The sequence below is a fragment of the Camelus dromedarius genome, chromosome 19 (genome assembly GCF_036321535.1).
Source record: "Camelus dromedarius isolate mCamDro1 chromosome 19, mCamDro1.pat, whole genome shotgun sequence".
Taxonomy (NCBI): Eukaryota; Metazoa; Chordata; class Mammalia; order Artiodactyla; family Camelidae; genus Camelus; species Camelus dromedarius.
This window is the reverse complement of record NC_087454.1, coordinates 19058657-19116526: the sequence shown is the minus strand read 5'-3', so window position 1 is coordinate 19116526 and position 57870 is coordinate 19058657. Positions and strand designations below refer to the sequence as shown.

Sequence of the window (57870 nt, the reverse complement as noted above, 5' to 3'; positions counted from 1 at the left end):
AATAGTCCTTTTCCTCTACCCATCTTAGATTCTTTATTTAGCTCAAGAGAGACAAATGAAAGACAGACTAACAAGAGAAAAACAAGTTTATTAACACATGCATCGTGCCTACACATGAGAATACTCAGTGATGAGGAACCCAAAGGGGTGGTTAGAACTGGGGCTTAGATACTATTAAGGCTAAACTAAAGGAAAAGAGATTTGGGGCTTCTGGGTGATGGAGGCAATTTATGAGAAAGTGATCAGGGAAAGTGTGGTAAACAAGGGTTGTTTATAGTGAGGTTTGTTCTGTAGATTTAAGCCAGTGCCTTCTCCTTGGAGAAGACTTGTTAGGAGTCTTCTCTATACATGTAAATTTACAAAAAGAAAACGTGTGCCCCATTTTAGAGCTTTTCCTGCAGCTGCTCGTTCTCAGTGGCCTTTAGCTTAAAATAATCCATACACCAAGGAGACGTATTTTGGGGTAGCATATTCTGGTACCCATCAGGTGTGCGTGATTAATTCTGCAGATGGGAAACCAGGAAGGCTGGCTTGGTGGGGGCCGGAGGGATACAACAGAAGCCGGGCACTGTGCTCCCCGACCTGTTCCTGATTCAGTGACCCCTTCAGAAGGGAACTGGTGGTTATACCCTGAGCTTCTTGGATAATGTCCCTTAAGTGCTTCCAACTCATGCTTTGTGTTGGATGGCTAAGTGCCCACACTCATAGGGCCTAAATCTTGTAGTCTTAGGTCATCTGCAAGGGGTCCCCTTTTCCATTTGTATCCAATTCGGTAGCCTCTATATATATTTTAAAAAAAATCTATCTTTTCATCGTTAATCATTTGTCTCCCTGGTGTAACTCTTTCCCCACATCTTCCCTTCTTAACACACAAAATACCTTAACTCTTCCCACACAGTAAATAAGCAAATATTTCATATTAATTTTGTTGCTTCCACCATGTTTCAAACCTCAGAAGAATTCTCCGATGCCCACACCACCCAAGCACTTGCGCATCTGATTCTTTCATTCTGTGTGCCTTTTGCGCCCGACTCCGTCGTGTGATGGTTACTTATGTTGGAATTATGTCTCTGACCATCTCAATCTTCTTTGGACACTTCGAGGGTTGTGAATGAGCAAACTCCTGTTGGATTTTCTCCTGGAGTATCCAGTAGATAACTGTCCACACAGACTGAATGAATTTGAAGTAAGATGTTTGTCCTAAACCTCTCTGTGAAACCATTTATTCAACAAATCAGGTTTCATTAAAACAAAGTCCTTTGGACTGCTGCATTTAATTCTCCATTGTATTCCCCTAGAGTCTGTCTAGAAAGGGTTGTACTGTATTTGAACATTAGGGAGCTGATAAACAGACATGAAGAGTAGAGGTTTCCAGGTCCCAGTGAGAGAAAGAGAATAGAGGTGGTGATGAGAAAAAGACATTATATAAGTGATTTGAAAAGTGGAGTTAGGGTTAGCATTACTTGCAGGGCTAAGATTAGGATTATTAAATATAAAACGGGGGCTCTAACATTGAGATTAGGATACGATCTAATAAGGAGGCTAAGGAGACAGGAAGATTAGTACATGGATAGCTAAAACGAAGATTCAGAGTAAAATAGAGTTAATGCTGCTGTTCTGGGCTGATGCCAGAGTAAATGTTGAATCAAAGCCATTTTGTGTTGAAACTAGAACAAAATTAGGATTTTCATTTTTCTTAGTTCATCATCAGGTACCCAAGAGGATTTGATATTGTTGCCATTTTCATGGGAAAGCTGGGAGACAGCATTTGTGAGATTAGTACCCCAGAACCCTTTACACATTCTTTGGAGATATTTATTCATTCACTCATTCATTCATTTATAGAACTAATTGGGGGCCAATTTTCTGCAACATTCTGGTCCTTGGTTCTAGGAGCCTGAAATCTCATGGGGAAAGTAGGCCAGGAACACATGAGGAGCTGTACCAAAACTTCCTCCAGGCAAGTTATTGTTTCTTGTTCCCACGAGATGCTTTGCAGCAACCAGTGAACTCTTTCTTATTCCAGGGAAGCAAATCTCCTTCAGCTGGGGGATCAAATTTGACATATTTTTAGACTGGGTTGATTTCCTCAAAGTTTGCTGAGAGGTTGAGACCTCACCAGGGCTGGGGAGACACTATTTGTATCAAAAGGCAGGGTTAAGAGCATGGAGACTTGAACCAATCCTCCTGGGTCCAAATTTCTGACATTGTTAAGCTGCTACTTAAACTGCATCTGAAAGAGGATAATGATATTATCTGCTTCATAGTAAGAGAGATTAAATAGTCAATATGTGTAACTTACTTTAAATGGTACCTGGGATATCATAATCACTGTATAAATACCTAATAATAGCAGTGCAATCGTTATCTTTCTGAGCAAGAGTGCAGGGCTGATGGCGGTAGAGAGGATTTAGGTCAGGAATCTGGGATGCCAGGTGCAATACCATATTCTGCCAGTAGATGGCACCAACTCCACATTGCCAAAATTGTCCTGGCAGCCTAAACATTAAGCTTGCTTTCTCCATCTCTGTCTTGAGATGTTTGTGATTTATGAGTGCCATAAAAGAAGAAACACTAGGACTGAAGAAGTTAAGTTTCTCTCTAAGGCCCTGTTCCGGTTTCCAGCCTAAGGGTACTGAAATATTTGATGACAGTATGAAAGTAACAGCATCTGTTTGAGAAGTTGCCTGACTGCAAGTCGTGGGGCCTGGCTTTTGCTTCTAATAGTGCATGTTCTTGGATGAGTTTCTGAACTTACTTGGGCTCCAGCTTCTGGGTCCTTGCTGTCATTTTGGGGGAATGAAACAGAACGAGAATGCAAAACAGACACTTAAGGAAGAGGGAAAAAACTCGAGGGAGAAGCAAAGAAACTATGGTAGAAATTAGAAATGGAGGTGAAGAAATAGCAATGATGTGAGAGATGAGATTGAAATGGAAATGATAAAGTTAGGGCCATCATCATGGGGGTGAAAGCCATTAAAAATAGAGGAAATATTAAATTTGATTCCTATGTTTCCTATAGAGATATGTGCCTCCCCTTAATACATTTTCAGTCTCTGTTCCTATGTCTCTGTCTCTCTCACACTCACACCCACACTCAAATGCACGCACACATATGTGGCTGTCAGTCATTTCTGTGACATGATGGGTGTGAGGAAGGCAGAGGTGTGAGGAATACACACGTCCTGACAAAACCATGAAGGTCTTCTTACTTTCAAAGCACATCAGGCAGCTCTCCCTCAGCTCTCCCTGGAGTCCACGTCCTTCCCCAGCAACCTCCTGAATGCCCTCTTTATCTCCTTATTCCTCAGGGTGTATATGAGAGGGTTAAGTGAAGGGGTGCCTACTGCATAGAAGAGACCAAAGAACTTGCCCCTCTTCTGGGCATAGGGATTTTTGGACTGGAGATAGACAGCCATGGCTGAGCTGTAGAAGAGGGTGACCACCGTGAGATGGGAGGAGCAGGTCCCCAAAGCCTTCCTCCACGCTGTGGCAGAGTTAATCCTCAGCACTGCCCGGGCAATGGCTCCATAGGAAATCAGGATGAGGCTGAGGGGCACGACCAAGATGAAGACACTGGCGACAGCCATCTGGATCTCATTGTAGCTGGTGTCCCCACAGGAAAGTTGAATTAGAGCCAGGACCTCACACACAAAATCATCCACCTGCTGGTGGGAGCAGAAGGGCAGGCGGAGGTGGGTGGTGTCTGGACCACAGACTCCACCAGCCCAATGACCCAGGCCATGGCCACCAGCTGCCGGCAGAGGCGAGGGTGGATGACGGTGGTGTAGTGGAGGGGCTGGCAGACAGCCACGTAGCGGTCAAAGGCCATCACTGTCAAGAGGACACATTCTGTGGTCCCCAGGAACAGGAAGATGAAGAGCTGGACTGAGCAGCCTAGGAAGCTGATGGTCTTGTTTGGGCCCCAGAGGTTGACCAGCATCTGGGGGACACAACTTGTGGTGAAACAGAGGTCCAAGAAGGAGAGGTTGGAGAGGAAAAAGTACATTGGAGAGTGGAGCCTGGGCTCCAGCACGGACAACAGGATGATAAGTGTGTTGCCCACCAGAGTCATGAGGTAGGAAGCTAAGACGAGCACAAAGAGGATTCTTTCAAGTCCTGGGTGTTCAGAGAAGCCCAGAAGGAGGAAGTCCGCTGGGGAACTGTGGTTGACCATGACCTGGAGGGATGAGGTGTCAGAGCAGTGTGTCCAGAGTGTATTATAACAACTCACCCTCGGTACTAGTCAGGTCATACCAAGTGGATGTTTCTCTTCTGCCTTCACTCACTCAGCCTCAGATTCCAGGCACATCAGCATCCAGCAGCCCCTTCTCTTCCCCTGTTCCTCTAGGTCAGGTGTTGTCCAGGGGGAGTCAGGAAACCGTGAATGTGCAGAAACAGATGGAGCCTCACACCGGTTCCTCAGACCTACCCGGTGAGTTTAAAGGAGGCTGATGTAAAGTGTGGATTAACTAATTAACCTAGGACACATTTATTGAGTGCTGCTGTGTTCAGAGCACTAAGTGTTGTATTGTCCCTTATGTATTTGTTGGGTGAGCTAGGAAGGTAATATATTTTGAATAAATTTTCTGATTATAAATGATCTCTGCAGGTTTGATCATTTCTCTATTGGTCTGATGCATTTTTAGAGCTAGTTATTGTATTCCGCATATTGTACGTTTCTTTATTTGCAAGGGAGCATATCAGAGAGGGAATATTTTATCCATGGGAGAGACCTTTCCTTTAGGTCTAGCAGTCCTGTTCACAGACGGAGCAGTTCATTTGCCTGAGTCACTGAACCAGCAGTCCTGGATGGGGACTTGGTCCACGTGCTCAGTCCCTGCCATGAGAAGATTACAGGCAGGAGGTGAGGGTGGTCCTAGGCTCACTAAAAGCACGGAGGAGTTCATGGGAACATTGTCAAAGACTCCAAGATAAAGGCCAGTAATACCAACATACTGAGTGAATGAGAGGAAAAGGTCAAAAAGGTGAAGGACCCACTTGGGTGGATATATCAGGGAAAGCTTCCTAGAGGAGGTGACTGGAATTTTTTTTTATTAATAGGGAAGTATTAGGACGTAGAAGATCAACTCAGAGATGGGGTGGGAGGCTGCAGCCACTCTAGCAGTTGAGGGACAAGGACTCCAGGTTCTCTGGTCTTGAAAGACCTTTGAAAGTCCACTGGACAGAAGTAGGGGTGGCAGGTGATGGCAGATGAGATGGTGGGACACCTGACAACAATGCCCTGAAACTTACAGGATGACACGAATGTCTCCCATCACAAGGTACCCATCTGTCTTTAAGTTCTATTGAATCTTCTTTTTGCCAGAAATTTCTGCCTTTATGTCTTTCTTGGTTTGTTCTTTCTTTTTTTCCCATTATTCTTTTCTCCCCTATAGGATATACTAAAAAAAATTCATACTGTTATATATTCAAACGAAAGTGTGAGTAAAATAAATCTCTATAGTTGATGAATAATAAAGCCATCCCTGGTATGCCCACCAACCAGGTTAAGGAACGGAACCCAGGTTTCAAGCATCTTAGAGGCTCCTTGTGTGCCCTTCCCTGACTGCTCAGTTCCCTACCCCTGAAGATGAAACCATCATTCTGAATTTTAAACGATCACTTTGTTTTCTTTTTTGAAGACATATTTCACAGATCATAAAATTCACCCTTTTAAAGTGTATAACTTTGTGGGTTTTAGTATATTCACAAATTTTGCAACCAATATTTTCACTTCCACACCATTTCATCACCCAAAAAAGAAATCTCATGCCCGTGAGCAGTACCCCTCCTTTGTTTTCTTTAATATACAATATTTGTAACCTTACAAAATAGCTAACTTAAAAAAATTCATCCACCAACTGTCACCCTACCAATTTTTTTGCATTTCTAACTTTCTCATTCTCCTGGAATTTCACTCCGTTTCTCTGCCTTATTTCTGAATCTCTGTAGATGACATCTTCCTTAGTAAGTCTCCCTCTTCTCTCACTTTCAATTTCCATCTTTTCCACTTTTTCTCTTGTTTATTATTTTTCTCCTGGTCTCTTTCCCTCTGACACATTCATTCTGCAATTTATGCATTTATTCAGTTCTTGAGCCCCAAGAGTGCCAGCATCATGCTAGGAGCCAGGTCAGGGAGTGGGGGGTCCACTCAAGGGAGTTTAAGATAATCCAGTGATTATTACCTGCTCTTACTCTTAGTCATAACATTTATTGAGCGTTTCCTATGAACCAAGCATGGTGCCAAGCACGTCCCTGAACACCTGGTTCTCGCAGCAATCCTGCAAAAACAATGTTATTATCCCAATCTTACCAAAGTGAACAGCCTCAGAGAGGTTAAGTAACTTGGCTAAGCATCCAGCCGGTAAGTTTCAGGGCTGGGATTCTAGACCCTGTTTAACTTCCAGGCTGCTGAGGATATGTAGAAACAGATGTCTTATAGAAGAATAAACTTTCTACTTACCCTCAATCAAATTAAAATCTCTTCTGCTGCCAGTGATGACAAAACTCTTAACTGGTGCCTAGCCTCCATCAAGAGGAAAATGTAAAGAAGAATGGGCGTCCTTGAGTGGCCAGTAAGTCTCTGGTCCAATACAGACTGCTGATACTTCCTACCAGGCGCTTTTCTAAGCACGTGCACACGTAATGTGCTAGAGCTGGCTCATACCAGCTCTTGATTGTTAACTTTTCAGGAATTTTGTGAGATACGTATTAAACTATTGGTAGCTTAACTCAGCCGTAGGAGCAGTATTTACACCATGGAAATTGGCAAACACTTCAAAGTTGCTCTCTGTCACCCCCAGCCAAGGTGGTTGTTAAACACTTCCCAGCACACCTTTAATTGCCCCTCACAATAGCTCTGTGTACTGTCTATCTTCCTTTTACCATAAATAGACCGAAGCCAAGAAAGTTTAAATAACTTTACCAAGACTATATGGTTATTAAGTGCCAGAGCTGATGTTTGAAACCAAGTAGACTGGCAGCAGAGGCTGTGCCCCATCTACAGCCCACGGCATCTCCGCAGGGAAGATGAGGCCGGCGGAGGTCAGAGGCACTGCCGTGCTGTTGAACTCCTTGCAAACCACCCTTCCGCTCAGTCTGCAGGAGAAGTCAGCTTGTTTTAGTGGCACAGGAGGTAGAAAGGTTGACACGGTGTGGTGGTGGAGGGAAGGGTCCCAGGACTCCCATCCTATGGAGAGGTCGAGCTCATTAATTCTGCTAAGACCCTGGGGGTTCCGCAGGCCACAGACAATTAGACACTAATTGTGGTAGAGAGGGTGGGGGAGTATCTAGAGAAAATGTACCAGCAACAGTCATCAGAGTGGCAGGTCAAACGGTCACCCACTGCTTCTTTCTGTCAATAGGAAGAACAAAGTGGTCTCTCCTTTCCGGCACCTCCAGACAGTCCCCTGGCTCCCAGATACTCCTCTCAAGCCTCTGATCCATCAGTTCAGGACCCCACTTTTTAAAGTTTTCAACTTCTTCCCTTTCCATTTAATTCTTCTGTCTGAGTGGAAACACACTGCAGTAACACAGAATTGTGAAACCCTAGGGTTGGAAGAGCACTTAAGGCATTTAGTGTAACCTTCCTGTGATGTAGCAGAAACACTATCATGCCTCTACCCCATTAGAGGAGGGGCACATGGGGTCAGCTAATAAACAGCATCCTGGTCCAGGTCTGGATCACAATGGCTGTTATTAGGTCCATGGACACGCCCAGTAGTCATTACTGCGGTCACCGAGTATATAACTGCGATACACGTACTCGGTGGTTGGCAGAATTCCCACAATTGTTCTCTGGTCTGTGGAGTAGGAGATATGCGAGTGGGTGGGAGATCTGGAGTATGGGGTACCCATGTTGGAAGGGCTGGGAGAAGGCAATCATCAGGCTGGGTTGGGGCTGCGAGATTGCTGAGGGATTGTGTATTCAGGGCACATAGCTGGGGGCAGAGCACCACTGAATGTCCTCACATGGGCTTCGTGGACCCAGCAAGAGAAGTGCCACTCCACTGCTGAGAAAGCTTAATGTCCTACTCACTGTAAAGGAGACATCTTTACAGAAATTCAGTCTGTTAATGCAAAGCAATGATTGAAGTTGAATTTGAAGCTGAGAGCCAATGTATTTGTAACTGGCACACATATAAAAATGTAAATAAATATAAACGTGTAATGTCCTTACTCTTAACCATAATGCCAGTCTGTTATTTACACATTGCACACCTCATTTTGTTCATTTGCTAGGTCATTCCATATGAGTATATGTATAGTTGCCTTTTTTAAAGGCTACATATTATTCTTCTGTATAGACATTCAATTATTCAACCAGTCCCTCATTAATTTTATCTTATTTCCAATCATTTTGCGTTAAAAACAATATTGCAATAAATATCTTTGTTCACATATTATTTTATACCTGCATGTATATATTGAGATAAAATTCTACAAGTATAATTGCTGGGTCAGTGTATGTGCACGAATACTTTAAAAATTATATTTTGAACAAAATTTGATACATGAAAAGGATAAATGTTACACAGATGTAAATGACAACATTAGTAATTCAATAAACACTCATTAAGCGACCCCCTAATCCAAGAACTAGAATATCACCACTGCCTTTCATCTTCCTGTGTCCTCTTCTCCATCCCGCTCAACTGCCTCCTGCTGCAGGTGCTCACTACACTGAATCTTGAGTTTATCATTTCCTTGGTTTTTATTTTAACAGTTTTATTGCATATTTATAGATATATCTAAAAAACATACCATCCAGTGTTTTTCTATCCTTTATAATCAATGTGTTGCTGGTGAGTAATAGTACACCAAATTTTATCTTTACTAAGAAATAAAGTTATAGCATTTGTGATAATGAATTATTGAGTCGTGGAACTCAGTTTCCTTCAATAAATTGTTTTGTATAAACATTTAGGTTCTTACAGTTGAATTTTAGGTTTTGATCATGACCTGATGAGACAATACCAGAAGGGTCCTTAGGGCTTCATCCCCTATTGAAAAATTTCCTGTAAGTGACTATCTCAGCATTTAGATTGAGCTTTACCACTGACCTATAGTTTTCTTCTACCTCAAAAACAAACATACCCTGAATTTGAAAGTACCCTGTCTCTGTTTGTTTATCTATTATATTGATTATTTTTACAATTTATCAAAAAAAAAATCATACTTTAAGTAGTCTTTAGAGAGCTGATTTTTTTTTTTCACTCAACAACAACTCCCTGGGCTTCTGTGACACTTACTCCATCTCCTTAACATTTCAAAAATTCCCACAGCCTAATTCTGCTCCTTGTCTGATTTCTTTTGGTATTGCTAGAGAATAAATAAGGTGAGAATATTCTGTCTCTAAGAGAATTTTTTTATGACACAAAGCAAGTATGTCCATTCTGGTACTGCATTCAGAAGCAAGGATGTGTGAAACTCCTAAGAAAAAAATCATTTTTGGTCAGAAATGAAAGTATCCAGGGAGTCGGGATCTGTTCTGCCTCTTGGAGGGAGGTAATTTCACATGGGAAGAGGAGGAAAAAAGAGAGATGACCAGAGTCCAGATTTGTGTTTATATTTCTTGAAAGGGCATCATTTCTCTGAACTCAGGTCCTCAATGAACGGGAAATCCCCTGAGATAGGGGATTTCAGGTTTCCTCCAGCAGTAGCTGCGTGCTAGAAATCTGCAGCTCCAGTAGGCAGGTTCTCTGTCACCACCCCAGGGTCTGGCCAGTCAGGAACAATGTGATGTTCAGTGAGTTTGTGGGTGAGGATTTCTATTCCTGGTTAGTGAGGCTTATAAGGGAGGCTTACCTTAACTGACCAGAAGGGGTAACCGACCAACTTCTCAGACCCTGTGTTTTAAAATACAGTATGTTAATTGAAACAAATTGAACACCAACAGTTTAGAAAATGATGGCCTTTGAAAAGATAGTTTATTATTCATAGATCCCAAGAGGAAGTGGCACACCACACCATGAAGGGCCATGTGAGAAAGCACCAAAGTTGGTCCCAGGCAGAGAGAGGAGGGGGCGCTGTGGACAAGAGCCTTTCACATGGTTTCTGCAGAAAGAGATGGGCGAGACAGAGTAAGCAGGTTTAGAACTGGCTAGTTTATAGCATTTCAGTGGACTCAGACATTGGGACTGTTTCTAGTTGTCTGGTACCTGGCCCTGGGGAGGTTAGGGCAGGTGGATGGTGGCCCGGAGTGTGAGGGCTTGATAAAGGGGGTTCTTGGGGTATGAGCTCTGAATTGGTTGGTTTGTATTTGAAACAAATATGCTCAGGGTGAACTGTTTACTATCCCTAGGAATAAGCTGTTCCTGGAGGGAGTTCCTCCAGTGTCCACAAGACCCCAGATATCACCATTAGGTTACAGAAAACAATAGACATGGTTGATACATTCTGCTTGGAAGTGGAGACCTCAGGTGCCTAGTCTTTGCTTTGCCCAAGTGTTGAGACCCTGGAAGTCCAGCGGGAGCCTGCGGGGCATGGTGAGCATCAGCTGATGGGTGTCAGTGTCATCTGGACGTGCGTGATGGTGCGGGCTTTGAATGCTCGCAGTCTTGGGAGATCAGTTCTTGTCTACCTGTCCACCAGGCTGCAGTCTTCCTCCAGGCTTGGTTCCCTGCACTCATAGGCTGTTTTCTCACCTCTACAAAGTCGGGGAAAAGTGCATGGGGAGGGGTCCAGGTAAGACCTGCCATCCAAGTATAGTCCTGCCTACACTTAGGCTTCAAACCTCCCCTTGTTCTCACTCATACCAAGGCTCCTTGAAGTTTCCTCTATTCTTTTTAAAAATCTCTCCGCTTCCTTGCTTCTAACATACACCTTGCCTGTAACACACACACACACACACACACACATTTGGATGTTGATTCATACCCCATAAAAATATTGGGAGAATTATATGAGGCAACATACTTGAAAATGTCTTGCACAGTAAGATATAGCAGGTGATCCCTAATTGTTACTTCCCCTTTTCTGTCTTCATTTCGTTGTTCACACACTCATAAATTCATTCATGCATACAAAAATATTCAGTAAGTACCTACCATGCCAGACACTGAGCCAGCACTGAGAATGTAAAGACAAGCAAGCCTCTAGACCCTTCCTGTCTCCTGGGGGAGGTAGACAACTAAAAGAATGTTCTATTACTTCATGAGATGTGCTTATACAGGGAGATCTGGGGAGAACAGAGAGGAGCATCTGCTTCAGAGCAGGACGGAAGAGAGTTAGAGATGGCTTCTTGGAGGATGTGGTTCTTATGCTGAGTTCTTACAAATCCACGTTGTTTCTTTTTTTGTGTGAAGGAGAGTTGGAGGGAAAAGCCTCCCAAGTGGAGAGAATAGCATATTCAAAGGCTAGATGTGACAGAAAGCTTGGCAAGGTTCAAGGACTTTTTCAGGTAGTTTTAGGCACTTGCAAGATCCCAGGTGAGTCATGAGAGATGAGCTGGTAAAATCAGAAAAGCAGGAACCTGATCTTGGAGTTTGGGATCTGTGTTTAATATGTTTAATAGCAGAGTCTTTTTTTTTTTTTTTGGCTAAGGGAGTAATATGGTCAAATTTGTATTTTAGAATAATTACTCCTCCTCCATCAAATATCTCTGGTTTTCTCTCTTAGCATATTGTAGATTTCTTTTTCCTGTTGCAGTTAGCTGTGGCTATAAGACTTACTTTTGCAAATGAAAAATAAATTGAAGTGTCATGTCACTTCTGGCTAGAAGCTAGATGTGCCAGATGGCCATTTGCCACACTTAGTCTTTCCTCCTGCCCCAGCCACTAGCAATGTTCAAGATAATGGTTGTTCTGTCAGTCTGCATACTGAAGTGAGAATTACGGCTATCTGGATGGCTGGCAGTGGGCATACAGGACGTGCAAGAAATGAGACTCTGCTGTTTAAGTCACTGAGATTTTGGTGTTGTTATCACAGCATAAACTATTCTATTCTGTCTGATACACAGTGATGAGGTTATTACCATAAAAATGAGGAACATTCGGTACTCAAGAAAGATAGAAGCAGTGGGGATGGAGAGGAGTGGATACATGTGAGAGCTGTTACAGAGAGAAATTGACCAGATGTGGTGATTGAAATGCAGAAGAAGCAGGTTCATGTGGGGATGAAAGAAAATTTATATGCTAAGGCAAGGAAAGACAAGAAAAAATTAAAGATAAATTTCTCTCCATGTGTCCTTTCGAGCCTCCATCCTCCCTCCCTAGTGTGCAGTGTGCATCTGCGCTACCAAAACTCCTCAAAGGTGGGAGTGTCTGTTTGACCACAAAGATCATTTTTCCCCTTTCTTCTGACTCTAGTAATGTAGTTTCTCAAAAAATGAGAGTTCTTTCCCAACTCTGTGTGGGGTCCTGGTGGCTTGCTGCTTGCTCTGTACTTGCTTAACTGGACTATGTCTCCTTGGTGAGCTCGTTTTGTTGTATGATCCTTTGTCTTGAAAACATATATGACTGTGCCTTCGACTTTGAATGGGTGCAACAGTTCTCAGAACTTCTCAGAGTTTGTCTCCTGGGATGTAATTGTCTCAGTTTGGCTTGAATAAAATTCCTTCTTAGGTTGATTTTTTAATTGAATTTTCTTCAACATTTAAGATACAGATTAGAGACGCACCAGTAGATAAACATTATTCTTGAGCTCTTTTATCAATGGCCTTAAGGTCAAGATTCTCTGCTCTCCGCCATGAAGTCAGGATTGGCATCAAGATAATGTTGGCCACTGAAGGGAGGGGGCAATGGGAAGAGGAAGGATGAGGCAATGATTCAATTCTAAGCAGATTTTCTTTGTATTCTCCATTAATTCTCTGTTCCATTCACTGAGGATCTAAGAAGGTAATGGGTGTAGATAAACACTGAGGTGGGAACAGGAGTTCGTAGAAATTGGGGCTCATGCTGTTGCTCCCTGTCTTCCTTTCTAGGTCCTCCTCCATCCACACTTTGCTGTAGGACTGTCACCTGCAACCTGATTTTATTTTTGTGCCTGGCCATCAGAGGCTGGTCAGAACCCCAGAATCCCACTGAAAGATGAATGCAGGACAGCTGTTACCCACTGTGTTGCAGCCGAAGAACAGACCTGTGACTTCTAATGGTCACTGTCTATAAAGAGGTTGAAATTTGGTGGGGTGAGGGGAGAAAAATCAACTCTAGAAATGGGAACAGGTCTTCAGGAATGGAAAGAATGGTGCTATGATTCCTGGCCAGCTGTGTGGCTAGGGACCCCTAAGACTGAAGAAGTAAAGCTTTCTATCTGATAATTGGATATAAATCCTACTGATGCACATTCGATGATGAGAAGAAAGCAGCTTTGTTCTCAAAGCTCAGCATCTAGTTTTAGTCTAACAAATTCCTATGTGTTCTTGGATAAATCATTAAATTCTCTGGGCTTCAGCTCCCTTTCAACCTTCCTCAGGCAAGTAGAGAGAAAGCACCCTGATGAAGAAGGAAAGAAGACATGGTAGGAATCAGAAATAATAATAAAGAGGTGGTGACAAGGTGACCAGTTGGAGAGAGATTATATAACCAGAAATGAACATGGAGGACTTGGGGAAGCTATAGTTGAGGCAAAGATAGTTAAAAATAGAATGGAAAATAAAATAAATACATGGGGATTAAATAGTAAAAGTGGACAGGTGTAATAATATTATTGAGTGTTAGCTATGATTTAGAGATACTACTTCTTCTTACCCAAGTTCTGGTCTCTCTCTCTCTCTCTCTCTCTGTCTTTGTCTATCTGTCACACACACACACACACACACACACACACACACACACACACACACACCAGACATACCGTGACCTACTGTAGTGGCTTGGATAGGTATAGGGAAGGCTGTAGACTAGACAGCTCAAACTTGTTCAAATAAGAATAAAGAATATCCTCTCAATGAAAGCACATCAGGCAGCTCTCCCTCAGCTCTCCCTGGAGTCCACATCCTTCCCCAGCAACTTCCTGAATGCCTTCTTTACCTCCTTATTCCTCAGGGTGTATATGAGAGGGTTAAGTGAAGGGGTGCCTACTGCATAGAAGAGACCAAAGAACTTGCCTCTTTTCTGGGCATAGGGATTTTTGGGCTGGAGGTAGACGGAAATGACTAAACTGTAGAAGATGGTGACCACAGTGAGATGGGAGGAGCAGGTCCCCAAAGCCTTCCTCCACGCTGTGGCAGAGTTAATCCTCAGCACTGCCCGGGCAATGGCTCCGTAAGAGATAAGAATGAGGGTGAGTGGCATGACCAGGAAGATGACACTCGACACAGCTAATTGAATTTCACTGTAGCTGGTGTCTCCACAGGCGAGTTGAATTAGAGAAGGGACTTCACATACAAAGTCATCTATCTGCCGGTGGGGGCAGAAGGGCAGGCGGAGGGTGGGTGGTGTCTGGACTGTCGACTGGACCAGACCCATTACCCAGGCTATGGCCGCCAGCTGCCGGCAGAGGCGAGGGTGGATGACGGTGGCATAGTGGAGGGGCTGGCAGACAGCCACATAGCGGTCAAAGGCCATCACTGTCAAAAGGACGCATTCTGTGGTCCCCAGGAACAGGAAGATGAAGAGCTGGACTGAGCAGCCTAGGAAGCTGATGGTCTTGTTTGGGCCCCAGAGGTTGAACAGCATCTGGGGAACAAAGCTTGTAGTGATGCAGAGGTCCAAGAAGGAGAGGTTGGAGAGGAAAAAGTACATTGGAGAGTGGAGCCTGGGGTCCAGTGTGGACAGCAGGATGATGAGTGTGTTGCCCACCAGAGTCACAAGGTAAGAAATTAAGACGAGCACAAAGAGGATTCTTTCAAGTCCTGGGTTTTCAGAGAAGCCCAGAAGGAGGAAGTCCACTGGGGAGCTGTGGTTGACCATGACCTGTTCCTGCCCAGACCTAGAGGGTGAGAGGTATCTGAGCAGTGTGCCCAACCTGTTTTATAACAACTCACCCTGGGTACTAGTCAGGTCATACCAAGTGGATGTGTCTGTTCCTGTTCCTCTAACCCAGCATCTCCAGGCACATCACCATCCAGCAGCCCCTTCTCTTCCCCTGTTCCTCCAGGTCAGATGTTGTCCAGGGGGAGTCAAGAAACCATGAACATGCTGAAAAACAGAGATTTACACTGGTACCTCAGACTTACTGGCTGAAGGCAAAGAAAGTTGATATACAAAATATGAATTAATTAATTAGTTTTGATTAATTCAACAAACATTTACTGAGTACCTATTGTATTTTAAGTACTGTGATCCTGCTAAATTTTCCCTTTATTATGTACGGAAGGAACTCAAAGAAATGTGGGTTGAGTGAATTTTCTGATCACAAGAATTTCTGGAGAATTAATCTTACTTTCTAGTGATGGGCATGAGTTTCCTAGAATCATTCATGTTCTATTTATTTCACACTTTTGCAGGGGATTCCACCAGCAACAGAAATGTGGAGTGTGGAGATTTCTTCTCCATGTATAGGGAACCAATCCCCAAAGAGATCAATGGGTAACCTTAATCTTTAAAAAATTAGTATGATTTTTTAATTGAAGTATAGTCAATTACAAATTGTGTCAATCTCTGGGTACAGGATAGTGTCCCCATCATGCATATACATATGTATTTTCATTTTCATATTTTTTCCATTAAAGGTTATTACAAGATAAAAAATTATGATTTGTTAAACTAAAAAATAACCCCCTGCAAATGGAAGTCCTTAATTTCAATTTTCCATTATGTGTAATGTGGAAAATATGAAAAAATACATCAGTCAAAAAATGATTATTATCTGGTTCTATATCAGTAAAAGTTCCATAAGAATTGAGGCTTGGAAATGAAAAGCTGAAATTTCAGCTCTGTATTTTCATATAAGATGCAATTAGTAGTAAAAGTGCACCGTATTGAGTTTGGGGCATTTAAACAGAGTTTTGGTTTTGTACAATGCTCGGCAGTTTCATTCAAATGTGATTAAAAGCTTTTTATTTTAAAATGAGTTTAAACTTACAGAAAAGTTGTAATAGTGGTTCTAAAGACTCCTATATAACCTTTATCAAGATTCATCAATTTTAATATTTTTACTTATTTGCATTATCATTCTCTTTCAATATATTTACATATGATAAGTTTTATTTGAGACATTTGGAGGTACGTTGTTTGAGTCATGACCTTTTACTCCTTAATATTTCAGTATATGTTTCCTAAGACAAGTTGGTCTCTTGAATAAACACCAAATTCAGGAAACGTATTGAGACAACACTACTAGCTAATGTTTAGTCCATATACTAATTTTGTCAATTGTTCCAATAATGTCCTTTGTAAGAATTTTATTTCTTATGGGATCCAGTTGAGGTTCACATATTATGTACTTGGATTTCATGCCTCACTCTGGTGTCTTTAGCAATTTCTTCTAAGCCTCTGAACTAAGGGATCTGCTTCAAAACATCAGACGATGAGGTCCGTCCATGCTGGAGGAGCTAATAGGCTGGAAGGGAAAATGGGCTCATGCTCCTGAAAAACTTTGGCGAGGACACTGAACATTATCAGAAGACCCTAAGAATTGAAGAGAAATAAGGCAAACATATAGGGAGGATGAGACACTGTGAACTGTAGAGAAAAGGAGCAATATGAATGGGTGAATCAGGGAATGCTTCCTAGAGGAGGTGACTATTGTTTTGAAAGGCAGGAGAGTTATGGTACAAGGGGCCAGCTCAGTGGTAGAGCCATGCTGGCAGTTGAAAGGCTGGCAGTTGAAAGGCAGGAACTAGGCAAGTTGATAAGGAGGTGCCTGGAGAGACTATAATGAGATGGCATTATTTACCCATTCCAGTGTCTCTTCTTTGGGTTTAAAAGCCCCATCTCATCTCTTTATTTGTCCAGACGACCTCTTTTTGTTTCTTTCTCTTTACTTCCTCTCATTGTTCCTTCTCACTCTGAGGGATAAGTGTTCTTTCCTTTAATTTATGTATATATAAAACATAAATAAAATTTTACTATATGTATCTGACTATTTAAATCTTAGAAGCCTTTCTGTGTGGTCTTCCCTGATCACACCCACTTCTTTCCCCAGAAAAGGCAATCATTATTATTCTGATTATTATTATTTTTTTTAATAATTCATTCCTGTGTTGTTTTATAGTATCATCCGTCCCTGTAAAGTAGTCAACCACTTCTTATTCATCTGTCAGCTATGATCCTAATACTCTTCTGCATCCCTTACTTTCTTATTCTCTTGGTAAATTTTTTTTCTATTAAAATTTTTTTCTAGAAAAATTTTTTTCTATATTATTTCTCAATCTCTTCAATTTACATTACCCTTTAACTCTCTTTTTGTTCTCTCTTGTTCTCTGTGTTTCAGAACATCTTTTCTATCACCTTTTTTCTCGTCTTTTTTTCCCTTCGACAGTAACAAAATTCAAGCACTACTTTACTCACTTCCCATTAATTCCATATTCATGGATGCATTTTTTTTTTATTGATCACCAAAGAGCTAGTTGTGCAGTACGTGCTGCAAGGAAATGAGATACCGATTCTACTCCCCAATCCAACAGCGATAACCGCCTTACTACTTTAGTAGTTACCATCTACTGAGCACTTCCTGTATACCAGGCACTGTGCTAAACATTTCCTGACTACCTGGGTCTCACAGGCATTCTCACTGCTTTCAAGGTAGTTAGTATTATCCTCCATGAACAGAAGAAGAAACAGTCTCAGAGAAGTTAAGTAACTTGCTCAAGGTTGTACAGCCAATAAGCGTCAGAGCTAAGATTCTAGACCCTGTTTGATTCCAAATCTGGTGCTCCGTATGTCTCTACTGTTGAGGATTTGTGGAAACTGAAGAATTAACTTGTATCTTGTTTACAATCAAGTCAGTATCTCCTCATCGCCTTGCTGCCAGAGCATCTCCATGACAAAGAGCTGGAAGGGTTGCAGCTCCCACTTGATCCTCACAGTGGGAATTAAAAGCAAACTAAGGAGAGACGGCACTCCTAAAGGGATTGGAGGTTAGGTCTCAGGTAATAATGTTGATTGCTAATGCTGCGGCCACACTTTCCAAAGCACTTTGCAACAACCATATGACCTGAATACTATTACTGTATTCTATCTTTGTTTTCAGATGAAGAATCTGAAACACAAACAGGTTAAATAACTCTCTCACAGTAATATAGCCAGAGCTGAGACGTGAATGTAGGTGGTCTCTATCATCCTGCTAGACGGATGAGGCTAGAGGTAGCTCTTTGCCAACAACGTCCCCTCCTTAGTCCAGGGAGTTAGCCTCTCTTTTAGTGGCACTGGAGGTAGAAAGGGAGGCATATGAGGTGATGGAGGGAGAGATCCCAGGATTCCCATCCCATGGAGAGAAAAGCTCATTAATTCTGTCAAGACTCTGGAGCCCTCCAACCCGCAGACAATTAATTAGCCACTGGCGCTAATGCTGGTTAAGAAAGGAGGGGAGGATCCAGAGGAAATATGCTGGCAGTGGTGCTCCTTGCAATAAATAAAAGTTCACCTTCTGCTTCTCTGTGTCACTGGGGAGTATGAGTGTATTTTTTCCCTTGTTACCACCATCCCTTGAGTGTCCCATCCTTTCTTCTCAAGCCTCTTTGGAACCATTCAATACTCCATTATTTTTTGTTTCTTTTCTCCTTGTTGAAATGAAGATATAATTTGCATACAATAAGAAACACACATTTTAAGGGTATAGTTTGATGAATTTTTATGATCTCAGTCAAGATACAGAATATTTCCACACCTTCCCCCTTGCCTCTTTCCTTGATACCTGTCCACAGCCCTGCCCAGAGGTAAACACAATTACGATTTCTATCCCCATAGTTTAATTTTGCCTCTTTTCGGACTTAATACAAATGGAATGAAATAATATGTACTCTTTTGGGTCAGGCATCTTTCACTCAGCATAATTCTTTTGAGATTCATCCAAGTCTTTTCATGTGTCAGCAGCTCATGTCTTTTTAAAAAATCATCTTAATTGAAGTCCAGTTAATATCTAATAAAATGCATATGTTTAAGTACATAGTTTAATAAGTTTTGACCAGAGTATATGCCTGGATAATCACCACCCCATTCAAGATATACAGCATTCCCATTGCCCTAGAAATTACCTGTACTTTTGTCCACCAATTTTAGCATCCAACATTACAAATTCTTGACTACAAAAATTATTTCTGGGATGTTTGCCTAATGGAAACTATTTCCATCATTTCTTCCATATTTATTATTTTGAATTTTACTGAACAGAGAAACTATTCCTTTCATCTTATTTATTTACTTATTTATTTATTGTTGATTTTATTTATTCTTATGAGTAATGACTTCCTATGTGTTTGTTTTATTCTCTATTACTCTGATTATTTATTTTGTTACACAAACTGTATTATGTTTGACTGTTGGGAGTGACTTTAAGTTGAGTTCTGTGAATTTTTGACATGTCCCCATCAATTTTTGAGCATTTCCTTACTTTCTGGCACCAAACCATGTTAACTGTAGGTTTTTTGTAGATGCCTTCAATCAGTTAGGAAAATTTCCTTCTGTTCTTAGTTTATTGAGAGTTTTTTTGTTTGTTATGAATGCATGTTGAATTTTGTGAAATGCTTTTCTGCAGCTACTGATATGTTTATGTGACTTTCTTCTTTAATTTTTTTTTAAATTAAAAAAATATGGAACGTTTCACGAATTTGTATGTCATCCTTGCTCAGGGGCAATGCTAATCTCTGTCATTCCAATTTTAGTGTATGTGCTGCCAAGGCGAGCACTTATTTAATTGCTAATACGGAGGATTATTGATTGTGTTTTGAATATTGATCTAGGCTTGCATTCCCTGGACCCCGCTTGGTCCTGCTGTATTAGCTTTTTAAAGGTATTGCTGGATTATATTTACTAATATTTTGTTGCAAATTTTCCTGCTCATATAGGATGCTGGTATGTAGTTTTCTTTCCATATACTGTTTTTATCTGGTTTTAGTGTCAAGATAATACTGGCCTCATGAAATGAGCTGGAAAGTTTCCCTCCTCTTCTGTTTCCTGAAAGAGATTTTGTGAAATTTGTGTTATTTTTTCTTTAAATAAATCGGTAGAACTTGCCTGTAAAACAATCTGAGCCTGAAAATCATTTATTTATTTATTTGGTAAAAAACACATTAACATATTCTCCATCTTAACCATTTTTAAGTATATAATTCAGTGGTGATAACTATATTCATAATGGTGTGCACCAGATCTCTAGGACTTTTTTATTTTGCATGCTATAAATATCACCCATTTAAAGCATACAATGTATTGGATTTGTGTATATTTACAAAGCTGTGCAATCAACAACCCTATATAAATCTGGAATATTCTTATTTGCCCAAAGAAAAACCTCACAGTGGTCACTCCCTTTTTCCTCAGTACTGGCAACCATTGATCTACTTTCTGTCTCTATGAATTTGCCTATTCTGGTCATTTCATGTAAATGGAATAATACAATACATGACCTTTGGTGTTTGGCTTTCTCCATATAGCATAATGTTTTCAGGATTCATCCATGTTGTAATGTGGATCAGTAGTTTATTCCTTTTTATGGCTGAATAATATTCCATTGTATGGCTACTACACATTTTGTATATCCATTCATTGGTTGATGAACTTTTGGGTTGTTTCTACTGTTTGGCTATTATGAACAGTGCTGGTATGAACATTCATGTGCAAGTGTTTGTATGAACAATTATCCTTAATTCTCTTGGGTATAAAGCTAGGAGTAGAATTGGTAGATCATATGGTAAACTTATGTTTAAACTTTTGAGGAACTGCCAGACTGCTTTCCAAGCCCCTGCCTCATTTTACATTCTCCACATCATTCTAGCACTTTCTTTCTCTCCCTTTCTTTTTTCCTCCCTTCTTTTTTTTTTAATTAGTGTGTGTGATGGCATCTTATTGTAGTTATGATTTTCACTTCATTGATGATAAATCATATCAAATATTTTTTCACATGCTTATTGCCCATTAAAAAAATTGGGTTGTCTTTTTATTATCGAGTTGTAAGAGTTCTCTATATGTTTTAGATACAAGACCCTTATCAAATATTGATTTGTATATATTATCTCCCATTCTGTGTGTTGTTTATTCACTTTCTTGATTGTGTCCTTTGAGGTATAAAACTTTTATATTTTGAAGAAGTGCTTCATAATTCAGAAAGCACATCAGGCAGCTCTCCCTCAGCTCTCCCTGGAATCCACGTCCTTCCCCAGCAACCTCCTGAATGCCCTCTTTATCTCCTTATTCCTCAGGGTGTATATGAGAGGGTTAAGTGAAGGGGTGCCTACTGCATAGAAGAGACCAAAGAACTTGCCCCTCTTCTGGGCATAGGGATTTTTGGGCTGGAGGTAGACGGCCATGGCTGAGCTGTAGAAGAGGGTGACCACCGTGAGATGGGAGGAGCAGGTCCCCAAAGCCTTCCTCCACGCTGTGGCAGAGTTAATCCTCAGCACTGCCCTAGCAATGGCTCCATAGGAAATCAAGATGAGGCTGAGGGGCACGACCAAGATGAAGACACTGGCGACAGCCATCTGGATCTCATTGTAGCTGGTGTCCCCACAGGAAAGTCGAATTAGAGCTGGGACCTCACACACAAAATCATCCACCTGCCGGTGGGAGCAGAAAGGCAGGCGGAGGGTGGGTGGTGTCTGGACCACAGACTCCACCAGCCCAATGACCCAGGCCATGGCCGCCAGCTGCCGGCAGAGGCGAGGGTGGATGACGGTGGTGTAGTGGAGGGGCTGGCAGACAGCCACATAGCGGTCAAAGGCCATCACTGTCAAGAGGACACATTCTGTGGTCCCCAGGAACAGGAAGATGAAGAGCTGGACTGAGCAGCCTAGGAAGCTGATGGTCTTGTTTGGGCCCCAGAGGTTGACCAGCATCTGGGGGACACAACTTGTGGTGAAACAGAGGTCCAAGAAGGAGAGGTTGGAGAGGAAAAAGTACATTGGAGAGTGGAGCCTGGGCTCCAGCACGGACAACAGGATGATAAGTGTGTTGCCCACCAGAGTCATGAGGTAGGAAGCTAAGACGAGCACGAAGAGGATTCTTTCAAGTCCTGGGTATTCAGAGAAGCCCAGAAGGAGGAAGTCCGCTGGGGAGCTGTGGTTGACCATGACCTAGAGGGATGAGGTGTCAGAACAGTGTGTCCAGAGTGTATTATAACAACTCACCCTCGGTACTAGTCAGGTCATACCAAGTGGATGTGTCTGTTCCTGTTCCTCTAACCCAGCATCTCCAGGCACATCAGCATCCAGCAGCCCCTTCTCTTCCCCTGTTCCTCTAGGTCAGGTGTTGTCCAGGGGGAGTCAGGAAACCATGAATGTGCAGAAACAGATGGAGCCTCACACTGGTATCCAGACTTACTGAGTGAAGGTAAAGAAAACTGATGTGAAATATGGATTAATTAATTAGTTTCCATTAATTCAATAATCAGTTGTTGAGGACCTGTTTTGTTCTGAATACTGTGCTAGTTCTCAGTATTCCCTTATGTATCCAGAAAGAATTAGCAAAGGAATCCTTTTGATTGAATGTCTCTTTCAAGAGTATTTATGCAGGGTAATTTTCTACTCTGGAGCATAAATTTTCTAGAATCAATTGTGTTTTATCTACTTTACCCTCATTTGTAGGAGAGCCACCGGAGTCAGTATGTATGAATTAAGGAGTTTCTCCTGTGTTAAGTCACCCCACCACAGAGATATTAACTAGATGATCCTGTCCCATTAAAAAAAATGTAATTTATTTAAACTAAGCACAAGAGTATTCTTTACAAATAAAAAGCACTAACTTCAACTTAACCTTATGTGCAATGTGGCAAAATAAGAACAAAAAGGCTGCCAGTTGTCTTGTTTTATAACTGCAAAGTCTGTATGTATTGGCCTTAGAAATAAGAAAGATTTAAAAAAGCCTTTTCCCTTTCAAGAATTAAACAAGAATTTGTTTACTCCTTCCTTAATTCTGTTCACTATTTGAGATTTAAATAACTTTTTATATACAAATATCATACTTACAGACAATTTCTGTCCAAAAAACTTTTGGGTATTCTTTATCTATATCAATAAATTGTTAATATTTGCCACTTTTTATTGTTCTATCTTTTCTTTTTATATTTATTCTGAGCTACTGGATTATATATGCTCCTTCACTCCTTTGTATTTTAGCATGTATTTTCTAAGCAAAAGGAAATTCTTTATGTAAACACAGAACAGTTGCTAAATACATGAAATCCAAAATTGATAAAATATTATTATTAATCAATAGTTTATACTCATAATTTGCTAATAATTGTTCTTTATAGTAATTCTTCCCATAAAATATCCAGTGTAGAAATATGGACTCTAGAGAAGCCTTTTCTTAGCCAATGAACAAACAAACTTTAAAGTATAGGGTGATGGATTCAGTCCTCACCAGGAGAAGCTGTGAGGATGGAGGAAGTTCACAAGTTCAATGCTGGGGAAGGTGTGGAAAACTGTCAAGACCCTTCCCCCACCAAAACTGGAAGCAAATAAAGCAAAAATAATAGGTGTGTGAGAGAAGGAAGTCTGCACTGAAAGGAGGAATCTGGGAGGGGTCAGTCAAGGAAACCCCCTGCAGATTGTTTGTGTGGGGACGCGTGGTGAGCTCAAAGATGGGTGTGAAGTGTGGCAGCCACTCAGGCACTTAAGAGAAAGGAACTGGTTTTCTGAGAAAACCAGAACGGAAATGGCTTTCTTAGGAAGCCATTTAGGTGATGTGGAGGCAAACAAGCTGGTAGCCTTGTTGGCAGAAAGGACCTGGGAGTTTATGGGATGGCATAAACATCTCTTCATCATAAAGTCTCCATTTTGTGTTAAAAACTGTATCTCATTCCCTTTTTAATAGGACTCCTTTTTGGTCTTCTATATTCCTTCCTGTATATTTCTTTCCTCTTGAGGATAAGATTTATTTCCCTTAAAAGAACTGTGAATTATTTGAATAATGAAGAGTATATAAAATATGTCATGGATTTTACAGAATAATAAAATAAACACGTGGTACACCTGCTCCCTTCGACCCCAATTTAAGAACAGAACAAATGATACCCATATTTTAGAGCTTTATGTGTGTCCCTCCCTGCTCACATCTCCTTTACTCTCAGAGAAGAAAACACTGTTCTGGTTATTTTATTTTGTTTTATCTTATTTATTTTTTTATGTTATCTGTTTAGTAGTTTCTTTTTTTATTTAAAATTTTTTAAATTGTAGTATAGTCGGTTTACAATGTTGTGTTAATTTCTGGTGTACAGTATAGTGATTCAGTTATACATATATATATTTCTTTTCATACTCTTTTTCATTATAGGCTATTACAAGATATTGAATATAGTTCCCTGTGCTATACAGTAGGACCTTGTTATTCTGGTTATTTTAAATTCATCATTCCTTTTGTTTTTTTGGTTTTGTATTTTTTTTCCATCATTCCTTTTGAACTTGGTAGTTGTCATATCTTTTGTATCTCAACAATTAACCACCAAGTTTTATTCATCCATCAAGTGTAGGATTTCTCACATTCTTATTCTCTTGGCAATGTATTGTCTCACTCTACGTTATCTCTGAATCTCTTCAGGTTATACTTTCCTTTGACTCTCTCTTCTTTTTTGTTGTCTGTCTCTCTGAACATGTCTATTCCTCACCCTCTTTCTCTAGGTTCTTCTTTTCTCTTACACTGAGAAAGGCAAGCGCTTCTTCCCAGTTCCCATTAGTTCTATATTCATGAAGCATTTATTCCTTCATTGGTCACCGAAGAGCCAGTCATTTACTAAGAGCTACAGGGTTATGAGATTCAAATTCTGCTCCACAATCCAGTAATGACAATCTCATATTATTTTAGTTGTAACCATCTCCTGAGTGTTTCCTAAGTACCAGACACTACGTTAAAAAAATTCCCAAATATATGGATCTCAGAAAAACCACGAAAAAAATTGTTAATATTATCCTTGTTTTATAGAAGAAACAGTCTCAGAGAGGTTAAGTAATGTGTTCAAGTAACTTGTGTCAGGGCCAGGATTCTAGACCCTGTTTGATTCCAAACACTAGTGAAGATATATGGAAACTGACAGGCTGTAGGAGAAGGATTAATGTGTAACTTACCTACTGTCAAGTCAGAATCTCCTCATCGCCTTCCTGCCAGAGCTTTCCCATGATACAGATACGGAGCGTTTGGGCTGGTTGGAGCTGCCACTTGATCACCACACAGAAAGAAAAGCAGGCTATGGGAAATATTATACCCTTGAAACTGATTAGAGCTTAGATTTCAGGGAAGGGTAATGATTGCTAGTGCTTACTTCCCCAGCCCCTTTTCAAAGCACTTCACAGTATATAGTTCTTATAACAATTTCAAGAGATAGGTGCAATTATTATCTTCCTTTTCAGACAAAGAAATGAGAACAGAAGATGAATCACTTGTTCTGGAAAGCATAGCTAGTAAGCACCTGTATTGAAACTTGAACCCAGGTGGGCTGTCTGAAGAGGTCATATAATAACCACATCCCACCATTACTTTGCTGAACATGTGAGGCCAGAGCTAGCTCTTTACTGAGGAGCTTTTGGATAGTAAACACTCCTCCTCAGTCTGGGAAATTAATTTCTCTTTCAGTGGTCTTGGATGTAGAAAGGGAAGCAGAGTCAGTGATAGAGTGATCCTGGGAATCTCATCCAGTGGAGAGAAACAGCTCATTATTTCTGCCAAGACAAGGGGGCTCACAACTCACAATTAATTAGCCATTGCCACTAACGATGGCTAAGAAGGGCTGGGATCTAGAGAAAACTCGCCAAAATAGTGCTCTCTTTGGTAAATAAAAAGCTCACCCTCTGCTTCTCTGTGTCATTGGGGAGTACAAGGACATTGTTTTCTTCTTGCTACCGTCTCTGGAGTCTCCCATATTTCTTTCTCTCTCTCTCTTTCCTTCCTTCTTTCCTTCCTTCTTTCTTTCTTCCTTCCTTCCTTCCTTCCTTCCTTCCTTCCTTCCTTCCTTCCTTCCTTCCTTCCTTCTTTCTTTCTTTCTTTCTTTCTTTCTTTCTTTCTTTCTTTCTTTCTTTCTTTCTTTCTTTCTTTCTTTCTTCCTTCCTTCCTTCCTTCCTTCCTTCCTTCCTTCCTTCCTTCCTTCCCTTCTTCCTTCCTTTCTTCCTTCCTTTCTTTCCTTCTCTCTCTCTCCCTCTTCCTCCCTTCCTTTTTCATAAAAGCCCTATGTCAAGTCTTCCCTCTCAAGCCTCTAATGTGCTTATTCAGTACTCCCTTACTTTGGTTTATTTCCTTTCTCATTTTAAATAGAGGTATAATTTAGATAATGGAGTGCACAGATTTTAATGTACAGTTCACTGAGGTTTTTTGGGGGAGGTTATTGATTTTTTAATTTTTAACACCTTTATTTTGGTATGATTCCTATACAATAAACAACATATATTTCAGATGTACAATTTGATAAATTTTGATAGATGTATACACCAATGAAACCACCATCACAATCAAAATAGCTAACATTTCCATCACTCCCCAAGAGGTGCAAATTTTGAACTCCCAATTTATCCATTCCCACCTCCTTTACCCTTTGGTAACCATAAGATTATTCTCTATGTCTGTTTTGTAGTTAAGTTCATTTGTGTCCTTTCTATGGAGATTCCTAAAAAAAAACTAAGAATAAACTTATCATATGATCCAGCAATCACACTCCGGGGCATATATCCAGAGGAAGATATCATTCAAAAAGAGCCATGCATCCCAATGTTCACAGCAGCACTATTTACAATAGCCAAGACATGGAAACAACCCAAATGTCCAACAGATGACTGGATAAAGAAGATGTGGTGTATATATATCTATATTATTCCATACATATAATGGAATACTACTCAGCTATAAAAAAGAACAAAATAATACCATTTGCAGCAATATGGATGGACATGGAGTAAGTGAAGTAAGTCAGGAAGAGAAAGAAAAATACTATTGTTGCTTTCAGGTATCATCCATCCATTTTTATTGCTATGGTATTCTACAGTTCAGTTATCTATTTCCCTAGTACTAAAAGGCGTTTGGGCTGTTTTAGTTTGTCATGTCCATGTTTGACTTTGACAGGTATTTCCAAATTGTCCTTCTTTGAGAGTGGACAGACTTTTATCCCAACCATCAATAAATTGGAATTCATACTGGCTATTTCATTGCATTTGATGGGCATTTCTGAAGCAATACTCCTGATCTCAAAGCAGTTTTACAAACTCTTTCATGGGGACGAGGCTTCTGCCCCAGGGAGGTCTCAGTGGGGGCAGTGACTTGCCCTAGCGCACCCAGTTAGCTGGGAGGTTGTGGATATCTGAGGCAGCTGTCTTATAACCCGCCAAAATCTCCACAGCATGATCTCTGACCTTGGCTGGTTTTCTGAATTTGTCATAGGGGCAAATGCAATGAAATCTTTTTGCCTCTAAAAAAGTTTGTTGTGACACAGAGGAAAAAAGTAAGTCAGATGGACACTGTGGTAAGAAGCAAGGAAGAGGTCAGTTTCCAAGAAGAAATTTTACCTGATGTCAGCAAACAGGCATGGGGTGTTTGGGACAGCCCTCGCCTTGGCCTTAGGCCAGGAGGGAATTTCACACAGGAAGGGAGGAGGGAAGAGAGAGACAGAGAACAGAGTCTAAATTTGTTATCCTCGTTCCTTGAAATGACACTGTTTCTCAGAATCCAGATCCTCTATGGGGAGAGAATCCCGTGGACTAGTTTTCCCTGAGAAAATCCCAGGCTCGCCCTCTAGTAATTCTAGGCTGGAAAGCCCCAGCTCCTCTGTTTACTGCCACGTGGATTGCCTCACCGTGTTGTCTTTCAACACCCACAGGCCCGGGAGGGCAGTTCTCCTCCACCTTTGCACTAGGCAGATGGCCTCCAGACTCTGACTCCTGCATGTGAGCCAAGTGGGGAAGCATCAGGCTGGGCGTGCTACCCAAGGATGCTCCTGCCTGCACGTAGATCCCCAAGCTCTGCTTGCTCTCACTCACTCATTCTGAGGCTCCTCTGCTTCCCTTTCTCTCTTTCTCCCTCCAACTTGTACCTTTCCTGTAATAAAAAAGCATGCTCTTGTGCCACCCCCACCTCGATTTTCATTCCACTGAAGCACAATATAAGAAGACAAGGAGTGTAGAAACAGAGGTTTGCATTTGAACCCTTGCTTACCAGCTACTACTAATATGATTATGGATGAGCTGGTCTCTTGTTTATGAATTAGGATACCGACCTTACCGCATTAGAATGCTAAAATACTTAATGGGGTACCATTTAATAATACCTTGTGCGGTTCCTCAAATATAGTAAGCGCTCACCACATGTTATTTTCCTATTTTTATTCACTTACTTATTCATTGATTTATTGATTCACTCATGCATTTGGTAAACATTTAGTAAGGATGTGCTGTGCCAGACAGCATGCCTGGGAAGTGCTGAAGATACAAGTTAAGACACAGCCATGACTCTCAAGATTCCTACTGTTTACTGGGGGTGAAGGACAAGTAAGCAGATGACCTTATTGTTGGAGACACATGCTCTGAGAGGCTTGCTGAGGGAGTATAAAAGGACAGAAGATGGGCAAATAACCCAGAATAGGAAGGAAGAGAGTTAGGGAAGTCTTCCCGGGGGAGACGTCACTTGTGTTGTATATTCTTACAAATCCATGGTGTTGGGGGGTAGAGTGGGATGGAAAGGCATGATCAGTGACCTGGTGGCAGAGAGTTTGGCATGTTCAAGGACAAGCAGGGAGTTTAGGGAACCACACATAAAAGCAGCTAGACATACAGGTCTGCAGCTCGGGGCCCGGCTGTGGGTATAGATCTGAGAGGTATCAGCAGAAAAATATCATCCCTGGGAAGTGTCATTCCTCGGGCTCCCCTGAGAATGCAGACATTGGCATCAAGATGGTGTAGGATACGGAGGCCAGAGGGGTAAACAGAGAAAAGGTGATTTAATTTTAAGCAGCTTTAACCATCTACTGTCCCTCTTCTCTTTCCAGAAATAATGTGGAGATCTAAGAAACTGATGTGTGCAAATACAACTTGAAAGCTGAAAGCAGTTTACTCAAGTCTGTGTTGTTCAGCTTTTTCTTTCTTGTTCCAGACCCACCCCCGACCGCGCCCTTCTGCAGGGCTTTCTCTTTCCATATCACTCTCAACCTGATCTGACATTTTCTGCCTGGCCACTGGTGATGTTTCAGAGTCTCCAAATCCTATTGGACAGTGGACACAGCCCTTTTCTGCTGTGCAGCGGCCAAAGGTCACAATCTTTTATTCAAAACGCAGGGACAATTGGAACCTGGAGATATATCTGAAGGGAGAAGAGCAGGGTCAAAGTTTCCAGTCGATTCTATCAGGCATTCATCCCCCTTCATACTCATTCTATGTGTTTAAAAAAAAAAAGTATGTCTACCTCAAGAACTATGTTTAAATAATAATTAGTTTTCCAATTTTATTAACTGTCTAATGAGAGCTTCAAATAGGAGAATGTGATTTATGTTAAGCTTGTTGAAATATTGGAATGAGCTCTTGGATCCTGTTACTCTAAGGAAGCACTTCTATAAAACCTAGTTCTCCAGGGTGGAAACCTCTGAAGTAAAAAGTGATCGTGTGAAATTTATCAGTGAGCGAAGGTACAGTAAACGGCCACCGAAAGCACAGCAAACAGAGATGACGAGCTTGTATTTTTACAGACTTATTACTTTGAAAACATTTGGAGCACTTTTAATAAATACTTTTTTAAAAATGGGTTTTATGGCAGTGTCCTGAGACTTTGGGAGAGGGCAGCGATTAATTTGGAATGCTAGGAGATCAGAGTAATCAAGTCAATTCCCTGAGCACACACAGCTTATGTCCTCTTTTTTTGTTCCAATTCAAATCTCAAAAGCCAGGGAGTACACAGCACCTTGGGCATCTCTGCGATCACAGCAGTGAGTCTCCAGGAGTAAAGGTAAGGAAATAGAGGGACTCTGGTGTGAAAGTGGTTGTGTGATTGTTTTGATGCCCAGAAGTCAGTGGTTGATTGTCGGCACTGGATTGTTCTCAAGTAGTGGATTTACTTTGCAGGTCCTCATACAGGATAGGAAGAGTGTTAGAAAGCTCAAGACCCAGGAATCTAAAGTTCTTTGTCAAGGACATTTTAAAAACAAAGTTTTCTGGGCCTAGAAGACACTTAGGAATTTTCTTCAATCATCATTTTATGAGGTGATCAACATTTCATGAGGTGAACAGACTTGCTCAAGTTAATTTAGCAAGTGGCATCCCTGGGGCTGGAACTCATGTCTCTTCTCAGTCCAGGGTTATTTATCCTATGTTTTCTCAAGGCCTGCTTCACACATTCTACCAGGCGAGTGTGCACAGGCTGCTCCTGGTCACATCACTCCACCCCAACTCTCACTGTCCTTTCCTGGGCGTCCTTGCTCTCAGGAAGGTCCCTGACTAATGGACAGCTCTTAAAAGCAGCAGGGGAGGACCACAAAGTGTTAAAGGTCTTCAGGTCAGTGAGGGTTCAGGACTACAGTCTGCAAAGTCATGTCAGGACTGGGAGTGGTGGTTTGTTAATCACAGGAAATTTTTCAACAGAGACGAAACATCCCATATTAGAAAAAAGGAGGACAAATGGATTGGCTGAGGGGAGAAGTGCTTGATCAGAAGATATTTTTGTTTTTGACAACACAATAGCAAAAGTGAAAGAAAATTCACCAGCTTTTATAAGAACAAAGGGCACAGGAAATCTTAACATAGTCAGCAGGGTGGGGATTTCCAGTTTAGCTCCTTATATAAACTGCATTTGAGATCCCTTTCTGTCTCCTGATTCTGCTCCTTTGTTCGCAGAAATGGCTTCCTGCCTCTGTGTGAGTTGGGACTGATAATGGGGGGTGGAGGAAGGGAATGGGCTTCCAAGGTATGGGGAGAGATGTCAGGAAGGGGTGAAGGACAGTGCTCAAGAAGGTAGGGTGGCTGGGAGGGCATCTCAAAGGGGATGAGACATAAGCATAGATAGATAGCTACTGAATGTGAAGAAAGTTTCTGTGAAGAGAACCAGGTCATTTGGTTCCTGATTTCAGGTCGTTTCGTTCCTGATTTCTCTTTTGTGTGAGATCTTGGACTGACCACTGTTAGGGACAAATGATAGGAAGTGGGAGTGGACTCTGTGCTTAGCAGGATGGTGAGATTTGAAACTATGATACTATTGTCCTGATCTCTTTCCCTCTTATCCTGTCTAGCGGTCCAGGGCTCTCAAACTTAAGCTTCCTTCTCTTCCCCGAAGAGAGGTTCATAAAAATCATTTATCCTAAATTGTTAATGACCTGTTACATTACCTTATGTAAGAATATATGCTCTGCAGAGAGAACGTGGAATGAGGGCAAGGCTTAGCAAAGAGAAGTGACCATCCAGTGAAGAAATGTTGGTGGCATATAGATTGGGAAGATATTTTTGAATGAAGCCTGAAAGAGGTCCTCTGAGGCTTTCAAATGACAGCACAGGAGTTAGCTTCCCCGTTTTCAGAATATTGAAGGAAGACTTAGATGTAGTCCCTACTTTCTGTGAATAGGGCCCTGACCTGATTAAAGGAGGAGATCATATTCTTTAACAGGTAGATATAAAAACATAGGAAATATAGATGAACAGGTGATATTGAACATAGCATCACTATAATGCATTAGTTCCTATTATAAAGCAATCAGATATTAAAAAAGAAATTAACAGTACAGAGAATATGTGTCCTAAACAGAGTTTCCTTCTAAAGCAGTCATGGAGGACAGCCCTGTGGGTATTTCACTAGTCTATCAAGTCTTGGAGAGTTGTTTTTCGAATCTGGTGTACATCTTTGGATGCTTTGTAGTTGTATTTAGTTTTTGACATTTGACAAACTTTATCTGCTGAGGAGACAGGTAAATAAGGTGGGAAATTATTAATAACATTTTGGGATGGATAAGAGGTATGGTTACAAAGGAATAAGACTGGTTTTCTTGCATTATAACCTGGAAATTTCAAAAGAGACGTTTCAAAAAAGAGAGGGACACAGCTTGTTGTAAAGGATCTGGAGGACCAGATAGGCAGTGAAGGATGGGAGCAATTAAGGAGGGGGAACAAAGGGTGTAAAAGGTGACAGGCATTCTAAGCAACTGTCTCTTGGCTTTCATTGTCCAGGTGGTCCATTCTGAGCAATGGAATTCAATGACTTTCAGTGCCAACTTGGAAGACAGAGTGAAGAAGATCAATGAACATGTCCGGTCTAAGACCAAGATTCCCGTGCAGGAGCAGGTCCTCCAGCTGGGCTCGAAGACCCTAAAGCCCCAGAGAACCCTGTCATCTTATGGTATCGACAAGGAGACGACAATCCACCTCACCCTGAAGGTGGTGAAGCCCAGTGATGAGGAGCTGCCATTGGTTTTGGTGGAGTCAGGTGCTGAGGGGCAGAGGCACCTCCTCCAGGTGCGGAGGTCCAGCTCAGTGGCCCAGGTGAAGGAGATGATTAAGGCGAAGACCGCTATAATTCCTAAGAAGCAGATTGTGACTTGCAATGGAAAAAGATTGGAAGATGGGAAGATCCTGGGAGATTATGGCATCAGAAAGGGCAATATACTCTTTCTGACACCTCACTGCATTGGCGGGTGACAGCAATAAAAAAAATGGCCTTATTTTCGACTACTTCTTACTCACTAATAATTGCTCACATTACTGATAATGTCCCCAAATTAATGAGAAAGATCAGTAGAAAGAAGATTTGGTCTGGACTCGGGAGGAAGACTGTAGCATATTTCTGACTCTTTGATTCCTTGATTCTAACATGATTGAATAAGTTTCAGGACAGGGAATAACATTTAATCCTTTCTTGGTTCCCTCTGATTCTTAGAAAAACTCCTATTTCTTTTCCTATCCAACAATAAAATAAGTTTTAGGTTGGGACCTATGTTTTACTAAATTCTGTGTTTGTTGTCTGTGTGCTTCGTGTATCATATTACTCACTAATCGTTGAACCAAGCTGACTTTCCATTTAGTATAGAACAGTGAAATGGTTTATTTTGAAGTGAATTAATTACTTTAACATCATTCTAACCTTATTCATAAATAATTTAGAAATTCAGTCGAACTACTTCTCCTTTCCTTATCTAAAGCTGTTTGGTATGAAACGAAACTTGGCACCGTGCCCCCTCTTATTCTCTGTCTCACACCCAATTAAACTATTCATATTTCTGGGGATGATGGTGGGCATGGCAAGATATTTACCTTGGGGATCTAGAGATTTTATGTCTCTAGTAGGGGCTTCTTGGGAACAGATGTGCTTCGGGAGGGAACGGACTTTCTGAGAGGTGGGGGATTGTGGACCAGTTTCTGTCCTGCCTGCCTTAAGGTCTAGCAGGTCTTCTCTGGGTTGGATGAAGGAAGTAGTGTTGGTTTCTGGGTTGAACCCCAGCACTCTGCCCAAGTTCTGGCTAATGGAGCTTTTCCCTCTCTGCTTCTCCCATGTTTCTACCTTCGTTTACTCCTCCATCTCAATGCCTCATGTCTCCTTACTGATCACATGCATGTTTTTCTCACAGCCTAAGTTATGCCTGCCTACTCCACTAATTTAGTCTCTTCTCTTCTTTATAACTTGCTCAAGAACCACTTTCTGCAGAAGAGTTTCCCAACTCTACCCCCACTCAGCACAAACCAGACTTGTAGGTGTTCCTCATTACACCTCTGGGTCAAGTGCTCTGTGGTGGGCACTAGTCAGTCCCCTGGCTAGGTGAGCATTAGGTTGGACTGATTCCCTGAGATGAGAGACCATGGTTTCTTCTTCTGGATGGGGACTCCTGCAGGGCAGAGTTTATGATTCTCTTGCCATTTTGGGGGACACTTTTGGTGACAGGCACCATGAGGTCTTTCATGATCTCTTCCATCAGACTGGAATCACACCAAACCATCTTTCCAGCATATGGATTCCTCCTAGGTGGTTATAGTGTCCTCTGTGGATGGGGAAGGTCTTCCAGAAATCAAACTTTCTTCATCAGCTTAGGAGAAAACCTGAAAGCCATTTCCCCCTCATTAAACCTGCATGTACATGGCTGTAGGGGTTCTCCCTACAGCAATGAACCTTTCCTGATCCTCGGGAGGAAAGGATCTCCCCCATTCCCCTTGGCTTCTGTGAGCGCAAATCTTGCAGACTGTCATTCAGAAATGAACAGCCTGAAGGCTAAACTGACTGACTTTCCAGTGGGCATCCCATCCTTGGGCCCTGGGGTAACACTTCGTTCCCTACCAGATACGCTCACTGTCCAGCGTGCCCTCTCCCAAGACTCCCCAGGAGCCTCCTCGCTGCCCCCTTCACTTCCTTATTCCTGAGGGTGTAGATGAGTGGGTTGAGGGCGGGTGTGACTACGGTGTAGAAAAGTGAAACGAACTTGCCGTGTCCCTGGTTGTAGCCGAGCGTGGGTTGCAGGTAGGTGTAGATGGCTGAGCCATAGAACAGGCAGACGGCTGTCAGGTGGGACCCACAGGTGCCCACCGCTTTCCTGCGGCTCCCTGTGGTCCTCATGCCCCTTACAGCGCGGGCCACCGCAGCATAGGAGGCCAAGATGACAGCGGATGGCAGCAGCAGGATGACTACCCGGGCAGCAAACATCTGGCGCTCTGGGATGTCCCGGCCGCCGCCGCAGGCCAATTTGAGTAGCGCGGGCAGCTCGCAGATGAAGTGGTCCACCTGGTGGGGCGGGCACAGCGGCCGCGAGGCCAGGAGGGCCGTCTGCGCCGCCGAGTTGGTGAGGCCGCCCAGCCAGGAGGCGCCGGCCAGCGCGCGGCAGAGGCGCGGCGAGGCGAGCCCGGCGTAGCGCAGCGGGCGGCACACGGCGGCCGCGCGGTCCAGCGCCATCACCGCCAGCAGGACGCACTCGGCCGAGCCCAGAGCCAGCGACGCGCACAGCTGGGCCAGGCAGCCGCCGCGCTGCAGCCACAGCGCCCGGCCGCGCAGGCTGGCCAGCAGCGGTGGCACCACGCTCGTGGTGAAGCCCGCGTCCACCAGGGCCAGGTGGCAGAGGAAGTAGTACATGGGCGTGTGCAGGCGCGGGTCGCGCGCAGCCAGCAGTGCAAGCGCCGAATTCCCAGTCAGGGTCAGGAGGTAGCAGAAAAGGACAAGGGCGAAGAGGACAGGCTGCAGGGAGGGCCAGTCCGAGAAACCCAGCAGGAGGAAGCGCTCCTCTGTGCTCTGGTTGGCCTAAAGGAGGAAAACTCCCAGAACGTTTGAAAGGACGACATACAAAAGGGTGAGGTTATCCCTTAAAAGCGAAGGAAAACCAGGGCAATTGGGGGTGGGGCGGGGGAAGGGATGGAAGCACACACGATGCTTATGTATCCATTGTAAGCTCCTTGACAGATCTGAACCTTTAGTTTAGGAAGGTAACCTTATATTAGTTATCTTAGTTGATATATTTACCAGATTCTATGAGGGAGATACAATCTCTATTTTATAAATGAACGAACTTGGGCTCAAAAGGCTGAAGCATCTCAAGGTCATAGCTAATGAGTGGCCCTATGGGCTTTACTTAGCCTGTCTGATTTCCAAAATCAGTGTTTTTCAGCTGCTTCCCTGCTTCTGCTTGTACTCCTAGGGACCAAAGTAGAAATCGAATCTCCAACCCCCACTACAATAACCCTTCAAATATTTGAAGACAGATTTCACTCTGAGCTCCCAACCCCTTCTTTGAAATGTGTAGTGCCTAAAAACATGTGTAATACCCTCAGTTTGGTATAACCAACATTTTTGGTAAATGAGAACTGTCACCTTCTTTGTTTCAGGTGCTCTACTTCTATTAATACAACCCATTATTACCACTGACTACTGAATTTTAATCTGTGGTGAATCTCTCTTCTAGGCTGCTTCCAATGTCCATGCCTCTCCTGCTTACTGTCTAGTGTGATGATCACGATCAACACAGACAGCACATGTGTACCAGCCTTTAAAGTCAGAGTTATCTGGGTAGAGGAAAGAACGCTAAAATGAAAGTCAGGAGGCCTGAGTTCCACCTAGCATAACTGCCTTTGGCTAGTGATTTGATATGAGGAAGTCACTTCACTTCCCTTCACCTCAATGTTTTCAAGTGTGAAAGGAGGAGTTTGAACTAGACCTCTGTTTCCTGTACCACCTTTCTGGCTCTAATTTTAATAGATTTTTTTTTAAACAAATGAAATGTCGATGTAGAAGCCTTTTAACCCTTGAGAGTGATGCTGAATCAAATTTCCTAAAGGTACTGAAAACACCAAGATTGATGCAATGGATAAAGGATACATAGAAATCTTTCTACTGCATGGTTCCTGACAGTATCATTATATAGATAATATTCACTGTTCTTAATTCAAGAATCATAATCCCCTATTTTTTTTTTTAATCAGGAAAGAACTCTCTTCCCCTTAACAAAATGTTATGTTTATATGGTTCTCTGGTTTTATCCTCTTTAAGCAGAACAAGTACTAATATTGTGATTAAAAACAGCATTGGGGGGTCAGACTGCCTGAGTTTCAGTCTTGGTTCTGCCATTTCCTAGCTGAGCAGCCTTGGGCAATATTGCTTAAACTCTCTGGGCCCCAGTTTCCTCATATAAAAATAGAACTGGTTAAGTAGGTCAAACGCGTGAAGCTCTTAGACCAGTGCCTGACTTACAGTAGCCGTTTAATAAATAGTAACTATGATCCCTATTTCACATGAGGAAACAGGTATTTAGAGGGTTCCTACATCCAGTAAGGACAGAATTGGTATGTAAATTTATATCCCTTTTCATATATTAACTCTGATCTTTACTCATCTGAAAATTAGATAATACTCATATTTTAGACAGTAAGATAGGAGGGTAACTGAGGTTAAATAACTTGCCCAAGGTCACATGGTTTGTAAATGCTTATCAGGATTTCAACCTAAATATGACTAATTCCGAGATCCTTGCTCTGTTTATAAACCTGGCTCTATCTAATATGCTGGGGACTGTGAAGGATAAAAGCACGTACAAAGACTGACTTTCATGTCTAGGTAATTTTATATTTATACTGGAGATGACTGAAGCATGAGAGTTGGCATTCAGGCTTATGGTCCAGTGGTGCTAGAGATGCTGAGTTACAAAAAGTCAAATTTTCTGACTCTGTGATGACATAGACACACGCTAGTTCAGCCAGGCCTTAAGTCATTCTTCTCCAAACATACCAAACCCTGAAAACAGGCACACAGTGATCAAATTGCTACGTGTATGCATGAATTCCCAAACACATAGCCCAGACACATTTGTACATACACACAGCCCATAATTCCCCTCAGGCATCCAGAACACAAATCAGTTGTAACTAATATTCTATACTGTGTCTCCACACCTCATTTGGTATTCTAGAATGTGTCATGCATATGTAAGACCATTCTAAGAAAAGATAATATAGTAATGAACCTACCTTCATAGCTTATTCTCTGGCACTAATATTTAGGCCTTCAGTTTCCAGGTGGGAAGTTGGTCTCTTGCCCCTGTTCTGGGTTCTCTGGGTTTACAACGGCAGTGGGAGGGATGAAAGAAAGACCCGGTCTCATGACTGTTGATTTCTGGAATGGGTGCCTGAGATCAGAGCGCGGACCTCAGGAAGAAGACGTGGATGGGGGTAGTGCCTTCTTTGCTGGTCAGCAGAAGAATGAATAGAATGTCTTAGGGCAAGAAGCCCCTTAAGTCCTGTGAAACATTGAGATCCAGACAGAGGTGGTGATGTGTGTTCCTGGAGAGCCTTGGAACGAGGTATAGACAAGGCAAGGACTTGATCCTTGTGGTGGTGGCAAATCAGTGTTAGCTGGTGGTGGCAGCAAAAATACCCTTCCTGATTCTGAAGGGCACAGCAGCTGTAGAGAAAGAGGAAGGGTGTTGATAAGCCTCTTACTCAGGATGAAGCAGGGGAATCAATTTTCCCTGTTATTAGAAAAGAGGATGGAGCCCTGGGGAATCTATGTCCCTCTCTCATTAGTCTTTTGTGTGGAGGTGTCCAGAGAGGGCTCCCTCAGGGTAAGGAAGGGAAACTTCTAGAGGGAAATTTCCTTTCGGGTAGTGTCCCTGGCAGTGTGTGAAATTCCTTCTCACTGTCATCACTGCTCTTTTTTTTTAACTGGTTTAGGATTTCGTTCTCTGGTTGAGTGACCTTAAGCCAGCTGTTTAACCTCAGTGAGTCTCAGTGCCATTATCTGTAAAACGTGGGTAGCAACCCTTACCCGGGGGAGATGTTGTAGTTTCGATGACGTCATCCTCAGTTTTGAATGCAGCGTTGACCTTCATGTCATTGGTTTTGCCCACTAACCCTCCTTTGCTGTCACCCCCCACCTCATCCCTTTGCTCCTCTTTATTCCTTGAAGATTTTGTCCCTGACTCACTCTCACTCTCTCCAGTGCTGCTACCATAATAATTCTCGGTGAATTTGGTATCCATGGAGATTAGACTTTATACTGCCTCCTCTCAGTTCCTTCCTCAGTGGGCATCTGGACATTTATCACTGTCCTTCACCTCCCTCACATCTTCACTTCTCTCTCTCTATAGCTCAGATTTTCCCTGGTCAGTCGTTACAATTACTCCTTTGCACACATACTATCAATGTTCCTGTTGAAATCCAATCCAGATCCAGTCCTTTCCCTACATTTGTTCAGCTGATTGTGGCTGGAGAAATAGCCATAGTCTGCTGAGAAGTTCCACTTTACACTCATGAGCACTAATTTGAGTTTTTATCTTTTCCAGTTTTATTGAGATACATAATAGACATTATACACAATAACATTGTGTAGGTTTAAGGTGTACAATGTTGTGATTTGATACACCTATATACTGTGAAGTGATTACCACGCTCAGGGCAGTTAGCACATTCTTCATCTCACATAATTATCATTTTGTTGCTACTCTCATAGCAACTTTTAAGTAATCAGGACAATATTGTTAACTATAGTCACCACACAGCACATTAGGTCCCCAGAACTTACCATTCTGAAACTGAAGATTTGTGCCTTCAGAACATCATCTCTCCCCTTCTCTTACCCCTCAGCCCCTGACAACCAATGTTCTTCTCTTTGTATGAGTTTAATGTTTTTAGATTCCATTTATCAATGATGCTGTACAGTATTTGTCTTTTTCTGTTTGACTTATTTTACTTACATGATGTCCTTAAGTACATTCACGTTGTAACAAATGGCAAGATTTCCTTCTTTTTTATGGTTGAATAATATTCCTTTATACATATACATATAAACAATATATATAAATATTCACGTATTTAAATATATAAAATGCACACACACATATATGTACCAATTTACATTTCCACTAATAGTACACCAGGGTTCTTTTTTCTCCACATCCCAGGCAACACTTGGTATCTTACTTGTCACGTAATCTAACAAGTGTAGGGTGATATCTCATGGTGTTTTGATTTGCATTTCCCTGTTGGTTAGTGATGTCAAGCACTTTTCATGCTCCTGGTAGCTATTTGTATGTCTTTGGAAATATGTCTACTCAGATCCTTTGTCCATTTTTTAATCAGTATTTTTTTCCCTAAAAAATGTCTATTTAAGTCCTTTGATAATTTTTAATTGGATTTTTTTTTGCTATTGAGTTGTATATGTTCTTTTTGTATTTTGAATATTAATTCCTTATCAGATATATGGTTTGCAAGTATTTTCTCCTACTGTGGACTGCTTGTCTTGCTGTGCAGATGTTTAGTTTGATACAGTCGCACACGCTGAGTTTTTATTTGTTGCTTATGCTTTATGTGACATATCTAGTATCATTGCCAAGACAGATGTCAAGGACCCTTTTCTCTTTGTTTTATTCTAGAAGTAGTATGGTTTCAGGTCTTACATTTAAATCTTTAAACCATTTCTGTTAGTTTTTGGAAGTGGTATGAGAGAGAGTCCATTTTCTGCATGTGGATTTCCAGTTTTCCCAGCACCATTTATTAAGGGGACTATCATTTCCCTGTTGAGTACTCTTGGCTCCCTTGTCAAATATGAGTTGACCACAAATACATGTGTTTATTTCTGGGCTCTCAGTTCTGTTCCATTGGTCTTCTTGATTGGGATGGATGACCAGTATGTAATGTGTAGCTCTAAATGGAACGCAATAGCTTTGTGGAACTAACCTCTGGCTTTGGATCCTTCCTGCATAGATAGGATGTTGCACCTTAGGATTTCCTTGCACTCAGGGGCATATCTGTATAACCCTCAATATGGCCCCTGCAGATTCCCTCTTGTCAAAAACAAGATGGGCTAGGTCAGTCTTTCACTGGTATGATAATTTGGCAGCTATTTTTATTCCCTCACTGGGACTTGAAGATGTCATTATTTTACAGAAGCTTTACCTAAATTTATCCAACAAGACCTAAATGACAGCCACCAAGCTATAAATCTTTTATATTCTGAAATACCTTTAATAAGAGAGGCAGTCTTACAAAATCCGATGGCTCTTAACATTGTTCTGGTCTCTCAGGGTGGTATCTGTGCTATAGTACAAACTGGATGCTGTGTTTTCACACCAGATGAATCATCTACTGTCACCCACTTGGTAAGTCATATGAAAAAGCAAACAAATGTTATGAATGATCCAATACCCAGTCTTGGAGATCAAAAGGTTAGTTTGGCTCAGGTGATAGCTGGCTAAAATCTTTGCTTATGACATTACTATTGATTCTTGCAATATTAATTACTGTCTGTGTATTCCACGAGTTGTTAATGCTTTATATCTCTTGATGCTGTATTATGATGCCCTCCACAGGAATGATGATAGCTTGATGTCTGGAGATGACTGATCACTCCTATAACAGTTTTCCTAATGAAGATCCATGAAATTCTTCTGTTTTGGACACCACCTAAGATGCCCTTCCTTCTTGCTCAAATGTGCCTGTAAGCTTTATGAAGCAGACCACTCACACAACCACCCCTTTCTGTCCTCCATGGGACATGACTTTCTGAGAATGAGCCTTCCCAGAGTCAAGGAAGTCAGTGCTGATGCAAAAATAATAAAATAGTTGATCATAAAGATATTTATGGACCCTGACCCTAAATAACCCATGACAGTCTATCCCTTAAGGACAAAAGTTTCTTTTTAGTGTCAGAGTCAATCATAATTCTTGCAAAACAATTTTAACCACCTTGTGGCTTTTGCCCTGACTCTTTCTCTTTCCTAGAACACTCTTTTGGTTTTACCAGAATCCGTGTCTCTCAAACTGCAATTTCTAAGACTCCCAAAGAAAGCTTTTTGTTTTTTGCAGCCTAGTTGTTGATGCTAGTTCAACACCTTGTTACCCATCCCCCTGGCAGGTGACGTTGTCAGTCCTAGCCGTGGAGAGAGGAAACATGCTCAGGAAATGCTCACACATACCAGCTGGGTGTGGTGGGCAGTGGTGATGACAGTTCTGGTGGATGAAGACTGATAACTTTGCATATCCCTGTAGGGTGTTGGATGGGGTGACGAGAAAGGAGACAGGGAAGGGAGGCTCACAAGGGAGAGATGGAGTGGGTCTGAGTTTGGATGAGCTTGAGGGAGAATGAGGAGGATAGAAAAGCAATGCTGAGTGGAGGAGGAAGGCAAATCCAGATCATGGAGAATGTTTAGTATAAAGTACACTGTGGGGCCTTGATAATTACTTGCAGATTTGCAAGACAGATGGGGACTGGCCAGAAGAAAGGAGAGTGAATAGAAGAGTGGGTGGTATTTATCTCTGAAGCCCAAAGTCTGCCCTTAGATCCTATTTCCTGTTTTTCTTGGCTCTCAGAGGACCATTCTGGGATTCTTCTTAGCAGCAAGCCAGGCCAGCTCCTCCTCCTCTTTCCCCTTACATCTCTGGAGGACCCTGGGGCCCTGTTTCTCAGCAGCGTGGCTCACTGACTTGCTGTACATCTGAGGTCATGTGAGTGAATAGTAAATTTATAGATTATCCTCCTTTATAGCACATGTATAAGCATGAATCTTTTTGTGTGTGTGTTTGTGCCTCATGCTAAGGCAGAGAAGGTCATGCCTTTGATGACTTCTTATTTTTAAACAGCTGAAAACTGTTACACAGACCGCACCCCCCAGGCCATCAGTGCCCACTAGCCTACTGAGAGGACTCTGGGTATCTCATCCTTTCTCACAGAGATCATCTGTATATGCATGTCTCTGGGTGTATATATGTGTTTATAATTGCATAGTTCTAGTATGTGTGTGTTTGTGTCTCATTTTTGTTTAGGAGTCCCATAGCCCATGGACAGATTTAGAAGAACTCAAAACCAAATAATACATATTCATGTAGTAAATGGAGCCCCTTCCCAGTCTTCAGGCTAATGGAAGGGAAGAGTTACAAAGAGAGCCCAATGATGGAGAAGACGAAACAGTAAAAAATTAAAAAGTAGCTTCTGTTTGGTTTGGGGGTTTGTGTGGTTAACTACTAGTTTTAAAGCAAACTCACCACATTAGCCTAAAGTTTGTTTTTTTCCAGCTTATCTGAACATATCTTCTTTCAACATGTTTCAACTTCTTGCAACAGCATCTGCCTAAGTGTTTTTAACTCCAGTGTTTTTCTCTAGGCCCTATTTCAGCATTCACATCTTACTTTGACATACTTGTTCTTTACTTACTGAAAGGAGATTTACAGTGGATTTATAATTTTTAAGCAAAATACTAGGAAGAACCATAAGTCAAGAGGAGAGATGGCATAGTTTGAGCCTCAAATCTTCTAAGATTTTACTTCAAAAGTCAAAGAGCTTGTCTTCTCTGTCAAATCCATTTCTCTTTTGTTGAATTTCTTGTGCACAGCACATTTCCTGAAGAAACTTGACCTTGATTCTCCCCTGAGCGAATTTCTGTGGGGCAGCTGCCAAAGGGGCTAGTCTGGGCAGCAGGCAGCAGGAAGGAGTGGCAAGTGCTGTTTGCATTTCCTCAGTTGATAAGGTGCACTTTTATCAATGCTGCTCCCCTGGGGAGGGGGTGTGGGGTGACTGTAATAACCTGGGGCAGGCACCAAGTACCACATGTCTCTGTCTCCCTGTAGCATCGGGCACATTGCCCTGCCTTACCCCTGGTGCTTGAGAGTTATCCATTATGTGATCTATTGACCTCTGCCCCTCTGTGCCAGGACTCCGTCCTCTACTCCCGAGTGACTCATGCTCATCCCTCATAATTCAACTCCATATTCTGAATCTCTGGTTCCAGCCTTCTACTCATGGCCAGCCCTAAAGTCTGAACTAGGTGTTTCTTCTTTGAGCTTCCATGAGACCTTCTGCTTCTACCTATCACAGCCTAATCAGTGTCTCTATATATTTATTTTATTTTTTATATTTGTTTTTGGTTGAGGTGTAGTTGACACATAACATTGTATCTGTTTTAGGTGTACAACATAATGATTTGATATATGTATATATTGCAGGATGGTCACCATATCAATTTAGTTAACATCCAACACCACACATTTTTCTCTTCTGCTGAGAACTTGATTTACTCTCTTAACAACTTTCAAATGTACAATGTAGTATCACTAACACTTTAGTTTTCTGAACATAGTTATAACAGCTGCTTTGAAGTCTTTGTTACATCTAACATCTGGGGTTCCTAAGAGATAGTTTATATCAAGTGTTGTTTTATTGCATATCGGTCACACTTTCCTGTTTCTTTGCATGTCTCATGATTTTTTGTTGATTACTGGATATTTTAGATGATGTAGCAAAGACGGATTCTGCTCCCAAGGGTAGTTGTTGCTGTTTATTTGGTTAATGACTTGCTTGAACTGATTCTTTGGGCTCTCTTTTCCTGCATTGTTAGCCATGTGTTTTAACATTTTTGTTTTCATTTTTAAGGCTTGTTTCTTAGACGTCTCCCCTGTATCAATCTAGTTTGTTGGTTAGTCAATGATTGGTTAAAGGTTGTGCTTAAACACTTTGGGACGTTGAGTCTTCCAACCTTAATTGATGGCTCTGTGTGGTTTGGAGAATGCATTCAAAGCTCAGGCCAGTTTGTAAATTTGTCTTGGCTTTTACTTTCTGGGTTTGCAAGTCCTCATGTTCAGTCCCAGATGAGTGTCTTCCTCATGGTGTAGCCTTGTGCGCATACAAAGCCTTCAGATCATGAAGGATATGTAGGATTTTATCAAAGCCCACTTTGGGTGTGTTATGTTAGTAACGTAACCCAACATCCTTCATTTGGTATCATTGTGACACATTTTCTTGCTTTCCTGTCTTCTGCTACATCACCATAACTTAAACTGCTTTATAAAACTCATAGGCTGAAATTTAATGTGCTGCACGCACACCAGTGACTGGCCCTTCCCGTGCCCACAGGCGCCCTGCAGATTCAGCTGCAGCTCACGGCTGCCGGTGCGCTGGCACACGCACTCGGGCAAGAGGTCCTACCAGTGCCAGGACTGTACCAAGTTTATCAGCCACAGTGCCAATCTCATTCTGCACAGGCGGGTCCACTCCTGGGAGAAGGCCTGCAAGTCGCGGGGTTGCTCGCAGAGCCTCAGCGGGAGCTCGCACCCTATCATCCAGCAGAGGGCGCACAGGGGCACGGCTGTGACCGGGACAAGGGCTTCAGCAGATGCTCTGACCTCCTCACCCACGGCAGGGGCCACAGGGGCGAGAAGCCCTAAGGCTGCGGCGTGTGGGGCAAGAGCTTCAGTCAGAAGATCAACCTGACCATGCACCAGAAGCTGCGGGGTGGACAGCCAGCAGGCGGTGGCACTTGGCGGCCTGTCCAGACCTGGGACCGAAGCCTGAGGCTCTTAGCTGGGGCTGAGCAGAGGCGACCCGCTTTCAGGAGCCTGGTCCTGGGCTTCACCGCTCCCGGACTTCAGCCTTTCTCAGTGGGAGTCGTCAAGGGAGGATTTGGGACCACACTAGGGTGGGGGTGCAGTGGGGAGCTTAGCTGATGCTCAGTAGCCGGCCTCTGCAGGGATCTTGTCGCTCTCAGGCAAATCCCTGGGATTGCCGGGTTTCTAATCAGGCTTCTGTTCTTCCTGCCTCTTCAGAGTCTCCCCCAGGCTTCTCCCAAGAAGTGTGGGAAATCCGAGAGAGTGTCAGACAGCTAATCTCTAGGTCCCTGGGTCCCCAGGGAATGATCTGGGAGCAGGACATATGAAGCGAGAGTATGGCAGGTGGTGGGGGATCCAGTAAAACCTCTCTGTAGAGTTTCCTCATCTAACTTCCCTTATCTTATTTTCTAAGGTTTTCACTCCCACTCCTTAGTGACTCATTGGAGCCCATCTGGTCTACTTCCTGGGAGACATTAAAGAGGGAGGAGGAGGTAGCCCCCTTCTGAAGTGGTCCCTTCTTAGGTTTCCACCCCCAAATGACCTTCTGAGCCCTGCAGCTCAAGTGTCCTCATTTGCATCAGCCCATCAACTTCTCTCTTCTCCTTCCACCCAAATCCTCAGTGTTCGATTGAGATGCCAGGAAGTTCTGAGTGTTACGGAAACGACAGGCCAGTCAAGAAACAAGCACCACTCGGAGGGTTGGAGTACTCAGATGTATTACGCCGGTGGGCTCAGAGGGGCTTCTGCTCCAAAGCTCTGAGCACCTTCAAGATGTGCACATGAGGTTTTATAGGGTAAAGTACAAGCTTGGGGTATTTGGCCAATAGGCATGGAACAGCTTTAGCAGCATTATCATCACAAAAGTGGAGGCGGGGAGGCAGCAAACCAACATTCCAAAGCCAGATATGTATCTTTGAAAATCCAGCTGGCTAGCAAAAAACATAAACAGCAAACCAACACTAATTAACTTAGATTTATAAGTTAGTCCAGCAGAACTCAGATCAGTATTCCAATATTTAGACTTGTTAGCCCAGCCCAGCCTCTCCTTCACATTCCTAGACCTGTGAGTTATCTTGTTAGACCAACCCAGCTTTTCCTTCACATGAGCTTCGGTGGGTTGGGGGATGGGATTTTCTTTAGAACTGTACTTGGCCTTTGCTCAGTGGTGTGATTTCCTGCTCAGGTTTTACATAGGGCAGGATGTGGTGGGAGTTTGGGTAGTTAGAAAATTAAAAAACAAACAACAAACTGAAAAATCATGCTCTACACTAGAATTTGACACAACATTGTAAAATGATTATAAATCAATAAAACAAAAACAAAAACAAAAACAAAAACAACACATTTTGTCTTTCACAGAACTCAAAACTCAAAAGTTGGGGTAGAAGTTCAACATAAAGGTGATGGGGGTGGAGGGTGTTAGTGGCCCAACTTCATCTTAGCACTTCGTATTTCCTGGTTGAAGTGGTGTCAGAAGTGATGTGTTACTGATGCAGGAAAACAGATGTGGGGCGTGAGGAGGGCTGTGTCCCAGGCTTCGGTTAAGCCCCTGGAACATGCCCCACCAAGTGTGGGTCCTTGGCTTCATGCAGGAAAGAATTCAAGAGCGAGCCACAGCTGAGTAAAGGTAGATTTATTCAGAGAGATACATTGAAAAGTAAGAGAAAGGCCACAAGGTGTGGGGGTTGGGTGCTCAGACTAAAAGTACGTACACATTCCACAGAGTGCGGGCTGTCTCTGAAGAGGGAGAAAGAGAGGCGGCCGCGAGGCATCGTGTTGCTGGTTTTTATGGGCTTAGTGGCTTCATATGCTAATAAGTGGAAGGACCAGTCTAAGTAGCCTGGGGGAGGGGCTGGGATTCCCAGGAAGTTGGCCATTTCCCACTCTTTGACCTTTTGTGGCTAGCTTTGGGACTGCCCTGGTACCTGTGGGTGTGTTATTCACCATGTTAATATATTACAGTGGGCATATAATGAAGCTCAAAGTCTGCTAGAAGTTAAATCTCTCAGCATCCTGAGCCTCAAAGCCTATTGGGGGTTGAATCTTCCACCATTTTGATATTAATTGCTGCGGCATGCCTTGAATGGCTGTGCCCTGCACCCTTCCCTCCTATCTCATTATGGTGTTATGGAAACGACAGGCCAGCCAAGAAACAAGCACCACTCAGAGGGTTGGAGTACTCAGGTTTATTACACCTGCGGGCTCAGAGGGACTATCGCTCTGGGGCTCTGAGCACCTCTAAGACGTGTGCGTGAGGTTTTATAAGGTAGATTACAAGCTTGGGGTATATTGGCCAATAGGGTACAAACAGCTCAGCAGTATCACAAAGGCAGAAGCAGGGAATCAGTAAACCGGAACTTATCTAGTAAGAACAGATCAGTTACTGACACTTATTAAACTTAGATTTACAAGTTATTCCAGCCTGGCTTTTCCTTCTCAATGGGTGGAAATACCATTCTTTGCTCAGTCCCCCGCCTGGAAAATCAGTCTTTCTGGAGGCGAATGTTATTGTGGAGCCAACTGGCACTCTCTGGAGTCATGAAACCCCCTCCCTGGGCTCTCCGTGTGCCTGGGGCCTATTGACACTTTAACCCCTACTCCCCACTGCAAGAGCCTTTGCATACCTGCATTTCTTCAAGGTAAAAATCATCTCCTCCTAACAAAACCCATCGCCCCAGGAGATAGCCCGTCTCACAATACACTAGGCAGACAGGCCTCATACTGCCCTTATCAAAGTCTGAAAACCTATTGTTCAGAGAAGTCCCTGACAGATCTGACAACCAATCAGGTACCTGGGCATGAATTTATCATGCAGCCCTTACTCCTTTGTGCACAACCCCCTCCCCCCAATAAAGGACCCTGCATGCCCATCCCCCACGCTCACAAAGGCACCTCTCATCCGTGTGGCCCACTGTTACCTGTAGCAGCATCCCTATTAAACTCTTCTCGAGCTCTGGTAATTCTTTACCAACCCACGTGTCACTGTCACCGTATGTGTGCCCACAACAGTTATTACCAAAATCCACTCGAAGCACCTCGTGGAGGTTGGGGATTCCCGTGTGTTTTCTTGTGCACCAGCTCTTCCCTTCAATGTGCCACCTTCTCACTGGAAGAAGGAAGTTATTTTTAAACTTGTGGTTGGTGGGAAGCCAGCATTTCTCTTTCTAGGTGAATTATTTGGAACAGCCCCACTTTCCTGTGCTGTCTTTGGGAACTGGTTTAAAGATATTGTTTACAAATACTTTCATTTTGGCTTTTTAATTCTCCTAAACTTTTCAGGAGCCTACCATGTTCCGAACAGAGCCCTTTCCCTTTAGCGACCTTGATACGGTGCTGGTCACAGTTAAAATGTCAGGATGTCAGGATTGGTGTGTCAGGATGCAAGTTGGGGAACTGCATCGTCTCCAGTATTCTGGAGGACAAGCCTTGGTCCTGAAGTATTGTAGCCACTATCCCTTGAGCTAAAGTCTAGGGGAGTAGTTTGAAACTTTAAGCTGGTTTTTTAAAAATCACAGAATTTCTGATTAAGTAGGTCTGGGAATTTACATTACTGAATTCATGTGTGATGCTGTTGCTGCTGGTTGGAGGACAGCATTTTGAGAACCACTTTTCTTATGAAACGATAAACCAATAGTTTTGAGTTCCTGTGGTGGCTCCACCACTCCAGATTCCCACCGTATTCCACATAATAGGCGATCAGGGTGTTCCAGTCTGTGCAAACTGTGTTGGAAAGAGAGGAGGGTAGTCTGTTCCACGTCCCTGACCACAAGGGGGCACTCTATAAAATTGTCTGTTGCCTCATTAGGTCATCAGGAAAAGCTGAGAAGTGCTGGGAAATGAGAGCCCAGATGAGGTATAGGTTACCCAAGAGAAGCTGCATTGTTGACTGGGGCCCTACAGAGACATGGACAAAGTCGACTTTAGCCACCTTTCCACCATTCAAGACCCTTTTTGCTTTGGCCTCTCCACCTGTCTGGGTTCCAAATCCTGTGGCATCTTGCTCCTAGAACTCTCCTTTAAGCTGTAAATGATAAATGGTGCAGGTGATGTACCTTTTCAGAAATTCCTGATTTGAAACATTATCCATGATCAAAAGGGAAGGCCTTTTATGAATGTTTAAGGGTGCAGTTTCAGGCACCTTGTCAGGCAGTTGTATTAATTTTTCATCTTGTGCCTAGTTTGAAAACCCACCATGATATTGGGACTGCTTTCAAATAACTCCATAGATGGTTAAGAGCCTTTCCCTTCTTTGGGAGATCTCACCCAGACACGGAGCTGATGGCCCTGTGTGAGACACTGCATCTTAGACGCTATTTTCTAGATGAGATGCTGGTTGCTTAGATACAACTCTCAGATAGGGTGAGCATCTATCAGAAAGAGAAGTGGGGCAGAAAGCACACTGGATTTTGGAAGCAGGTGTCATTTGGTTTCTTGGTTCCTCAACCCTGGGCGAAGTTGGACAATGGCCACTCAAAGATTGCTCCAACAACTGGCTCCTCCCTGTGTTTTTTCCTTCTCTCATGAGCACACACATGTCTGCTCTCTGCTGGAAATCTCTATGTGAATAAAATAAACAGAAACCTGTCTGCTTGACTTCTTTTAGATCTCGGGTCGTAGTTCTGAATTTAGAAACTTGCTAGCTATTTTGACCAGTATTTGCCATGGCAACAAAGTGAACATTCTTATGTTTGGTCAGGATTAGCTTAGTTCAAGATCCTTTGGTAGCAATGGTGAGGAGGGAACATTCATCATGATGCTTTTGGTTCTTTATGGGAGAATCAGCCACAAGCAGCAGAAAGTCCTTGGGGAAATAGGCATGGAATAGTGGAGCTCAAGCCTGACCTAATGCTCATTTGGTTCAGCTCTACTGTTTATTGGAGATGAAATTGGAAACCAGAGTAATGATGAAAGGAGTTTGTGCCAGGTAATATAAGTCTTTAGTAGCAGAGGGGAGATGTTAACTCAGGGCTTCAGTCTTAATCCAGGCTTTTCCTTTCAACTTCCACCCCCTGTTGTTTTTGGATGCTTATAACTCTAGCCTTGTTCTAGGTTCTAAGAAGTTTTACACAGTATGCAGAAAATAAAGATGAAGTAGATTGGACAAAGAAAACGGTAGAATAAGAAAAATACAGTGCTATACAGAAGAAACTTGTGTATCTATTTTATATATAGTAGTTAGTATCTGCAAATCTTGCTACTATGTATAAAATTGATATACAATAAGTTTCTTCTGTATAGCACAGGGAAATATATTCAATATCTTGTAGTAACCTATAATGAAAAAGAATATGAAAAGGAATATATGCATGTATCTGTATGACTGAACATGCTGTACACTAGAAATTGACACAACATTGTCAACTGACTATATTGCAATAAAAAAGAGGTAAAAACAAAGAAAAAAGAAAAAGAAAAAAGAAAAGTTATGGTGAAGTCACATACCAGATGAGTATTTCAAAAGTACACTGTGAGAGCATGTACATTTCCTGGAAATGAGTTACATATTTGACTAGTTTACTAGTTGTTGTACAAACAGGGCAAAGTGATTACCTAGTTTCTTAAAAAGTTAAATATACATTTTTCATAGGATACACCTGTCCACATCCAAATATTAACCCAGGAGAAATGAAACATTAAAAGGCTTGCACACAAATGTTTATAGCAGCTTATCTTGTAATAATAAAACTGGAAACAGCCCACATTTCCGTTGTTTATCTGGATTATTTTGTATGAGTAATTAAGCTTGGTTATTTGCAAGTCTGTAAATCCTCACAAAACTCCAAAGAAATAGATTCTATTATGATGCCAAATTTATGGGTAAATAAGTTAAGGCTCAGAGAGATTATATAATTCTCCTGTGCTCACACAGCTAGCTAATCAGCTGGAAGAATTAGAACTTTGAATTGAAGTCTGACATTATAATCTAATCTCTTAACCTCTGTGTCATACTGATTCCCATATAAACTTACATTAAAAAAAATTATTGAAGTATAGTTGATTTACAATGTTGTGTTAGTTTCTGGCTTACAGCAGAACTATGGTTTATTACAGGGTATTGAATATATTTCCCTGTGCTATACAGCAGGACCTTGCTGTTCACCTATTTTATATACAGTATAAACTTACATTTATTGAAACTTAATCACTTCTCCTCACTTTTTAAGGTTTTTCTTTTCACCTAGTGATAGATTTAATTAAGTATAATTAAGTGTGCTATTATATAAATAAATAAATGCCTTACCTAGGATGTATATCAAATAACTTTAAGAATCATTACTCTGAAATGCGAATCAAAACTACAATGAGGTTATCACCTCACAGTCAGAATGGCCATCATTCAAAAATCCACAAATGACAAATGCTGGAGAGGTTGTGGAGAAAAGGGAACCCTCCTTGACTGCTGGTGGGAATGCAGTTTGGTGCAGCCACTGTGGAAAACAGTATGGAGATTCCTCAAAAGACTAGGAATAGACTTACCGTATGACCCAGGAATCCCACTTCTGGGCATATATCCAGAAGGAACCCTACTTCAGGATGACACCTGCACCCCAATGTTCATAGCACCACTATTTACAACAGACAAGACATGGAAACAGCCTAAATGTTCATCGACAGATAACTGGATAAAGAAGATGTGGTATATTTATACAGTGAAATACCACTCAGCCATAAAAATGACAACATAACGCCATTTGCTGCAACATGGATGCTCCTGGAGAATGTCATTCTAAGTGAAGTAAGCCAGAAAGAGAAAGAAAAATACCATATGAGATCGCTCATATGTGGAATCTAAAAAACAAAAAACAAAAAACAAACAAACAAAAAAGCCACAAAAACAAAGCATAAATACAAAACAGAAATAGACTCACAGACATAGAATACAAACTTGTGGTTGCCAAGGGGGAGGGGGGGTGGGAAGAGATAGACTGGGATTTCAAAATTGTAGAATAGATAAGATAATTGTAGAATAGAATAGATAAACAAGATTATACTGTATAGCACAGGGAAATATCTACAAGCTCTTATGGTAGCTCATAGAGAAAAAAATGTGACAATGAATATATACATGTTCATGTATAACTGAAAAATTGTGCTCTACACTGGAATTTGACACAACATTGTAAAATGATTATACATCAATAAAAAAAGTGTTAAAAAAAAAAAAAGAATCATTACTCTGGCTGGAAATTTTATTATCTTGCTAGTCTGTTGGTTACATTTTGTAACTTTTCCTGAGTTGCAAACTTGTTCTGCTTGTTAAGTTGATACTCCATCCTGAATTTTTCTTGTTTCTTACAATAGAAGGCGGAACAGTGTGCGTGTGTGTGTGTGTGTGTGTGTGTGTGTGTGCGCGTGTGTGTTGACAGAGTCTGAGGACGGGTTTGACTCCAGTGGTTCTTCGAAGGTAACTTGGTCTTTTTGACAGGCTGCGCTCTCCCCAGGTGAGACCAGGCCTCCTCTCCCTTTGATCTGTGATTTACAGCTGGCTAGTAGTAGGAGTCATCATCCTTTGTCAAATCTTCGCTGGGCCCATCTTCTGGATGGTTCTCCTTAGGGCAGCCTTGACATCAGTGTTCCATAGGCTATAGATGATGGGATTGAGGATGGGGGTGACAACGGCATAGAAGAGGGAGACCAGAGGGTCAGTGGCGGGATCGTAGCCGGCCTTGGGGCGAATGTAGGTAAAGACGGCAGTGCCGTAGAAGACGGAGACCACCACCAGGTGTGAGGAGCAGGTGGAGAAGGCCTTGCGGCGGCCAGCAGCAGAAGGGATCCGGGAGACAGTAGCCAGGATGCGCCTGTAGGAGCCCAGGATGAGACCGAAGGGGCAGAGGATGAGGAGCGCAGCGGCCAGGATAACCTGCAGTTCATTGAGGGAGGTGTCTCCGCATGCATACCAGCTGCAGCACGGGCTGGATCTCACATAAGAAGTGCGGGATGGTGTTGGGGCCACAGCAGGGCAAGGAGAAGATGAAGGAAGTGTGGCCCGGGCCCACCATAGCTCCGCAGGCCCACGCTGAGCCGGCCAGCCCCAGGCACTTCCGACGGCTCAGCAGCAGAGGGTAACGGAGGGGTGCGCATATGGCTGCATAGCGGTCATAGGCCATGGCAGCCAGGAGGCAACACTCTGTGGCACCGACAAAGAGAAAGAAGAACATCTGGAGAGCACAGCCAGAGCGAGGGATGTGGCGCTGACCGGTGCGGAGCTGGTGAAGCAGCAGGGGCAGGGTGACAGACGTGTAGCTAATCTCCAGGGCCGAGGGGGTCCGCAGGAAGAAGTACACGGGGGACTGGAGGGCAGCGGCCGCTGAGACCAGCGCCACGACGAGCAGGTTGCCAGCCACGGTGAGCACGGAGGCCGCGAGAAAGAAGGAGAAGAGCAAGCCCTGGGGCTGAGCCCGGCGGGAGGAGCCCGCGAGAGTGAACTCAGGCACCGTGGAGGCGTTTGCACTCATCCCGCCCACAGCCCTTCTGCCCGGTGGAGAAAAGAAACGGCAAGGGACAGTTACCATTACGGGATAGAGAAGTGGGCAAAGATGACCTCTTTCTGCATCTGTTGAAAGCACCGGAACTTCCTTTCTTTCAGAATCTCATGGCCTTTGAGCTCAGCCTTGAGCTCATCAGTCTCGGAGCCCTGGGTGAACACAGCTCCGAGCCCACTTCCCTCACCTGATTCCGCCTCCCACCTCTCACAGGAACACATTGAATCCTGCTGTCAGTTTCTGCAAGGGTGAGGATTGGATCATTCTAGCCCCATTTCACTCTTTTCTCCCTTTCCCATCCTTCCCACAGGGCTGGGGACAGAATTTTCCCTCTCAGCAGAAGTTCTCCTACTCAAGTCAGATGTGTTCTGCATTCAGGGCATGACAAACCCCACTCCAAGCCGAGGGACTTTTCTGTCGCATCCCTTTCCCTCTTGAGTCCTCTTCCTTCTTTTTCTTTCCTTCTCTCACACGTTTCCTCTTTTCCTCTCAACTTGTCTCCTCTCTGAAACAATTTTTAACTCTTTTCCCTCCCTTTCCAGCTCTTTCTGCAGTCACCAGATCCACTCAGCTTCTCTCCTTTTTTTCTATCATTTTGCCACTAGATACATTTCATGGTTTTCAGAGGAGGGAAGAAATTGGGAAGATTACCTCTTGCAAGCTCTATAGGCAGTGAAACAGTTCAGTTATCCAAAGGAGTGAGGATCTCTCTAGTTCTAAAAGATCCTCAGAAGGAGATGACAAGATGATTCTTGTTCACTTATTTCTGCATTTTAGTCTCTCAAACTTCATCCCCTTTTACCAAAACACATGCAGACCCACAAATCACATATATAAACTTCACAAGTCCACACACTAACATACTGCATTCTAGATACAAGCTTAAAAAAATAGCCTAATATCTTCAGATTCTAGATTCATCTGAGGTCACAAATAAATTATGTGTTGTATACACATAAGAATACCATTACAAATAACAATGAGTGAGAAAATACATTTAACGTAAAAATACAAGCACACCCACACATATAATAGCTGCATACATCTAAATTCTTTGCAAAAATATAACCATATTCAGGAATGCTTATTGAAAATACAAGCTCACACACGGCTATCCCTTTGTAGTTTGAAAGTCCTTGGTTCTTCCCGCCTCAGTGGCTCTTTGGCATTTCCCAGGAGATACTGTCTGAATGATGTCTTTCTGTTTAGAGAAATAACCAGCGAAAAAGGCAGATGATATTTGATGTCTTGCATATTTTCTCCTTTTTCTACATAGTGGATCCCTCGTGAGGAAGGTACTCTTCGATTTGGTGTCTCTTTAAGGTCTCCGAGGACCTGAGTCTCCAAGCATATTTGACTTTCCAAAGGGAAGAGCTCTTCATATAACCAATTAATCTGTTGTTTTGAAGTCTGATTTTAAATTACAAAAAGTATAGGGTGACCTGTCAAAAACATGCCAGAGAAAATGTCCATGTTTATTTTTTTCTTAATAATATCGTAATAATATCTCTGGTTCAATCATTTATTTCTTCTCCTTTCTCATTACTGTAGATGTCCTAGTACATTTATGAAAGGTAATGCAATTTTTTTTCTGTCTCATTGCTATTGATATAATTTAATAATCAATTTATTTGATAACCATTCATAGAGTTCCTTATATATTTCAGTCATTCTACAGATCAGTAAGTTATAAAAGAGAAATAAATATATTATTTGACCTTAATGAGCTAATAAATGTTATTTTCTTGGAAAACTGTAATTTTCCATGTTTTGAACTTTTCATTTTTTATATGAGAAATTTCTTTGCACTATCATCACTTGGATTTAGTGTTTGCTTTGTTTTTTTAATGTTCTTACACATTTTCATAGATATGAAAAAGCCTGTGTATCAGATAAGATGTTTTCAAGACACGTAGCAATCATTACAACAAGAGCGTGGAATATCTTCCCCTTTATTTGTGTCTTCTTCAGCTTCATTCATCAAAGTCACAGTTTTCAGTGTACAGGTCTTTCACCTCCCTAGTTAAATTTTTTCCTACGTATTTTATTCTTTTTGATGCAATTGTAAATGGGACTGGGTTCTTAATTTCGCTTTCTGATAGTTCATTATTACTGCATAGAAACACAACAGGTTTTTGTATATTGATTTTGTATCCTGCAACTTTACAGAATTCCTTTATTAGTTCTAAAAGATTTTTGGTGGAGACTTTAGGGTTTTCGATATATAGTGTCAAGTCATCTGCAAATAGTGACAGTTTTACTTCTTCCTTTCCGATTTGGATGTCTTTTACTTCTTTTTCTTGCCTAATTGCTCTTGCTAGGACTTTGAATCCTATGTGGAATAAAAATGTCGAGAATGATCATCCATGTCTTGTTACTGATCTTAGAGGAAACGCTTTCAGCTTTTCCCAGTTGAGTGTGATATTAGTTGTGGGCTTGTTGTAAAAGGACTTTATTATGTTGAGATACGTTTCATCTATGGTCACTTTGTTGAGACCTTTTATCATAAATGGGTCTTGGATTTTGTCAAATGCTTTTCCTGCACTTACTGTGATCATTATAGGATTTGTATCCTTCATTTTGTTAATGTGGTATATCACATTGACTGATTTCTGGATGTTGAACGATGCTTGCATTGCTGGAATAAATCCCACTGGATCATAGTATATGATCGTTTTAATTAATTGCTGAGTTCACTTTGCTAATATTTTCTTGGAGACTTTAGCATCTCTGTTTATCAGGGATATTGGCTTGTAATTTTCTTTTCTTGTGGTTTCTTTGGTTTTGGTTAGAGTAATGCTGGCCTCATAAAATGAAGTTGGAAGTATTTTCTTCTCTTTTATTTTTTTACAGTTTGAGAAAGATTAGTATCAATTCTTTAAAAGTTTGGTAGAATTCACCTGTGAAGCTACCTGTCCTGGACTTATTTGTTGGGAGTTTTTATGACTGATTCAATCTCCTTGCTAGTAATAGACCTGTTCAGATTTTCTATTTCTTTATGATTCAGTTTTGATATGTTGTATGTTTTGAGGAATTTATCCTTTCTTTCTAGGTTGTCCAATTTCTTGGTATACTATTGTTCATAATAGTATCTTATGATCCTTTGTATCTCTGTGGTATCAGTTATAACATTTCTCCTTTCGCTTCCAATTTTATTTATTTGCTTTCTCTCTCTCTCTCTCTTTTTTTTTTTTAATGATTCTAGCTAAGGTTTGTCAATTTTGCTTATCTTAAAAACCCCAGCTTTTAGTTTCATCCATCTTTCCTATGATCTTTTAGTGTCTATTTCATTTATTCCTCCTAAGATCTTTGTTATGTCCTTTCTTCTACTAACCTTGGCTTCATTTGTTCTTCTTTTTTCTAGTTCCTCAAGGTGTAAAGTTAGATTGTTTACTTGGGATCTTTCTTGTTTCTTGATGGAGGCATTTATTGCTATTAACTTCCTTCTTAAAAAACTGCTTTTACTGCATTCCATAAGTTTTGGTAAGCTGTATTTTCATTTTTATTTATCTCAAAGTATTTTTTTTTTTTAATTTCCCTTTTAATTTCTTCTTTGACCCACTGGTTGTTGAGCAGCGTGTTGTTTAATTTTCACATATTTGTGAATTTTTCAGTTTTCTTCTTGTAATTCATTTCTAATTTGAGAGTCTAGAAATAAACATTCACATCAATGGTCAACTGAGTTTTGACAAGGGTGCCAAGATCTTTAAATGGGCTAAATAATAATCTTTAATAAATGGTTCTGGGAAAACTGAATAATCACATGCAAAAGAATGAAGTTAGATCCTTACCTTAAATCATATACAGAAGTTAGTTGGTTAGTTAAAAATGAGTTAAATTGGATCAAAGACCTAAACATAAGAGCTAAAACTAAAAAAACTCACGGAAGAAAACAGGAATGAATCTGAAGGCCCTTAGATTTGGGAATTGAAAGCGCACCTCAGATCTGTTTATCCTGAAAATGTATTTTGGCTTCTGTGTTTTTTATGTGAAAAGAATCCACCCAAAAAAGCTGGGGCACTTACAAATGAGGACTTGCCAAATCATAAAAACATTTTCTTAGCGTACAAGGTAAAGTTGCTTTCAAATTCCCAAACCAAAGAAGCCTGAGTTGGAGGATTTTTGAAGGAGGGGCCATGGAAAAGGGTAGTTTGCAGAAGGGAACTGAGAAAAATTGGAAGCTATTTCTTTGTTAAAGATAAAACTTGTTCTGGAATTGTTGATATTTCTTTAAATATTTCAAAGTAGATCAACAAGGAACAGCAGCCTTCTCGGTTCTCTGTCGTGCACAGCTGGGTGAAACTGCAGATATCTCTCAGTGTACCAGCTCTCTCTCTCTCTCTCTCTTTTTGTTTGCTGTTTGCTTTGCTCAAGCTGATGCTATCAGAGAATTTCTACTTTACAAGTTTTCTTTGTAAACTATTAAAACTATTGTTATTTTGGAAATGCTACAAGATTTTTTTTTAAAACTAAACTTTGTAGAGAAAATCTTCACACTCTGCTCAGATGGAGCTTCTGTGATGTTTAATGATACATCTGGTTTTGATACTTTAGTGATGAAGAAAGCTCCCAAATTCCTATCATTCGTGATGCTTTACATAGGCATGCTCTGGCAATAGATGTTTC

At 41.9% G+C, this 57870-nt stretch overlaps 5 protein-coding genes, 1 non-coding gene and 1 pseudogene across 8 annotated transcripts; 1 reads left to right on the top strand and 6 right to left on the bottom strand.

Annotated features, from left to right (window-relative positions):
* Positions 1-3188: 3188 nt before the first annotated feature.
* LOC105101141 (olfactory receptor 2H1-like) lies at positions 3189-4317 on the bottom strand (annotated as a pseudogene).
* An 8993-nt stretch (positions 4318-13310) lies between these two features.
* LOC105101140 (olfactory receptor 2H1-like) lies at positions 13311-37494 on the bottom strand. Its single transcript, XM_010994243.3, has 2 exons — positions 37415-37494; positions 13311-15083 (listed from the first exon to the last, which is right to left on the bottom strand). Exon 2 carries the CDS (start codon positions 14853-14855, stop codon positions 13917-13919), a length of 939 nt encoding a protein of 312 aa, XP_010992545.1. The 5' UTR covers positions 14856-15083; positions 37415-37494; the 3' UTR covers positions 13311-13916.
* LOC105101139 (olfactory receptor 2H1) lies at positions 17991-37496 on the bottom strand. Of its 3 annotated transcripts, none has more exons than XM_064476263.1 (2): positions 37415-37496; positions 17991-22360 (listed from the first exon to the last, which is right to left on the bottom strand). In XM_064476263.1, exon 2 carries the CDS (start codon positions 22109-22111, stop codon positions 21173-21175), a length of 939 nt encoding a protein of 312 aa, XP_064332333.1. In that variant the 5' UTR covers positions 22112-22360; positions 37415-37496; the 3' UTR covers positions 17991-21172. The 3 variants fall into 3 exon arrangements, with proteins under 3 accessions (XP_064332333.1, XP_010992544.2, XP_064332332.1); XM_010994242.3 differs by lacking the exon at positions 37415-37496 and adding an exon at positions 25103-28949; XM_064476262.1 differs by lacking the exon at positions 37415-37496 and adding an exon at positions 25107-28949.
* On the bottom strand, positions 19631-19732 carry LOC116147850 (U6 spliceosomal RNA). Its single transcript, XR_004131442.1, has one exon. It is a non-coding gene; the product is annotated as a U6 spliceosomal RNA (small nuclear RNA).
* Positions 30709-32643, top strand: UBD (ubiquitin D). Its single transcript, XM_010994241.3, has 2 exons — positions 30709-30852; positions 32153-32643. The coding sequence occupies exons 1-2, from the start codon at positions 30835-30837 to the stop codon at positions 32618-32620; spliced, it is 486 nt and encodes a 161-aa protein (XP_010992543.1). The 5' UTR covers positions 30709-30834; the 3' UTR covers positions 32621-32643.
* Positions 32407-37420, bottom strand: LOC105101160 (putative olfactory receptor 2I1). Its single transcript, XM_031435555.2, has 2 exons — positions 37415-37420; positions 32407-35198 (listed from the first exon to the last, which is right to left on the bottom strand). The coding sequence occupies exons 1-2, from the start codon at positions 37418-37420 to the stop codon at positions 34257-34259; spliced, it is 948 nt and encodes a 315-aa protein (XP_031291415.2). The 3' UTR covers positions 32407-34256.
* A 14737-nt stretch (positions 37497-52233) lies between the features above and the next one.
* On the bottom strand, positions 52234-53217 carry LOC105101137 (olfactory receptor 10C1). The gene is given in 2 exon segments (XM_010994240.3): positions 52234-52655; positions 52657-53217. Coding segments are annotated over 2 exon segments (942 nt in total). The 3' UTR covers positions 52234-52274.
* Between the last annotated feature and the right edge of the window lie 4653 nt (positions 53218-57870).

Bases quoted from the DNA above. Each gene is read 5' to 3' on its own strand.
- LOC105101140 (XM_010994243.3), bottom strand. From the start codon at position 14,855: ATGGTCAACCACAGCTCCCCAGTGGACTTCCTCCTTCTGGGCTTCTCT.
- LOC105101139 (XM_064476263.1), bottom strand. From the start codon at position 22,111: ATGGTCAACCACAGCTCCCCAGCGGACTTCCTCCTTCTGGGCTTCTCT.